Source organism: Anopheles nili, chromosome 2, assembly GCF_943737925.1.
Source record: "Anopheles nili chromosome 2, idAnoNiliSN_F5_01, whole genome shotgun sequence".
Taxonomy (NCBI): Eukaryota; Metazoa; Arthropoda; class Insecta; order Diptera; family Culicidae; genus Anopheles; species Anopheles nili.
Window position 1 is genome coordinate 50,868,241 of NC_071291.1, and position 53,546 is coordinate 50,921,786.

The following is a 53,546-nucleotide window of genomic DNA, read 5'->3' on the forward strand; positions in this document are numbered from 1 at the left end:
GGTTTTTAAGGGCTTTTTTCGTAACTCTAATTTCACCGTCTTCTTCGTCACTGTTTTGAACTTCGTCACTGAATTTCACCGTCTTTCTTCGGAGTCACTGTTTTGAAATCAATTTTAATTTTTGCTGAACATATGTTTTGGAAAAGTAAAAATATGTTTTCGCATCTTATTTTTTATTTCCTAAGATTGACGTTCTCAAACGAAACGCTCAAAATGAAACGCTCTGAATCGACATCCTAAATCGAAAAGTTATTATATGTTAGCTTTACACTAAAATAATTTCACAAAAACGACCCTAACCTCACTATCTCACTACACACCGCGATCATAAAAATGTTTTCATAGATATACGTAAAAGTTAGTCTCAAAGCATGCCAAAAAATATTTGTTCTCACAAAATTTGTGTTTCAATGTTTTGGACTTCCAGATGGCGCCAATGTGCGCGTTGTTTTAGCCTTTTTTCTACAAACAGAGGGTAAATCATATATGAAATCATGTTAAGAATAATAGACTTAGAGTAAAATACCATAACCATAAAAAACAGTAATTTTGTTTAGAAAATTCCTGCGATTTGTCTTTTGCACCCCCACTGTTGTCTGGCTATCGTGACTTTCATTTGGTGGCTGATTGTTTTTATTCTGTCGTTTTTTATCATGTCTGATTTAAACGCAACGCCATCTACCGTTGGGTACTGTGGATCCAGCATAGAAACATCGACTGTGGCAATAGTGTTTTTTCACAATAGCACAACAGCATATTTACAATAGCACTTCAAGAGGTGCACTGGAATGGAGCAATTAAGCAATTGCATGTACTTCGACAGGTGATGGTGATAGACACGGGCTCGGTACGCCGTTTCTGGTGATAGGTGGGATGTGCAAGAGAGTAATCGAACGGCTGCCGAACACCGACAAAATGTGCAGGAAGAAAATACGTAGGCAGGTCTTCCACCTATACATCATCATCATACACTGTTACTCATACCTTGGGTCATCGGTGCTGACGATGAAGACAATTTCTACAGATAACTAGAGTGAGAAAATGATCGGTTCCCTAAACATGATTTGCAGATCGTAATCGCGAACTTTAAGGCTCTGGTCGAATAAAGCTGACGAACAATAACAGCCAGCGCCGTGGAAACCGCGTTTCCTCTAATCCCTGGGACATACCCAATACATACATACCAACACAAATTTCGCTTTAGGTACTTCACCACATTTCAACCGTGAATTGATCGACGGACGACACTTCTCGGCTACGGTAAGCTAATTTTGGTCAAGGGAGTTCGTGATAGCATTTTAGGTGGTGCTTACTGACTACAAAGCAGTCACCACCTCTTCCTCGTCAATGTCCCTCGTATACTTCTGGCTTATGGTAAAACGTGCTAAATGTAGCATAGCAACATCATGATGTTCCACGATGCGGAGGGAAGCCTTCTGATGGTCCATCGAAAGGTGATCTATGTGATGTAGCGCTTCTTTTACAATCTAGAAAGAAAAAATACGCATACGGCTGAAGATGTTTAGTGTTCTCAAGTATTTGAGACGCAACAAATCAGCTGCCATGACATATCTGCAAGCTGTGTTCATGTGCAGCACCAACAAAAACATCAAATACCCACACACCACCTAATCATCGACATCAAGGCGGCTTATGTATTGCATGGAGCTATGGACAACATGCAGCAGTCCACGCAGCATGGAGCTATGGACAACACGTAGCATTGATTTTATAGTCCGCTATGGACGGATGTAGTGAAGGCATTCTCTTGCCTGTCGTATCATGTGTAGCACGAGCTGTTTCATGTTGGGGCACCATATTCACTCTATTCCATCACGCATGATATCGAGCATCAAACGGATATCGTTGGTGGTGTGCGAGTATATTCGATTGAAACGCGAAGCATCAAGGATCGATCTGGGAAGCAGCGTATCCGATCTATGGCGATCAATATCGATCTCTAGGTGGTAGCAGAGCTCTGCTCAGTACGAACGTAACTTTAGACAACAACATAAATCGTTACATGGAAAGGAACAATACAGGAGAATCGTGTCTATCATGGGCTCCCCTAACTTCTCCGTTCAAGAAGATTTCTCTACCGTAGGAAATGCACAATGCTCTTTATGTGCTATGGGCATGGTGCCATAATCTAGGTTAAGGAGAATGGCAACTAAACGTTTGCAAACGACTTGTGGTAAAGGCAAACTTTGGAGGTATTTTCGATACGAGTATAGGAAGAACCACGATTTAATATCCTGTTTGTGGTGAAAGCCGAATCGGATCGGCACGAGGATCGCAGCGAGCTCCATGACTGGGTCAGGTGGAGTAGAGCCTGTCGAAAATGCAGCAAATGAATAAGAGCGGCAATTATGGATAGAGTTTTGGTGTCTGGACCATGTAAGATCGACGAGTTCAAAAATGAGAGTGGTCCACTCTCCCAACTAACCCCACTCCACATACTTTTACCTATATAATGTGTTTCATATGATACAAACCATAATTTGAGAACGGCGGCTAAATTTTTTTTCTCGTAAATTTGATAGTTCATATGAAACTTTGGTGATTCTATTTAACTCGTTTATTTACAATTGTTGTTTGTGATTTCTTTGTAGCTTCAATGATATTTCCAGAAGATATACAGCTAGCTGATATATGACTTAAGGCTTAATTAAAAGTGGTTCATGCTTCCCGACGGATACGAACAAAAATATATTTCTTGTAAATGAGAATGGTATTAAAAGATTTAAATCTCAGAGAAATCATTATAAATAAACCCTGGCTGTCTAACACCTTTTCATCTACCTACGAAAATCTATTTATATAGCCTTTGAGACTAACAAGAAATACTCATCTTCTAAACTATTAAAAGTGCTTGACGAAATGATGTTCTCTGTCAAGCTTTAAGATTCAATTTTGATCGCATATGTCGCGACATCACTGTACTACTTCGAAATATAAGAAAATTGTTAGTTTATTGGGAAATGGCAAAAATATATTTCAACTTAAAAACCATTGTTCATGATTCAACTGCTGTGTACGAAGCCAAAAAAAATCTTTAATATGCATGGCATCTTCAGCTTTGCTAGTGGTCTTTTTGCATACAAGGCGAGAAATACATGCAATATTTGAGAAGTAAATGAGATTTACTTCACACCGAGCACCTTATTAACGGCAGTGACAACATCAGGTACTTGGGGAAGGGCGGCAGCTTCGAGCGTTTTCGCATACGGCATAGGAACATCGACACCTGTTCCAAATGAAAAAAGGTAAAAGATGCATTCGAAAAAATAAAAATATACACAAATTAGAACATTATAACAATACACACCAGTGACACGCCATATTGGTGCGTCCAGATGGAAGAATGTTTCGTGCTCCATAATACGCGCACAAATTTCTGAACCAATTCCTGGAATGAAACAAAAAAGTACCATCACGTGCACAAAATTAGCTTACTTTGATGAAATGTTTTCACATTGCTATCAAAAAGGTTTCTTACCACTCTGTGGCCATCCCTGTTCTACTGTCACAAGATGGTGTGTCTTTTGCACGGACTTGAAAATAGTATCCGAGTCCAGTGGACGTAGTGATCGTAGATTGATAACTTCTGCTTCGATGCCCTTACCCGCCAATTCTGTAGCAGCCAGCAACGCAGTTTCAACGGACTTCGAATGTGCAACAATCGTAATGTGTTTTCCCGGTCGCATAATCTTTGCTTTTCCAATTGGCAGCACAAAATTCTTGTCTAAAACCTGATCGGAAACTGGATAACCGACTCCATACAACATCTCGTTTTCCAGCACCACTACCGGATCTGGATCTCGAATTGCTGCTTTGAGCAAACCTACCAAACAATATAACAATAATAATGATCAAAATGCTTCAAATAAAAAAACTCAATCCCACAGGGAATCAAGTCTTGAATATTCTCACCTTTCGCATCTTCGCTATCATATGGTGAGACAACTTTAAGCCCAGGGCAGTGCGAATACCATGCACCGAAACATTGTGAATGTTGAGCTGCGACTCCTGCTGCAGCTCCATTAGGACCTCGAAAAACAATCGGAACGTTGACAGTTCCAGCAGACATATAAAACGTTTTAGCAGCCGAATTAATGACCTACGAAAGAATTATAAATATCATCAGCAAAAATCTTTCGCGGGTAAAATGAACAGTTACCTGATCAATGGCTTGCATCGAAAAATTGAAAGTCATAAACTCGCAAACAGGACGCAATCCAGCCATTGCTGCGCCAACAGCAATACCGGCAAAACCCATTTCCGTAATAGGAGTATCGATTACTCGCTTATCTCCGTACTTCTTCCATAGACCTCGGGAAACCTGTCCGAACGTAAACAAACTTCCATTAGAACTAGTGACGTTTGTTATCAGCCGCACACCCTTCTGGCAGGACGTCTTTGCCGGTAGTAGCTTTCATAGATCGATTAGATAACTTTTACTTAATCATATGTTTTATGTACTCATTTTACACACATATCACTACAACTATGACCCTTCTTTGCCCTCAAACATATTTCCCTCTTTTTTGCTCCGATGCAAAAATAACATCGGTATATGTTTACGTAATCGCATCTTTGTATCTTCCCGTGAGAAGTGAAAAGTAATCAACCACTATATATTCACTATAGATTCAGCTACAATTGCCTACCTTGTATGCACCATCATACTGTGCAACTTCTTCGCCGAGCAGGAAAACTTTCTCATCCCGTTCCATTTCTTCATCAAGCGCTGCATTGAGGGCATCGCGGACAGTCAATTGCTGAGCCGCAGCTACCTTAGAGGTCGAGAACGAACGACGTGATAAATTACGTACAGCGGAAGCAAGCATCATTATTGGTTCGAGTTGCACTTCAAACAACACAGCTTTTTCGCTGCGCTACTTGGTCAGGGAAGGAAATAACACAGAAATACCCAACAGCCAGAATGGGTCGCTCGTTCGTAGTAGTTTTTAATCTGCGAATCGGTTATGATTCCGCGAGTTACAATACTACCACTGAGCACACCGTAGACGTCAACTTTATTACCGACAATTCCTTACACCTACACCAACAGAAAGGATAATGAAACATTCTCCAGTTTGACATTTTACGTTTTGACGTAAAGTTCTGTATTAACAGAAATCTATTATTTTTCAATATTGCATGATGAATCCGAGACAATCGGTTATTGTTCTAAAAGAAAAAAGAATACTTTATATGCTGTCTATATACATGTAGTGAGTTCTGATCTATTGCTGAATTAAAGCTGAGGTTAACACTACGAAATTTTTCAACAACAAAACATGTTCAAAAACTATGCTTGCCTACATTTCAACAAAGCGATATATAAGAAATATACACCCTGTAATATCTTTATTATTATGTCAAAATATTTCATATGATCTAACCTCTTACGTTACGTTTAACAAAACCGCTCGCGTGGTGATTAACTGTGCACGTCCGGAGTTTTCAGCGCAAGTTATAAGTTTAAAACTATAGTATTGTTGTAAGAAATATATTCATTACGTGTTGATGAAAATCCAGTTATTGAAAATTGTACCGAATATTGAACATTGCGCATGTATAACAATTCTAGGATCATGATGAATCCAACTGGTAGTCAGGCAGTAAGCGATGCCGCAGCACCGGTTGAAACTGAAAAACAGCTGAAAAAAGAAGCAGAAAAAGCAGCCAAGTTGGCCAAACTGCAGGAAAAGTTGAATAAAAAGCAACAGCAGGAGCAACAACCGTCTGCGAAACCAAAAACCGAGGTTCGTAATATTATCTAAAAATTGCATCATACATTGCTTTTATATGTGGTGCAGATAGAATGAAACGCTAGTATGTGAATTCGTTTTATATGTTGTATAAAAAAGTGAAAGGTGCATTCGTAAGCATTGGCCTCGTTGCAGCCGTAGCTGCGAAATCAATACTTAAGAATCAATTAACAATCGCTATTTTCTGCAAACTTTTACAGAAAAAAGTCAAAGATGCAAAAGAAACAATTACTTACACTGGTTCATCAAAGGAGGGTGAAAAAAAAGATTTATCTGGGCCTTTCCCGGACGCTTATAGCCCACAGTATGTGGAGGCAGCATGGTATAGCTGGTGGGAGAAGGAAGGATTTTTCAAGCCTGAATATGGGGTATGTATTATAGAGTTTACTTTGTTGTACTACCTAGTCATGACACATATTTTACCCTTTTTTATTATTTTGTAGCGCAAATTGAACAACCCAAATGGTCAATTTGTAATGGTTATACCTCCTCCGAACGTCACTGGTTCGTTGCATCTTGGACACGCTCTGACAAATGCCATCGAAGACGCTATAACACGATGGCATCGTATGAAAGGCCGCACAACACTATGGGTACCAGGTTGTGACCATGCTGGAATTGCAACACAAGTAGTCGTAGAAAAAAAGCTGTGGAGAGAGCATGAACAAACACGACACGATCTGGGCCGTGAGAAATTTATCGAAAAGATTTGGCAATGGCGTAACGAGAAGGGTGATCGGATTTATCATCAACTTAAAAAGCTAGGCTCCTCGTTTGATTGGGATCGAGCCTGCTTTACTATGGATCCTAAATTATGCAAAGCAGTAACGGAAGCTTTCGTTCGAATGCACGAAATGGGAATGATTTATCGTAGCAGCCGTCTGGTAAATTGGTCCTGCACATTACGTTCAGCTATTTCTGACATCGAAGTAGACAAGGTAGAAGTTACAGGACGTACGCAAATGGTTATACCAGGCTACGCCGAGAAAGTAGAGTTTGGGGTACTTGTTTCATTTGCCTACAAAGTAGTGGGCAGCGAAAAGGAAGAAATCGTGGTTGCAACGACACGCGTTGAAACTATGCTCGGAGATTCAGCCGTTGCAGTGCATCCCAATGATGAGCGTTACAAACACTTGCAAGGAAAATACGTTCAACATCCATTCTGCGACCGAAAGCTACCCATCATATGTGACGAGTTTGTTGAAATGACTTTTGGAACGGGTGCAGTAAAAATTACTCCAGCGCATGATCCAAACGATTATGAAGTCGGAAAACGGCATAATCTCCCGTTTATCACAATATTCAGCGATGATGGGATAATTACGGGTAACAATGATGGATTCACTGGTATGAAGCGCTTTGACGCGCGTAAAGCTATTCTGAAGGCACTACAGGAAAAGGGTTTATATCGCGATACAAAAGATAACCCGATGGTAGTGCCAGTGTGCTCAAGATCAAAAGATATTGTAGAACCTTTAATAAAACCGCAATGGTACGTGAAGTGCAATGAAATGGCAGCTAAAGCAACAGAAGCTGTTCGCACTGGCGAACTTGTGATCACCCCTGAGGTGCATTCAAAGACCTGGTATCACTGGATGAACGAAATCCGTGATTGGTGTGTATCACGGCAGCTCTGGTGGGGTCATCGAATTCCGGCTTATCAAGTTGTTTTCAAGGATCCATCAAAAGCGCCAAAGAATTTGAGTGATGAAGACCTTTGGTTTGTTGGTCGAACGGAAGCCGAAGCACTGAAGAAGGCAGTTTCTTCATTGAAAGTAGATAAATCGCTTATCACGCTCAAACAAGACGATGATGTGCTTGACACATGGTTCAGCTCGGGCCTATTCCCGTTTTCCGTGTTTGGTTGGCCGGACAATACGGATGATTTAAAATTATTCTATCCTACAACGTTGTTAGAAACAGGACATGACATTTTATTTTTCTGGGTAGCCCGGATGGTGTTCTTCGGACAGACACTCCTTGGTAAACTTCCCTTTAAGGAGGTATTTCTCCATCCAATGGTGCGTGATGCTCATGGCCGCAAAATGTCTAAATCATTGGGTAACGTAATTGATCCGATGGACGTTATAACAGGAATTTCACTTGAAGGATTACACATGCAGTTGCTTGATTCTAACCTTGATCCGAGAGAAATAGAGAAAGCCAAATCTGGCCAGAAACAAGACTACCCCAGTGGCATTCCCGAATGTGGTACAGATGCGCTGCGTTTTGCACTATGCGCGTATATGACACAGGCACGAGATATCAATTTAGATATTCAACGTGTTCAAGGATATCGATTCTTCTGCAATAAGCTATGGAATGCTACAAAATTTGCTCTAATGTATTTCCCGGGTTCCGAAAAGTACGATATCATAACAAACATGGTAAGCTTATATAATTATAAAAATGTATGACTGTGTCACTAATTTTTTATTTCTTCATTTAGGATGACACTGGCAGCGAAATTAATCGGTGGATACTTTCACGGCTTGCCGGTTGTATTGAGATCTCAAATCGCGCCTTCGAAAAGTATGAATTTGCTCAGGCAACCAATTCTTGCTACAACTTCTGGCTTTATGATCTATGTGACATTTATCTGGAATGTTTAAAAGCCGTTTTTCAAACGGATAATGAACATGCGAAGTCTACAGCACGTCGAACACTTTATACCTGTCTGAATTTGGGATTGAAACTCTTATCGCCTTTCATGCCATTCATAAGCGAAGAGCTGTATCAGAGATTGCCTAGGGGAGACTATGCAACCGTGGCTAGTATTTGCGTTGCACCCTTTCCAGAGCCGAAGATGTGCTGTTGGAAAAATGAAGCAATTGAAAAAGGATTTGAATTTGTTCAAAAAACGGCTCGCGACATACGTTCTGCACGAAGCGATTACAATATTCCTAATAAGACTAAAACAGATGCATATTTTATCTGCAGTGACGAGGGTGTTCGTAGCATCTTGGAAAGGTTCCAGCTAGAACTGCAAACGATGGCATTCTCTCAGGTTCATTTCGGCACGGTACCTCCATCAGGTTGCGCAATTTTAACTATCTCTGGGCAATGTGTAGTGCATCTCATGTTAAAGGGCTTAATTGAAGTTGATAAAGAAATCGAGAAAATGACGAAAAAGCAAGAAATTCTTCTACAATCAGTAGCCAAGCTACAGCATGCAATGATTGTACCGAATTACTCAAGTAAGGTACCAGAGGACATTAGAAAAGCAAATCAAGAAAAACTCGACCAATCAAAGGTGGAAATTGAGCGTTTATCCGTTGCAATTGATACACTGAAGATCATGTAAATGATTTGCATTTTGCTATTTCTTTTTTATTGTCTCATATATGGTCTATTTTCTTATATCTATTACATATCCAAATATTATGGGACAACATGTATGTTATTGTTTGAACTCGATTCTAAAATATATACTAAACATAATTTATGATCTGGAACTTTAATTACTTCTTCATATTAAATGATAACCACCGTTATATAAGATTAAGGTTTCGGCTTGTGTTTAAGGGTACAGTAATAGTAAGCGTGGATGGGTTGGATATTTATTGTTGCGCAGGACACGCACACGCGCATGATTTCATTATTAAAGATGGGTCGACAAAGAAAGAAGCGTGCATCGAAACGGAAAAACATGTTTTTCGTAATAGCAAAATTCCAACGAGTAAAGCGTGTCTCAAAGCAAAGCCGCATTCGAATGGTTTTTTATGAGATCTCTAAAAGACGAGCAAGTGCAGCAGGTTACGTAGCGAGAAAAATCTATTTCAAAAGTATTTCTCCTGTTAACACCTTGCGTGCCAAAATGAAGCGTTTTTGCCGTAACCCAAAAATGGATGACATGGCATTCTAGTAAATTTTCCGTCAGTCACTTTTTGACTGACATGGCACGCAAGGTGTTAACGAGAAAAGGCATTGAACGTTTCTTGTGCAAAAACGAGAAAAACTTCATTGAAGAGATTTTTCTTGCGATAATTAGATAGGTATCGAGAAAAGCGGGATTCGCGACGGATAAAACCTCATTAAAAATCTTTTCTCACGAAGTGAGGAACCCCTCACCTGTAGCGGAAATTATTAAAAAAAAGGTTCTAGATGAAGACCACCTGTCAACCGGGAAACCCGAATCTTCGCATTTCATTTATGAAGCCCGCCACCCCCAATGAGGAAGATTAAAAATTTCATTAATCTTTGCTTTGTTTGGTGAAACGCACTAAATTTGAACCAGATTTCTGTCGTCCGAAAGATCGCACTGGAGAGACTCGATATCTGAAGCGCTAGCGTGGTTCACAAATACACGATGGTTAAGGGCTCAAATCTCGGTTGATCCTGCCTTTGTACACTGGACTCAATAGTACTATCCAGGTAAAAGATAATATCAAGTCATAAAAAGCCTTATTTTATCAAGACAAGTCTTGACCGTATACCAGTTGTTGAGCCATTTAGGAAAGATCACACTTTCTCTTCCATATTTATCATTTTTAGTACATTTTCCGCGTCCACAAAAAATGCTGCCATTTGAAAGAGCTTTCGCCCGGAAAGTTCGATTCCGATCCCCTTTCCACCGTTTCTAATTCCTGCAGCCTACTTTTTTTTGTGTATTTTTAAAGAGACTTTGAGCCAGCTTGGCTACATTCGCCTCTACCTGCAGCCTACTGTACCACGAATCCGAGCCATTTGTCCATTTTGTCTATTCTACCACCTTTTGCAGTTTTGTAAGTTCGAATAGTGAGGTAAATTCATCGGTTCATTTTGACGGTTCCCGTTCAAATTTTTCACACCGAAAGTTGTTTTTAGATTTTGCTGGCTGTGGTTATTATACAATTGACATATGTCAGTTATATTTTCATAACTATCTCGAATATGTACGTATGTTCCATGAGTATGTAGTTATTTTGCTGTTCACCTATTTGTTTCTCGGCTTCGACTGAGGTTGTTTGCCTAACAAAGAAAATATCTTTAATCATAATGGAAGAAGACCTTCCCAATTCATTTGATGTAATTGTCATTGGTACTGGTGAGTCGTCGGCTTACAAATATTGGCTAATCAACAAAAGTTCTAAAATAAAATGCCTTGTTTTTATGGTGTAGGATTAACGGAATCCATCGTAGCAGCCGCTGCGAGTCGAATTGGCAAAACAGTTCTGCATCTGGACACCAATGACTACTACGGTGGTTACTGGGCTTCGTTCAACCTTGAATCATTCCGAAAATATATGTTGCTCAAAGAGCACAACAGCGAACGTGAAGATAAAACGGTACTGACAGGGATCAATAATTTTCTTCCCTTGTGCTCACATTCAACAATCGTACGAAATGGAAAAGAAAAATGGTTCAATTTCGACGAAAACGGTGATGTAGATGGATGGAATCAAACACGAATTGAACAGGAGTTTCGTAGGTTCAATATCGATCTCACTCCGAAACTACTCTATGCTCGGGGCTCCATGGTGGAATTGTTGATATCATCCAATATATGTCGCTATACTGAATTTCGTGCACTAGATCGAGTCGCCACAATCTGGGATGGCAGGATCATGACAGTTCCATGCTCCCGTTCAGATGTTTTTATCAGCAAGGATGTAAATGTGATTGAAAAACGGCTTCTAATGAAGTTCCTTCAAAGCTGTACTTCGTACGATGAAACCGTCGATACCACCATCCTACAAGACGATATAGATCGAAAAACATTTTTGGAACACTTGCAAAGTCACAAATTAACGCCGAATCTTATCCATTATGTGCTATACGCTATTGCTATGGGAAATGACCGTACTCCGTGTCGTGAAGGATTAGCAGCAGTGAAGAAATTTTTGATGAGCCTCGGACACTACGGAAACAGTCCATTCCTTTTTCCTGTGTACGGTTGTGGCGAAATACCGCAATGTTTCTGTCGGCTTTGTGCCGTTTTTGGTGGAATTTATTGTCTAAGTAAAGCAGTTAAAGGTATTAATTTTGAAACCACTGAGAACGGGATAAAATACGAATCGGTCAATTGTGAAGAGCAAACTATCAGGTCGAAGTACTTGATAGTAGGACAAGGTTACTTATCACGAGAAATGTTCATAAATAGCACGACTACTGCACGTGAAACGCAAAAAATATGCGGTATGCTTGCTCGTGCAGTGATATTGACCAATGTGCCTTTAGGTGGAACATCTCAGAATACTGGTGGCGGAGGTGTGGCAATATTAAAACTGCCTCCCACGAACAATCATAAAGATGGAGCTACCATACTTCAGATGTCTCACACTAGTGGAACATGTCCAAAAGACATTTGTAAGTTTGTGATTACAATTATTTGTTCAATAACTTATTCGCAGATTGTTTGCTGAGATGTGCTTCTTTTGTTTTACAGATCTGATTCATGTAACGACTATAGCTGTAACAGAAAATCCTGAAGCAGATCTAAGACCATATATTTCACAAATCCTTAGCGATGATTTTCCATCACCGAATGAAGAAAGTGTACAAAAGGAAAATACTACTTCAACCATACTTTATGAAGCTTATTTCAACATTCCCAATTGCGGTTTTTGTACTGAAACTAAGGTTTCGCTTCCATCTGGCATGCATCTATCATGTGGACCCTACCACGAACTTGACTATGACGATAGTATATTACAAGCTAAAAGCATTTTCAATGAATTGTATCCTGAAGAACTCTTCCTTCCGCGGGCTCCAGATCCGGAAGAAATTATTATTGAAGAGGAAGAACCAGCAATAGAGCAATCATATACATTGAAAGACAATACCAGCGACTCCGTCGATAGTACCAATGTTTGTCGTGAAACAGAAATAGACACTGTATTGGCTCAGGAAGCAAAGGAAGATTCAATTGATAAAGCGGAAGAGTGTGTTGAAAAGATAAAATGAAAAAATCCTAAGAATGTAGAAGCAAAACTGCCAGCTATACACAATAGATGAATTTATATGCTTATGGCTTTTGCTGCATCATCGCGAATGCTCAAATAAAGTGTGCGTTTTGGCATTGTGCAATAAAATATTTGATTTAGATTATCAATCCCTATCTTGCTGCACAGTGTGCTTGTGTGATATTTTTCTTAATTTAGTTCTATACTTATACAATGAGCCGAATACAGGTCATGCATGTTAAAAATGGGTAATTTATTGTTGTAACCTATTTTTTATATGTTTATTTATTTTTCCAATGGTTTTCCACCAAGCTATCAATGCTTATAAACGATCTATAGTTTAAAAGAAAATAAACAGTAAAACTCATCAATAAACGCCGTAAAACAGGAATTAATTAATTTAAGACATGCTTTGATTAAACTTTCAATAAATTTTTCCAATTTTTTTCTTTAGAAATATGCCATACCACAGTGAATGGTATAATTAATTATAAAGCTATCAAAAATCCAAACAAGAAACGAATTTGACCAAATATGTTCCACCGTATATTTTAGAGCAGTAAACGTCCAGGTCCTAAATGTCAGGTGACATTGACAAGTGACAGAAAGTAATTATCACAGGTTTGTTTCCATTCACGTTACACCTGTATTGACGGCTTTTGGTGTAAATTATTCTAAACTTATCTACATAAGTGCGGCATTCATTGGATTGTTAGTCAATTTGAAATGATATAGAAATAACATTACAAGGCAAACTTCAATAGCACAAATGCCGTTTCAAAAAAGCGGTTATAATTTCAAGTGTAAATGCATCAATACTAGCGGCTGTCTGCTTTGTTACCATAGCAACGGAGTTTTGAACCTAACAATAAACTAAACAATGTCGATTCACAAATAAAATTGCTTAATGTTTCATCTCTTATTGATTGCTTGTTTGGACACTACATACATTTTATTTCAAGCTTAGTTGCTATCCATAATATTCACAAATTTTGTACCATAAATATTACTGATACACTTAAACTGCACGTACAATGAGTAGTGAAAAGGTAAATATTACATTTTTCTTTTCATTTATTGTGCATAAAGCTGTGGCATTTTTATATTAATGTTGTCTAGGTTCTTTATCGCCATGAAGAACCCCACGGTCAAGGGGATGCATATTTCTTGTGGCAAACTGGCGCTTCAGCACAGCTTTTAGCAAGCACCGGTAGTGATGGCACAGTGGCGATATTCAACCGGCAAGGTCAGCTGCAGGAACGGATCGTTTTGCAAGGGTATGCAGCCTAGGATGGTAGAATCATAATTTTCATCAAAGTTTTAATTTATTTTGCAGACTTTGCGCTGGATTTGCTTGGGATCGAGATGGAGATATATTAGCTATGATTACGGCTAATTCACATCAGCTCATAATATGGGATTCTAATTCCCAGAAAAAGCATACCGTTGATATAGGACTTCGGGACCTGCCAAGCTGTATTATATGGTCTAAAAAAGTCGCTGTATTGGCTGTTGGGACATCGCGTGGTAATCTATCGATATACAATCATATTTCCACTAAGCGCATTCCAATTCTTGGGAAACATACAAAACGTATCACTTGCGGAGCTTGGTCTACCGAAAATATACTAGCTCTTGGCAGTGAGGATAAATATCTCTCATTGAGCAATGAAGAGGGTGACACTCTAAGGTCGATTCAGCTACGTGATACCCCAAGCGATATGTTCTTTGCTGAAATGAAGACCGACGAACGTGTCCCAGGCGAAAATACTATCAGTATGATTTTAGGTAAACGAACACTTTTCCTCTATCATCTTCCCGAACCGGACTCTCCTACTGAACTAGGGTTTCAGCAGCGTTATGGATCCTTACTACAACACAAATGGTTCGCGGATGGCTATATTTTATTGGGATTTAGCCTAGGCCATGTTGTAGCCATTTCAACGCATCCGCGTGAGGTCGGCCAAGAATTATGGCAAGTAAAGAACCACCGCGATTCTTTAAATAGCATTGCGGTTTGCAAAGAACTGGAGTTAATTGCTTCATGTGGCGATAATAAGTAAGAACAAACAAAAAAAATTTATCATTAATCCTTAAATGTATCTGTAGTTTTATAAATGATATTGTTGGCATTCATATGGTTTATTTATTCCAGCATAAAAATACATTCCATGAGCAATCTACAAGAAACAGTTAAAATTCTTAGTTTGCCTGATCAAGCAGCACTGAAACATGTTGAATGGAGTGCAGACGGACAACTGCTTGGAGTAACGACATCCCAGGGTGCAATTTGTGTGTTTGTAACAAAGCTCCATTCGCTTTATGCTGTTTCGCCTCCAAGAATTGCAGTATTATCTAGCTTAGCGGAGATAGCTATCTATCATTACACTCCCAATCGGCAAAAATCACCACCAATACTTGTACCACTCGAAATAGAACCTTCTTTTCTGACAATTGGCCCATATCACATGGCATGTGGTATGAACAATCACGTCTGGTTTTATGATTTGGGTCGTTCTGTTAAGGACAGTCCACTGTTACTCGGGGATCGTGAGTACATGTCGGAGATTAAACAGGTTGCTCTCAGTTCAGAATACTGTGCAGTGCTTTGTGGCGGGCAAATAATGCTTCATTCAGTAAGGATTTGTTTTTAAAAGTAAAATATCAATGTTAACAGTGTTGAAATGTTAATAAGTCTCTTTTTGTCTTCCAAACAACTAGGTTGAATCATCAAACGAAACCACTCAAAGCCGTGAGCCAAAAATTTTTCCTGATGAAATACGAGGAATTGCGCAATCTGTTATAACATGCCTTGGAATGACGAATGATTTTTTAATTTTTGCAACTGATGTAAGACTATTAATTTGAAAACGACAGCTTGCATGGTTGTAAATATCTCTAAATTTTCTCAAAAAATGTGTTCATAATATTGCAGCTCGGAACCGTAATATATTTCTCGCTTGAAAGTTGGTCTACGGTTTTGCAATACCGTCATCAGGCCGGAATACGAGCCATCTATCCTGATGTTGACGGAACTCGATTGGTGTTTATTGATGATCACAGTTTAGGTTTCATGTTTATTGCCGCATCTGAAGAATCATTGCGAATTCCTGATTTTCCAAAACATTGTACGGGTGTTATGTGGGATTTTTCGCAATCCCACGTATTTGTGGCAAATGATCGTACATCTTGTATCACATATGCTTTTGTTCGTATATCAGTTCGGGGTAAAATTGTTGAAAAAGTAGGAACAACATCTTTAATTAGTGAACAGATTCCTCTTATGCTGTTTGATGGAGACTTATGTCTCTACGGGAACGGGGGAAAGCTAACCTCTGTTGTGTTGGACACGCACTCCAATAAACCGGGCCGCGATGTCAAGGAACAACTTCGTACGACAAAGCTTATGCGTAAATATGCTGAAGCTTGGGAACTTTGCAAACTTATTAACGATATTGAGGAATGGAACAACTTAGGAATGACTGCGATTGGCGACCTAAACATTTCTTTTGGTACGTTTGCGATATCGATTTTTTTAATACTTATATTTATGTCATGATTTATCATTTAAGAGCAATATGTATACTTTACTGTAATTATTTCTGAATATTGAATTTTATATGTTACAGCAATTAAAGTATATCGTCAAATTGGAGACGTTGCTATGGTTTGTGCGTTAGAAGAGATAAGCCAAATTGAGGACTTAAATACGCTCGCTGGATTTTGTGCAGTTTTGCGAGATGAAATTGAAGATGCAAAAACCCTGTTTACTAAAAGCGGAAATCCATCAGAAGCGCTTGAGTTGTGTCGCGATCTTCTGCAATGGGATCAAGCAATGGCATTGGCAAATACTCTCGCTCCAGAACAGATACCATTTCTCGCGCGTGAATACGGCGCTCAGTTGGAATTTACGTAAGTATGGTTACTTAATTTAATTTATTCAATTTAAGTCGAAATAATTTTTATTCAAAATTTATTTTTTGTAGCGGAAATAACACAGAAGCATTGATGAATTTTGAACGTGGCCTTAAAATCGCTGAAGCTGGAAACAACGCCGCATCTCAAGAAGAACAATTAAAACTCAAGCAGCGACAACAACTAAACGATCAACATATTAAACTATGCAAAGCCGGAATTGCACGGACAAGCATTAAATGTGGTGATGTACGCCGAGGCCTCCAATTGGCTGTAGAGTTGAACGACAAACAATTGTACAACGAGTGCGGTGAAGCGATGATTGCTACAGGTCATTTATCTGAGGCAGCTACTATGCTTGAGAAAGGAGAAAGTTGGGACAAGGCCGCCGAAATTTTCATTCAGTTGAAGCAATGGAAAAAAATTGATCACATTTTACCCCATGTCGTAAGTCTCAAGCTGCATGCAACTTACGCGAAGGCAAAGGAAGCCGAAGGGCAATTTGCGGATGCCATCACCAGCTACCAAATAGCCGGAGATATGGATGGAGTTGTGAGAATCTATTTACAGCATCTCGATGATCCACATTCTGCATCGGAAATTTTGCTTGAAACGCGTTCCATCGAAGGATCAAAAATGTTGTCGAAATATTTTGAACAGCATGGTGATTACGAATCTGCGATTCAATTTCTCGTACTTTGCGGCTGCATAACAGAAGCATTCGCTATAGCACAGAAACAAAACAAAATTATATACTACGGCGAAGTGTTGGAGCATAGTTCTTCAGCTAAATCGAGTGACTTTCTTCTACTTGCCGAATTTTTTGACAATGAAAAGTATACTTTGTTAGCCGGAAAGTATTATTTTTTGGGCAAAGATTACTCGAGAGCTTTGAAATTGTTACTAAAAGCTGCATCGGTTGGAAATGACGAAAATACATCGCTATCTTTAGCTATAGATTGCGTTGCAACTGCTGGAGACGAGAAATTGTCCAATCAATTAATTGAGTATCTACTTGGAGAGTCGGACGGTGTCCCGAAAGATCCAAAGCTACTGTTTCGTCTCTACATGGCTAAACGTCAATTCAAAGAGGCAGCCAAAGCAGCTATGATTATTGCCAATCAAGAACAGATCGCAGGAAATTATCGTAGTGCGCACGATTTGTTGTTTTCTATGTATCAAGAATTAAAGCACAACCAGCTTACTATTTCGATTGATATGAAAAGTACGCTAGCACTGCTACATCGCTACACGTTAGTCAGAGTTCATGTTAAACGTGGTAATCATCTGTTGGCCGCAAAGCTACTCCTTGAAATAGCGAAACATATATCTCAATTTCCTTCTCGTACGTATACTTACTCGCACTACTCAGTGTAAGAATAGCATAATCATTATTCTATCTGTAATCATTTCAGACGTTGTTCCGATTTTAACTTCCACCGTTATCGAATGTCATAGAACAACTCTTCGAAAATCTGCTTTTGAACACGCGGTCATGTTAATGCGGTCCGAATATCGTAGCCAGATTGATGGTAAATATGCCAAGAAAGTAGAATCCATTGTTCGCAAAGCTCCACGTGGCCAACTGGAGGACGAGAATGAACAAGAATCTGGCCCTTGTCCTGTTTGTGAAACGCTTCTTCCGAACATGCTCATAGTTTGCGGACAGTGCAAAACAACGTTACCGATCTGTATTGCAACGGCAAGTAAACAACTCTATCAAATATGCCTAAGAATAACTTTGAGTATTGATTTTTTTAACTATTTTGTTTCACATGTTTAGGGTCAGCATTTAGTACGTGATGATATAACCGCATGTCCGGAATGTGATTTTCCTGCAATGAAAGAGGAATTTAAAAAGTATTCTTCGTTGTTAGAAATACCACATTTTCCTGTGTATAGCAAACCCGTGTCTAACAATCTGTCTATTAATTAGGGATTTATAAAAAAATGGGTAAACGTTAATTATAACAGCCGCAAATAGTTGATGTACAAATCGACGAACTGATTGACTCGCCAATCAATTTATTTAAGTAAGATTTTTTAAAATATTTTTTAAGAATTCTAGGGAAAAAGCGAAAGTAGCGATAAACAAGAGATGAAGCCTTTTCATTCATTCACCTTTCATTCAGGGAGAGCACAACAAAATATAATGCTTCCTTATCCATTTCATATTATATGGGGAGATAATATAGAAGGATGAAGAAGTTGGTTTGGTAAATATGAAGGCGAAGAAATCAAATTCAACAAAAAATCATAAAGAACAAAATTACTAAAGTTTTTTTCTGAAAATGTTTAGTTGGACGCTTGTGGGTGTGACATTTAACTTAAAATTAAAAAAAAAAAAACAACTTCGATTTTATTTTATTTATGAGCATGAATATCAGTTTTAAACATATGGGATGTAATACACAGGAAAATTGGGCAATCAATATATCTGATAGAAACTAATGTTGATCTTTTTTATAGAGTTTTGGAAACGACCAACAATCATTGTCCAATGTGCAATGAAAAAATTGATCCCGAGCGGCTAGTGGACATCGAAGACATTCAGCCGTACATCAACACTTAAGGTACTGCATTTGGCTTATGCTAGGCTTAGCTATTACTGCAAAGTTTTGTAATTATTAATTGTCATCAATTATTGATAATACGGATACTTTCGTTAGAGAACATAAGTTTTTTTTAATGCATAATTATATATGTAAATAAATATGGTTTAAACAATCAAACAAATGAAATACGCAAAAATAGGTCTATGTGATTCTATTAAAGAATGCATGAAAACAAAAACAGAACAAAATTAAACAGTTTGAGAAAACGTGTATTTGACCTGGCTATCTAACAAAAAGATCGAGAGCTGCCACCGTTCTTGGATTGATTGAAAATTCGGAAAAAATCGAGTGCGTCACCCATTTTTGGGTTACGGCAAAAACGCATCATTTTAAAATGCAATTTTTGAATATTTAGAACAGCTATTATTCTCACTTATCGCATTTGTGACCGAATTAAAATACGAATGAATGCAAAGAAAACCAAAAATTCATCACAAACGTAGAACGTTAAGAATTAGAGCCAGTGCAACCGAGGCTCTGACGTATGAGCAAGAATCGCTTGAATCGTGGCATTTTGTGCACTTTCCTAAAAAAACGCTTGGCACGCAAGGTGTTAAGAATGGCCTGGCCGTATTTAGATTTGGATAATTTTGTATGAGCTGAAAGGCATTTCCTTCCAACAGCCGCAGATAGCCATATCCCGGGCTGACTCGGTTAGTTTTTGTAATGGTTCTGTGACATGTAACACATGCAAGCTTTGGTAGATTTTTGAGACCTTTACGAAGGTAGTCATTTCTGAAAATTCCTTAACTTCTTCGACGGATTCAAACTGCGTAACCTCAAAGTTCATCAGCAAATCATCAAAACGCAGATAAATATCAACCACTCATCCAGGTGTTTGGTTCACTAACGTCGATCCAACGTTGGGAGAACGCTAAACGCAAAACAAAATCGTTCCCGTTGCTGTCAAGAGGTTCCAACAAGTGGTAGCTTTTTCGAAAATCACGCCTTGGGAATGCGGGATATTTTCATCAAACGGTAGATATTCTTCAGTTGTGATATCATGTTGATCTAATCCTTGAAAGGCCGTTGCAGATCCATCAGACTGATGCGTACTTATTCGAGAGACCGATTGAACCGTGGCAATTCTTGTTATATTCAGGGGTAGCTACATTCATTTCCCTCTTATGGTATTTCTTGAGATTCCCAGAAGATCCAAGTTGCACTTGCCGGGCATTATAAATACTATACAATCGCCATTGTGTGTCAAGGGATACTTTCTCAGCCTGTGAACGATTCCCTTATGATCCGAGCTAGAAGTAGATGACGAACTTTTCGACGACCTGTTCACCATTGCGAGTACGGCTTTACGAATACAATTCACCAAGAGCGAATGGTTCGAAAAAATGTTGCGTATTGGAATAACAGCACAGAACGAACGAATTGCACCAATAGGAATACCGGACAGAACTTTATATTGTATAACTGGGGGACTGAACTCAATTTTATAGTTTAATTGAATAGAGCGTGCGGAACTTGAAAATTTTTGCGACTGATACTTATAAAGAATCAAAGTCTATTGACCAGCACTCTTACTTTTTCATAAGGCGTAATGTGTTTGAAACGTTCTCTCTGTCACGAACGTTGCACTGAACAACCGTTAAATTGTGCGTAAAAATAGCGATACAATGTGGGCGACTTAGATCTTATACATCATTTAAAAATGAAAGCATCGATTATTTATATTAAATAGTTTTCATTCGTGTCGATAATTAATATGTATTTTCCCATTCTTAAGGCAGGCTCAACCTCAGACAGATTTCAATCCCACATCATGTTATATTCTTCTGCACTCCTTCCTGCACGAATCATTGGAATCCTTTCATATCCATGCACTCGACTTTCCGATTTTGTTGTTGATAAATTTTTACTATATTTTATTTTAGGTTCTCTTACATTCTCTCGCTCTCTCTTTCTCTCTCTCATTATATCTCTAATTATCTATCGCTTTCACCTAGTAAAGAAACTTTTTTTCTATATCATTGATATTAACCCTATCTACCTGATTTTCGCCACCTATTCTCAAGAGGGTCTTTCAATTGTAATTTCACCGATTTCTCCGCAAAATAACCAGAGCAAAAAAAGGGAATTTTTTACAGAATTGTTACAATTTATTATGTTCGCAAAATTAAATAATATTCTTTTGGAACGTGGTAATGAATCCAGGCAGCGTTCAAGGTGACCGTGAAAGAATCAATCGATCGATTGATCTGTAGATGCCATCATCCCTGATTAGATGTCAGCAGTGATTACAAAGCATATTATGCACGATACTCAATGTACAAAACTGAATCAGTTTATATTTAAAAATATCATAAAGCTTGGATCAACAAGTCAACGCCAACAATATTCCAACCGGTCATAATAGAGCATATTAATTTATTGTTTAATTTTCTAGAATACTTCGCTTATAAGACTTATGCGAAGGCTTATACATGTTTGTATTTTTATATTTTTTAAAAATATCTGCAACATTTTAAACAGTCATTTTGAAAACAAATTTAACCAAACCACAAAAGCATCAAATCTGCAAAGAAAACATATTTGTTTTATGAGCCAATACCTTTTCATCAATCGTATTGACGCAAAAACTATATTTTACGTAAATATGCTTGCTTCCATTTAATTAACTTTTCAGTAGAATTGAAGTGGACATTTCTGCTACCATTTCCAGTACTGGTGATCAAAATTTTTTTGTCTCTTTTGTAAACTACTTTGTTTTATTGCTACTTTCGCGATCGTCTTGATGACTAGTTCGCTTTTTACTTCTTGTACTTTGCACGGCAGACCTCTTCTATTCATTCTATTTTGAACATATATCTGGGTCAACAACGGCTTTAAATTCTTCCTACCACTTGTTTCACTTCAGTATATCTATTATTCTGTCCCGATCTCACTTCCGTTCTTTTTAACTTTCCTGTTCCTTCCACAGTATATTATTTTTTAACGGTCATCATGTGTTTAGTTAGTTGCAATATAATTGGATCTTATCTTGTTCCTTCAGTGTCTAAAGATAAAAACTTAAACAACTGCAGCCAGTTTTAGGTTTTGCAGTATCACATTCCGCATAATTTTGTCGATTTTTTGTTGTTGGTCAAACCTAAAGCATCATGTTCTACGAGTGAATTTACCTCGATTGTTCCATGCAATCACTAAAATAACTTCAAATTTCAATGCGTGTAGACGACGCTTACAACAATGTATTCATTTTACTTTTGACATCCGGGTGAGATTGTCTCGCGTTCGGAAAGAGGGCCCTTGAATGTAGTAACTTTTATAAAAACTTATCACTACATTTTCTAGCGCAGTTCTAGTAAAGCATGTTGTACTTTCATAATTAATATGATATCATATTTGATTAATTTCGTTTTTTTTAAACAGTATAACATTACTTATTAATGAATTTAACAATCGTATATTATTGTTAAATCAATAAATATATGATGGATACGATATTTTGCTGCTTGAATGTAATTGATATCATTTTGCATTGAATGATTGATAAATCATGAAACAGTGAAGTTTATTCGAACATTTAACTAATGACCTTGATCAATCTTCATGCACCCTAAGTGAGAGAATCTCACTTCGTCTGAACGACAAACTTCATAATTCTTGCTAGTAAAACACAAGATGTACATGCTAGCCTGTCGAAGTTCTCCGGGTAAATCGAGATTAAAAACACTTACAAAGTCTAGTGCTCGCAGTGCTACAAAGAAAAACACAACTAATTAGTGGTGCGCTGATAGTCCACTTGTGTTGGAGAAAAATTACGAAAAGCAACAGTGTATATGACGTACGGGAGGATTTTTTTTGTGTGAGGAGTGTTACGTACATGCGTGCTATTCAAATATTTACTTCATTCAACACGCGCCTCATGTAAACCAATGAATTATATGAGTATTACATAGCGCAGATTGTAAATCTGAATAAAACTGAAATGGAATAAGGATTATGTGATGGAAGTGTTATGATTTAAGTGAAAAGTCTAAATGTGGCATAGAAAACTGTGTATAGTGCGTGTAAAAGATAAACCAGGGAAATGTCGTTAATAATAGACTCTTAGTAAACTCACTCGATTTAATTTTCCCATCGATCTTCAGAACTTTCACTTCCGGTGAAATTAAATTCTTTTCCTAGGTAAAAGGCAACTGGGGAGAGCTTCAATGAGCAGAACTGCATGTCCTTTGATTCTCATCAACTCGTGTCTCGGTCAGTCGGAAAATCCTTTTGTACGAATAAGTGATGAATAAGTGTTTTATTTTGTGAATTTTCGCTAATATCTTGTTTTTTTTCTTCTCATGTTTCATGCACTACTAATAGTGTAATGAACAGCATGAAGACCAATTAATTCACCAATCTTCTTAGTTATTATTTATTCATAAATTTTAAATTCTGATTATATCAATATTGGCGACTTAAAATACATTGTTTTTGGCACTATCGCCGCAAAGTCTAAACACCATTCGATTGAAATACATCGATTAAAACAGTAATCTTATTTTGCTGTTGCGATAGGTGTTTTGTGATGCCGTTTTTATTGTCGTCACAGATAAGCAGAGGAAGTTATGTTTTATTTTGCAACATGCCAAATACATGAATCGTTTTTTGCAGCTACAAATTACAACCTAATTTCCAATTTTATATAAATAATTTTAAACGTTTACCTCAGACAATGTACAAACGTAGATGCAGTTATCCTTTTATTTCTATGTTACCATCCAGTGTTAATATACTATATCTTTATAAATATTATTAAACTAATATCGAATGTGTTCAATGTGAACATTCGTAAAGCTTAATAAATAAGTTGCAACAATCGTGTTATCGTGAAACAAATATCGTTTTTGCATACGAGTGTTATGAGTGTTATATATTTTTGCAAAAAATGCATATATTGCAGATTGCAACCACAACTGTAACTAGACCTGCAGTCATGTGTCAGTAAATAATCATATTTGTTTTCATTTTAGAACTTGAGGCATAAGACTTAAGTACACAAAGTGAATGAAATCGTTGTGTTAGCATAATTTTACCGTGCAACCACCTTTAAGACCAAAACTAGTAACATTAGTTTGTTACTAAGATTGTGTTAAAAGAACAAGTACGCCTTAAGCTAACATGGCAACCGCAACAACTTCCAATAGCGACGAATTATCAAACTATGACGATGATGATGAGGTAAGGAATATACATATATATATATATATATATATATATATATATATATATATATATATATATATATATATATATATATATATATATATATATATATATATATATATATATATATATATATATATATATATATATATATATATACATATATATATATATATATATATATATATATATATATATATATATATATATATATATATATATATATATATATATATATATATATATATATATATATATATAATATACATAATCTATATATATATATATATATATATATATATATATATATATATATATATATATATATATATATATATATATATATATACATATATATATACATATATATATATATATATATATATATATATATATATATGTATATATATATATATATATATATATATATATATATATATGTATATATATACATATATATATATATATATATATATATATATATATATATATATATATATATATATATACATATATATATTATTAATTTAGTTGCAATCCAATAGCGTAAAATGTGTTAACAGACAGATTGAATGTAGTTAATTAGATTACCAAACTGCTCGAAACCATAATGCAATTCATGGTAGCCACGTTCAGTTTTAGGGTTTGATGTGTTCAGTTGACATGGATTATATCATAAATCGTATTTTTTTCATAATAGCAACTTTTAGTTACAAAAGGAATTAAATAGAGCATAACTCTGGGAAGCTGTTAGTTCTTCAACATCTTTCGTTTAATCGTTTTTGAAAATCAATTCTTAGATCCTTTTGAGGCAGGTAACAGATTGTTTTGTTATCAGTTTGTCGTTCAGGCCACCAAATCCAACATTAAGTAACACAGCTTTGTAATGCTATCAGTTGCTCTAAATCTTGAGATAACGAACATAATGTTTAGCTTAAGCGTCTGATTTACAAATCTGACATGGCTTCATATTATTGCAATTATTTCAATTTTCATCACTTAAAAATATATACACCTATTAGCCATTTTGCACAGTGAACAGTATTTCTAGGAATATATTTATAATCTGAAAATGATACTTTCTCCGTTTCATTATTTGTTGGCTTACATTTATAGTTTCAAGATCAATAATATCTAAAAAGCTAAATTTAAAGCTAAATATAGCTGGGATAAAGAAAAGAAGCCCCTATAATCATCTTGCAAATGCAAAATTATCCTTCCTTTCAATGTGCAAAATAATTAAGTTGTTATTGATAACAAGTTGAATTTAATTTTGGATAGTCTTTAAAACTCGAGCACGTTACAAAGCTTGTGAAAAATAAGGGGTTGATATAATAAAGCATTTAAGAGTAGTTTCAAGCAGTTTATTTTACCTTGTTCAGAGAATCAAGCAGGAGATCTGAGTATATATATATATTCAATAATATTTTTTATATGACTTCTATTAAAATTCAAACGTTGAGAGATTGAATTTAGCTTCGGTAGCAGCCAACAATGTTTTCATATTTGCATGATAAAAAACATTGGTTAATTGGCTTCGCAAAACTATTATTTTTGACCTTGGTTGGGCGTATAGCTGCTGGGAAGTTGCTGAACTTGAACTTGTTCAGCCGGCCACACAACCAGCTCCACAATTAAGCTATCTTGCACATCGGACGATAATTCAATAGACTGATAGAACCTGGGATGTTGTGAAACAAACAAATCTGAATACATCGATAGCCTCGCACCGGTAGTTACGCTACATCATGTTTTAAACCCGTTATAGTATCGTGAATTGCTTGATCATTGATAAGGCTTTTCATTCGATTGAAGGAAATTTCTAACACCAGATTTATACGCTGCTTGGATTTATTTTTTATTTATATTTTCCTTTAGTATACACTGATAGTATTTCTAACGTTTTTTTGCATTTCAACGAAACGTTTAAATGTAACATTTTTTTGCTTTACTTTTTCAGTTTCAAGACGCTTGTGACAACGAAGGCGCTTCGTAAGTACATCGAATAATAAATATATTTTGTGTAATTTTTGAAAATATTTTAAATTTTTCTTTTAATTTTAAACAACAAAATGTTAATTAAAATTAAATTTGGTGGGAACTAGTTTACTCTTAGTATGCAATTATTACTCGTATGAATCTTTACCAGATTAGAATATACATGATTGACCTTTCTTGATTGATTTACAAAATCATCGAGATTACGAGTTTATATTACTGAAACGAAATAGGCTCTAAGACGTAATGGGAAAACTTTAAAATAGCATATTATGTTTGCATTTATATTTGAAGAGAATATTATTGAAGATTTGTTGTAAAAACATATGTTATCACCGTTTAATTATATTGCAACGTAACAACTCTTCGTAAAATGTAATGCGGTATGCGGGTTTCAAGTTACAAGAAAACATATGATCAATTTTTGTTTTAGTTGAGCGAATTTTTATAGCAATTTAAGTGGGAGTTTAGGGAGAACAAAACTCAAACAATAAATATCAATCTTCTATATCATCTCTCATATTCACATGTTTTCAATCCAAGTTCAGTTACCATTTCTAAAAATTCATATGCCTTAAATGCATGACAAAAGAAGCATTCAGCAATCTGTAATTCAATGCAATGAGCGTTCTTAGTTCTGTTACTAAACCAAGTGATATTGTTATCTACATTTATATGTTTTTTTCGCAGAGCTTCTTGTACGCTGGATTTGGATACAGCATTAGCAGAAGCAAAGATCGCTGTGGATTTGTTTTTCAACAATAAGTTTAATGAAGCGGAAGCTCTAATGAAACCAATGTAAGTGACTAGAAACGTTTTGATTAGTTTTACTAAAACTTACTTACAGTTATTTTTATTGGTTTTATATTATTTCCAACTCTCAATTGACTCTGATTATTTTACCAATATTTTAGGGCTACTTCCAGCATGTACCATTCAGTGGGGCACAGCGTTTTTACATATTTGGAAGCAATGCTTACATTTGAACAACAGCACATAGCAGCTGCATCCGAAGCATTAAAACAGTGTTTGGGCGTTTGTAACCGCTTTCGAAAGAAGAACACTCTTACGGAGACAATAGGTAAGACATTTAAGAAGGTTAATTATGATCAGTACACCGATATGGAAGCCCATGCCGAACTGTGTTCAGCAGAAGCATTGCTGCTGAAAGCAATGTTAACATTTATTGAGGATGAAACATTAACGAGTTTGATAAAGGGTGGAATGAAGATTAGAAATTGTTTTGCTATGTATAAGTGAGTATTGTTTGTTGTCACTGATGTTGAAAAATCCGATAAACAGGATGAGAGATGAAAATCATGTATTTCTCTTCTATGGATTTTATAGAGAATGCAATAACATACTCAATCATCGCCAATGGGAGTCAGAAAGTTCAAAGTTGCATTTTGAAAGCGGTGTTCGAATGGGGCTAGGAACGTTTAATCTTATGATATCGTTGCTTCCAGCCAGAATAATAAAACTTTTGGAGTACATAGGATTCTCGGGAAACAAGGTAATTATGAAGATTTAAATATGTTTATATAATGTTGTTATATTTCGTAACCACACATTGATTTATCATTTGCAACACGTTGCTGCACATTGGTAAATTTAGCAATCCGGTATGCAGGATTTAGTTACTGGATCACAAAGCGAAGGCATACGACAGGTTCTGTGCGTGATGACACTGCTTGGATACAACCTGATCGTTTGTTATGTGTTGAGTCACAAAGAGGGAGATTTACGTTTTTGTGATGAGCTGTTAGTAAAGCAACTGAAACAGTATCCGGATGGTGTGTGGTTCCTGTTCTTCAAGGGTCGTCTGGAATTCATGAAAGGAAATCTTGATGATGCCTTAATGTGGTATAAAAAGTCTTGGAAGTCGCAAAACGTTTGGCCCCAATTTCACCATTTGTGTTTTTGGGAGCTGCTCTGGGTCAACTGGTAAGCTATAATAATGTTTTTGTTAATACGAATAATTTTTATGCTAAAGTTGTATTTAATTACAGCTTACGACTGGATTGGCGGGAGTCATTGCTTTATGCGACATACCTTGTCGAAAACAGTAAATGGTCACGTACGATTTACACATATCAGAAAGCATCGATCATGTGCATGCTAAAAACAGAAGACATGCATTCTAGTGAAGTGCGTACGATTGCTACACTGATGAAGGAAGTTCCAAAATACAAACAACGAATAGCAGGCAAATCTCTACCGATGGAGAAATTTGCCTGCAAAAAAACCGAACGATTCTTTACTCAGCAGTCGTTTTTATATGTGCCAGCTTTAGAACTAATGTATGTTTGGAATTTATTCAAAATATTGGGCAAACACTTTCACTTAGCAGACGGCGTCTACCGAATAGTGGAGGAAAATCTTAATCATTTCAACGAATGCATGAACTCAAAAACTAATCCAACATACGGAGTCTACGCAGCTGATAATAAGGCTTTACTTATGTTACTTAAAGGTGCTTGCCTGCGGCAGATGAATAGCCCTCTACAAGCGACACGGTTCGTATTGTAATTTATAAATTTTATGTTTATTGAAATTAATGGTATGGATGTTGCATTTATATTCTTCTAGGTGCCTTGAGGACGTAATTGCAATGTATAAAGATATTAAAGAGGATCATTACCTGGTGCCGTATGCAATTGTAGAGCTCGCACTTATCTACATTGACCAAGGCAGTAAAGATCAAGCAATTCTAGCGCTTGAAGATGCGAAGTATGAAATTGACAAAAAGTTAAACCGTGAAATTATGAAATTATATTATTCTGTTTTGTTTTTAGGAAGAATTATACCGGTTACTCACTAGAATCACGTCTTCATTTTCGCATACATACGGCACTCATGGAGATTAAAGGTAAAAGCTACGAAAACATTCCAACTGGCGTATAATGAAATATGTATGTCACTATCAAGAATCACGAATATTCGTCAAATAGATGGCAACACAACAACCTTTCTTATTATCACCAAATTTGATCTGATGAGAAATTGAATGCATTTATACGATAAAAAAAGTCGTGGAATTTACAATCAACAAATAATTTAGCATGTCATTCGGAATTATTGCCTAGTCATGAAATTCAAAGAAATTCATTTACTATGCCATTGATTTATTTTTAATTGGAACATGTTTTATTTTTTTTCATATTTCGCTTAAAGCAAATTTATAATAGATGTTGACTCTTGAGCTATGCTCAAGACAATTGCGAAAATTCTTTGGTGCTTGTTATTGGAGTTCCATGATCGGTATAGTACCACCTACATTTGATTTTTTTTCGGTGAGCTGTGGTAAGCTCTAATGTTGTGTAAAAAAAGTTAAGGGAGAAGGTTAAAATAAAAATGCAAATGAAATAAATAAAGAAAAAAATCTTACTCGCAATTTCTATTTTATACCTCTTCTAGTTCAACCAACTATCTGTTGTTTATTACCCTATTTATAGCTTAGTTATTTTTATCACTTCTTATCCTCTCCGAAAATTATATTTTCTTATTACCTTTATGCTTAGAAAAACGATACTAGTCACTTGAAAGGACATGGATGACGATGAAATATTGTTCTTAAGGTTCATCTTTCCCAGTAGGATGCAAAGGGAGGCTTCAACACAATTTTGCCATCAGGAATATCACCCAAAAAATCGAATGGCTCACGGTTTTCCTGATCTTGTTCTTAAATGGCTCAACAACCGGTGTACGGTCAACGCCTGCTTTGCTAAGCTAAACTAAGTCTTTCTATGACTTGAAATTTTCACGTAGCTGAAAGTTTGGTTTATACCGGATGCATATGCTTCTTCTTATTCTTTCCAGTAAGTAATGGGTTTTGCATCTCCTTCAGCAGGTGAAAAATAGAGGGCTCCTCACGGATAATCGAATATGTTGCTAGCTACTCCTCCCCTTCGCTCACCCCGTGAGCCTTCTAATCACTTTTCATCGACGACATAGAAGGTATATGTCGTTGCCGGAATGATATCACAAATAATGTAGTAGTGGAGAGAAAGTTTTAGGAATATGACTATATATGCTTATATAAAATATATGATCCGTATATAAAATATATGATGGAATATAAAAAGTGTCATACACAAACACACGATAGTATCGGGATCAAATCTCGTCTTAGCCCCCCCCCCCCCCCTCGTCCCCGGAAACGGAGGACTGACTAGCCAGCTACGAGTAATTAAAAAAGTCATGAAAGCCTTGGCTAAGCATAGCAAGATGGGCCATGTCATTACGACGTGCTCAATTGTGACCGGGCCAGTAAAGAAGATAAAAAAAGTGTCATAAATTTTTTGATAAGTGTTATAATGTGTAAAGTAGAAGAGATCAAGCTTACTTTGATTTATTAAATTCCTACACTTATCAAAGGGTTCATGAGAGTTTATACAACAGATATGAAAGTTATGGGGAGGATTATATAGAATTCAGTAAAACGTACGACGTAAACGCCATTGAAGATGATAAGAGATGTGAGCGGAGCGGATTTGAAAGGAGGCATAAAAGGGATTAGTTAAGGACAAAAGACCAATGAGAATAGGGAAAGAATCACAATGATAAGAATTGATAGTACACAGGCATAAAACAAGACTGTGTGGCGAATGACGGGCAATAGAGAGATGCGTTTGTGGTTGCTGGAACAAAGTACTTTTTAAGTAGTAGTTTGCAAGTTGGTTTGTAATAAAGTTGAGGAAAAAAATAAGAAGCTTCTCTAGAATAATAAAAAGAATAGGCGAAAGAACGAGGTATATGTTTGAACATACAGGGAAGTTATAGTTTGCTGAATAGAGCAAATAGAATAGAATTGATTGAATATTAAGTGAACCGGACTCCGTTGCCTTTTGCCGTTGCCAACGCACGCGATGACATTCTTGGCCTGATACGGGTCCACCATACAATCCTTTACTACAAACGCCGGATATAATTGTACTACCAAAAGTTGCAGCACTACACCGATCGTGATACGATCTGTAAAGTTTTCTTCGAACGAAATCGAAAAATTTGACAATTTAAGTCTCGTAAATCAATTAAAGTACACAATCTGATAATTTACTTATTTATCAGGCGGTACAACCGCTTAGCGGTCTTGGGCTGCTCCAAAAGAAACCGGAACCGCTCGCGGTCGAGCGCCGTCATCTGCCAATGATTATTCCCGGCCTTTTTGGCGGACACTTCCATGCCATCACTCCATCTTCAGTTCATCAGTTTGGGCCTACCACGCCTCCTCTGTCCATGTGGACATTCCGGTGCCATTCCAATGACGTGACCAGCCCTCCGTAGCCTGGCGAGTCTAATTCGCTGCACGATAGTGAGGCTATCGTACAATGCCGAGTGAAAAAAAAGAACACAGATGTGAAATGAAAACCGCCATGCAAACAACTCGTGATGCGTAGTGTTATTAGTGAAAAAAGGGCTACTCCGGTCTTAAGATACAAGCAAGAGTTAGAGGAGATCATGATATTACGATCATCTTAAACTGAACCTACTATGCATAATGATGGCAGTGCTGTTAATTGTAAAAATTGATTCAGCAATCTATAACCTTCTAAAGACTCAAGCAAAAAAAGTGATAAAAGCAATTCTAGCATAGTGAAAAAAAGGGTAGCGCAGTACAAGAAGTCAACGGAAGTGCTTATGCTACAAAATTAAAATCATTATTTAAAATCATCACCAAATGAATTTGATAGAACTCCATGTTCAAGCTCTTAAATTAACTGTTAACACGCTAAGGAAAAATAAAGACAGAAGTCACTATAAAACATGGATAGAAAAACTAAATAAAAGCAAAACATCATACTACATTATTCTAAAAATCATGGACAATCTTAGAGAATCACACTAAGAATTTAAGCTAAATATAACAAGAGCTATATACGGAGAAGTAAAGACAATAATATTTCAGAAGCAGGCAAACTTTCATTTAAAACTACTGCTACATTAATATACAATATAATCAAATTAAGAAAAACTATCCAAAAATAAAAAATGGCGACTTTTGATATAAAGACAGCATCGTCATCAGTATAAAACATACAATGGAACAGCAGAAAATTTAGACAATTTCATAGACTCAGCCAAATTTTTTCATGAATATAACCCAGGAGTCCAAGAAGATATATTAATAACATTCATCAAGACTAGGGACAAAACATTGAACACCCAATAGAAGACAATTTAAATAATGGTTTCATGTTACCATTTAAAAGCGAAGTAATACGAAGTATAAAAATACCGAACATTAAAGAAGATATTTTAATCCACGCAAGAGAAATCACCCCTGAATTATTTTATCACAACACAGTAATTTCACTAACAGAGAAAAAACTTCAAAAATTTATAAGTTAAATTCAAAAAAGTATGTTAAGAGCACGTATCTGACATCCGAATCAACGGATGCAACCGGTTGATCGGCTCATGTCGACTGAGTGCGTCACATCGGGTTGGCCAATCGGTCGATCGACGTCGCTGAGCAGAGCTCGGCAGTAGTGGTCAAGCGCTCTCTCTCTGCTCGACTTTCGAGAGCACCGGACGTATCCCTTATAGTGTACCGTATAGTGTCCTTGACGGTGTCCCAATTTGTGTAGTCTTATTCGTGTAACCGAAACCACGTGCAACAATAAAGCCAAATCATAAGAATACAACACAGTGATATACCCGAATATGTCAATGAACAATTGATAAACCTTATAACTAAATTTGCAGATATTTTTTGCCTAGACGAACCAGTAACCACAAATAATTTTTACAAACAACGAATTCCAACAAATTAAAAGACAACGTCCCCTCATACATCCCAAACTATAAGCAAATCTATTTCGCAAAGTCAACTTCACAAAAAGCTAAAAGATAATATAATAGAACCATCAGTATCAACATACAATTCGCCAATTTTACTAGTAGCAAATAAAACAGCTATTGAAAATTAGCCTGAAATTGCGGGCCATATGAAACAAATCTTTAAAAATGTCAATATAACAAGGTAGAATGAATAATACTGCACAACTACAAATTAACACTTTGACTGGTTTTTATTGCAACAATATGTGGAATGAAATAAGTTGTTTTCGAAAAAAAAGTACGATTGATACGAAAAAAATGATACGATTACGTTGATGTTGATTTTGGATTCGAAGATCAAAAAATAATCTGATAGCCTTATAATAGGTTTTTGTGTTCTTCATAAGGCCCACAAACAATTTCTCTCGGGCCAGATGAAACCAGCTAGCGGGCCAGATTTGGCCCGCGGGCCGGACTTTGACGACCCCTGAGCTAAAAGATAAACTATTATCTCCAACTGTATTGAAATATCCAGACTTTGGGAAGCTATTCATAATCACAACTAATGCATCAGACAGTGCTTGTGGTGGAGTACTATCACAACTTACCGATTTAAACGACTTTCCAATCGCATTCGCGAGTAAAAGTTTCACACCGGGAAAGAAATATAAGCCATTGATTGAAAAAAATGAATTGCTGTTCACTGGGCAGTAAACTATTTCAAACCTTATGTATAACCTTATGTAGTCGAAAATTAAAAATCCTCACGGACCACAGATCACTAGTATTTGAATGAAAAACCTTACATATAAGTTAATTAGAATAAGATTAGATCTAGAAGAATTCGACTTTGAAATCGAATACTTAGCAGGAAAAGCAAACGTAGCAGCAGATGCATTGTCTAGAGTGATGATAAACTGATGACGAATTAAAAGCAATAATACCAACGGAAAAAGAAAACACTAAAACAGTGTTTAGAGTAAACACAAGAGCAATGACAAAAAAGAGAATTAATTCAAACGTAGTCTCAACTTAGCCAGCAGAAAAGGAGAGGAATGATCAACCCTACATCTGGTAGGAAAATAACACATTTGAAGTTAAAAAATTACTAAAACTACAAACTAAGGAATCTATAAAATTTTTAAACCTCTCAGTGTACAATCACACGTAACATATAGGCCAGTACAGATTATTATTGAAGATAAAAGAGAAATAATTATGGAGGAATATGAAAAACGATATCAAAAAGTACGTACAAAACTGTAAAGCATGCAAGACTAACAAGTCCCTTAGACATACCCGACAAGAAGCTGTTGTGACGACAACATCTTCTAAACCTTTTGACGTAATAGGAAGCGACACAATAGGATCAATGACGAAAACTAACAGTAATAACAGATACGCTATAATAATTCAATGTGAACTAACAAATCATATTGTAATTATATTATATTATATTATATTATATTATATTATATTATATTATATTATATTATATTATATTATATTATAAAACCAATTCCTAACAAAGAAGCAAACTCAATGGCTGAAGTACTAGCAGAACAATTTATATTAACGTATGGAAGTTTTATGGGAATGAAATCGGCTTAGAATACAACAATGAAATATTAAAACTGATATCAGAAATTTTCAAAATCAAATAATCCTGCGTACATATACTGAAGAACACCACAACGATTGGGCCGAATGTACTAAATTCTACTCATTTGTTTACAATACTACATCACACTCAGATACTAAATTTACACCATATGAGCTAGTATTTGGAAGAAAAAGTAATTTACCACAGGACACAACCAAAAGCAAAATAGAACCAGTTTATGACATAAATGAATACTACAATGAAATCAAGTATAAACTACAAATGTCAAATGCAATATCAAAGGAAAATCTAACTAAACGAAAACAAAAAAAAAACAATAAATTACTGCCAATAGATCGGCAAACCCAAAACAATATAAAAATTAATATGACTGTGTATATGTAATATAATGATAAAATATATGGCTATGTATATATAAAAATTAATGACTATGTTTATATAATGTATATAAAACAAATGAAAACAAGAAGAAACTAGATCGAGTATATATTGGACCATTTACGGTTATAAAAGATCAAGAGTTATAATGCATCTTTCGAAATGACACAGCAAACAAAATTTCAATAGTACACAAGAACAGGCTTATTAAATGTACATCAGAATAACTACAATATTAAATAATTGTCGTTACATTACTCTCTTAACGAGGGGAGGTGTATCATGTCGGCTACTCTTGTCATTCACATTGATCGTTTTTTTTCAATAACAGTCTGTTTATAAATCCTATCAATTTCCCTCTTACTTCGGCTGTTCGATGCCTTGTTCTTTTTCACCTAGCCAACCATAATATATACTTCAAATTCCATAACAATCGTTATTCTTTCCTTTCGCACTTCGTTACCATATGTAAAAGGAACGCTTCATTCCATACCGAGAAGTAATGCATATCGGTTCGCAAAAAATAAATTCAAAACATATAACGTTTGCTAAAGCTAATGTTGGAACGCCTTGGAAAATGATTGAAGCTCCAGCCTTCCGTCAAGACATTTTCTTAAAGAAAATTTTATTGTTGTTCGTGTTCGCTTAAAGTTCGGCATCAATGCGTTACAAGCATGCTAGTTTTAATAAAGTTGTAGAGAACAAAACAATATATAACAGTTTTGTGACATCAAGAACATTCCCTACGCTCGAGAACCGTGCGGCAAAATGAAATAAAACGTGAAGCAACCGAAAACTGGATTGAGACAGATGGAATTTCCAATACAAATGTAAATCGTGAGCAAATTGGTTGCGTGGCGAGAATCTATGAGCTCCAATTTCTCACTTGCTCCAAGCGAAACAGAGCGTGAGCTGTGAGACATTGTGATACCGTCCTGAAAGACGATAACATGAGCAGAAAGGAGGGCGCGATGGGTCATGGGCTTGAACTAGTGAGTGTGTGTATGTGTGTATTGATGCAAAGTCATGGTAAGTCCTGTGAAGTGAAAAGCTATTGGTGGTGAAAATGTTCTGTACGCGAGTCATCCGTGATGTGGGAAGTGATTTCTAGTTGATTTTACGTTCCTAAAACTAATTTTTGCGTTCCGTTACTCATATTCATGTAATGATAAGTGAATTCTGTCACGTTATGTGGATAGTTGCGTACTAAAGACGTGGTATAACTCGTCGAAATATTTGCAATACTAAATCTACATAGTCCCACCCGCCAGCAAAGAAATTTAGCTAGTGTATGATGTTTCTTAGTTGAAATAGGCTACAACGCAACAAGAATTAATACGAACTAGTTTAAAATCGTGACGGGATATATGGAGCAGTAATAAAATGTAACAACGGCAGTGTAAAATCTTATTCAAGAAGCTACACATCTGCATTCGATTTTGCTGCAAGAATCAAGCAGAGTTCGAGTTCGACCATTGATGCAGAGATTGCTTCGCATCCAAACAATGCAACGAAGCGGTTTAATAATGTTGTTAATTAATGCAAATTTGTAAGTATAAACCAGCGTTCGATACTAATAAAGGTATACAGTAAATATTGGCAAATAACCATATCTTTGCCGCGAACGCGCTCCGGGTATCCGGAAATGTTTGACACTTAGCGAAAAATCGATAATTTTTTCAATCATCCCGTCATCGGCACAGCAATGTCAAGAAAGTTTTCCACGAAGGAGAATGGGTGGCACGGGATGCATCAGTTGTAGAAGGGATACGATAGTGAGAACAAGCACATGTGTGCGTGAAGTGAAGATGTGAAAAATTATAGCAATCGACCGGTTGCGTTTTATTTGCGGGTAGTGAGTTCGTTGGGGAATATTTTATAGCACTAGCTACGCATTGTACGCACACAAACAGCACCAGCTATTTTTGCGTTGAAAAGAAAAAAAATGTTCTTCTCTGTGTGCGTGACCTATGTAAACTGATTGTCCCTGCTAATGAGCCAACGGTAAACAAAATGCACGTGGACTCTACTTGTTTTGGTTTACTTGGTGGTGTGATTTAATAAAATAAAGATTAGTTAGTTAGTTATGTATTTGACGACGATTTGGCCGTATTTAGATTTGTATAATTATTTGTGAGCTGAAAGGCATTCCTTCCAACAGCCGCTGAGAGCCTTGTCACGGTCTGACTCGGTTAATAAAGTAAAGAAGATTATTAAACTTAATTGAGCAAAAATACATGGTCCGGTGATTTACAAAATTTTATATTGAAAATAATATTTTTACTGCGGATAAATAGATATGTTGTTTGTGGAGTTTGGAAAACTTACAGAAAAGTTTTTTTTTCACAATTGCTCACTGTAGCAATTCTTATGGCACTTATTATCACTTATTATGGGTGTTATTGGCATCATTGCTTACATAATCTTAATATTTTAATCATATTTATTCAATAATTGGAACTAATTATAACAGCGAACATTCGTTAGTAGAATTTATGTTTTTTTCCTTTTTCTTTTCTTTCAAAGATTACTACAAGAGTGAGAAAATCTGTTGCAAAAAGCTGAAAAAAAGACGTCTGACATCATTACAAAAGTGATAATTTTCGTTTTTGCTGTGGTTGCAAAGTGCTTCTAATATTCAATTCATTATTCCATCGCTAATCGAAACGAATCACTTGGCAAAGCTAGAGAATCAACAGAACTATATGTAACAAATACATATTTCACAGCTATGGGCAAGGAATTGTTGAACAGCAGCAACTTCTGCCAGCAACTCGGTGCAACGTTGGTGCGGAACTTTAAACTGAAAATCCGAGATTCGCGCAAAACGATAGCAGAAGTCTTTCTACCACTCTACACGTTGGGCACACTAATAGTGTTGAAAATACTTATACCAAACCCAAACTTCCCTGCCATCACTGAGCCACGTGGTGCTGCGACACTTTTTGAACATTTTCAGCACCATAAAGTTCATACCATCGCCGTATTGCCGCAACCAAACTCTTCCACGACAATACCGTTTCTCAGCGAAGTAAACGAGCTATGGATGTCCAATCGACGCCATCAGCCGGGAATACATCCCATCAAGTGGATTGTTTATGACACGCCGGAGGAATTACTAGCGGCCTACTGGCGCGATCCGAGCAAGATGCCGTTGGCGCTAATTTTCCACTCGGACGATCCACTGTTTGGACCGTTACGTTATGAGATTCGCACCAACCCGTCGTTTTTTGTGACGCCGTCCACGACAGAGCTGTACTCATCGCTGGTAACTTGCAGACAATCTGATAGCTACTGGTCAGCAGTAATACCGATTGAAACTGGAGACTCCTGTCCTGTGAATCAATACTACTATTCAGGGTTTGTCGCTCTACAGACGCTCCTCGACTACACTAAAATCCGGATCGTGACACAGAACGAAGAACTACAGATACCTCACATTACGCTTGAGATGTTTCCCAAGGAAGCGTATACTGGCAACTGGATGGTTGCATTTAGATTGGTTATTCCGATCTATATGGTGATGGCACTGTCACAATTCATTACATATCTGCTCATACTGATTGTTGGAGAGAAAGAAAATCACATCAAAGAAGGGTTGAAGATAATGGGTCTAAGAGATTCCGTCTTTTGGTACGTAGTGCCATACCATAATCAGCTCTACAATGATTCATATGCAACCATGATCTCTTCGTTTCAGGTGTGGTTGGTTTGTCATCTATGCCATATTCGTAACGTTCCTCAGCTTTGTGTCAGTTATCCTCGTATTTTCGCTGGGTGTTTTTCAACATACAAACTACCTGCCGGTGTTCATACTTATCCTGTTGTACAGTTTTTCAGTAATTTTGATTGGTTTTATGATTACGCCGTTTTTCGATAACTCACGGGTAAGTTCAACTTTCGTTTGAAAGAACAAATGCTCTAAGACTCTATTTTGTGTTTGTATGTTTTTTTTTCTAGACTGCTGGAATACTTGGCAACTTTGCGGTAAACATTATGTCGTTGTTGTACTTTTTGCAAGTATTTATTGACGATAAACACACCTCAGCTGCGCTATGGACAGTGTCACTTATTTCTCCGACTGGTTTCGCGTTAGCGATGGACAAAATTCTAGTATTGGATATTTCCGGACAAGGCGTAACCCTTAACAACCTGTGGACAGGACCAGGTATTCCAATCGGTGGCTCCATTTTAATGCTCGTGGTTGACATCTTACTATATGGAGCGTTGGCATTCTACTTCGATTGTGTAATTCCATCCGATCATGGCACAAAGCAGAAACCATGCTTTTGCCTAAACCGAAATTATTGGTGTAAGAAAAAAGTGCCAAAAGTACCCTTGCTGAACGGCGAATCTGCTAACTCTTTCAACAATCCTATGGAAGACCAGGCATGCGACGTCGAACCAGTGTCGAGAGAAATGCGCGGCAAAGAAGCGATCCGTATAGTGGATTTGTACAAGACATTTCATTCATGTCGAAAGCCGGCTGTAAATGCCGTGAACGGAATTAATCTTACCATTTACGAAGGGCAAATAACGGCCATTTTGGGCCATAATGGAGCGGGAAAGAGTACGCTGTTCAACATACTAACGGGACTGACATCACCTACTTCAGGTACAATTTACATCTTCGGATATGATGTGCGAGATCCGAACGACATGACCATGATCCGCCGTATGACGGGTGTTTGTCCACAGCACGATATCCTTTTCGAAACACTTACTCCAAAAGAGCATTTGTATTTTTTCGCGGCCGTTCGTGGCATTCAGCCAGCACTAGTTGATAGTGAAGTGAAAAAAACATTACGAGACATCGATTTGTTCGATACGGCGGAAACAAGGGTGAAGCACCTTAGCGGAGGCCAAAAAAGGAAACTTTCAGTGGGGATCGCCATCATCGGTGATCCCAAAATAATCATTCTAGACGAACCGACAGCTGGTGTAGATCCATACTCACGTCGTCATATGTGGTCTATTCTGCAAAATCGCAAGCACGGAAAAGTTATCCTTCTCACGACGCATTTTATGGACGAGGCTGACATCCTGGCGGAACGGAAAGCGGTCGTATCGCGGGGAAGGCTGCGTTGTTGTGGATCTTCTCTATTCTTGAAGAACAAATTCGGCATAGGATACCATTTAACGCTGGTACTTGATACAAACTCATGCGAAATGTCCATTACTAAATTAGTGAACGAACATGTGCCGCAAGCGGAAAAAGCGCGAAGGCACGGTCGAGAGTTGAGCTATATTTTGCCACACGATGCAGTAAATTCCTTTGTATCTTTGTTCGATGATATTGAGGACGAAATCAAAACCAAAAGAAAAATGTTGGGAATTTGTTCATACGGGGTGTCAATGACAACGCTTGAAGAAGTGTTTTTGCATCTTGAAACGCAGCGAGAAGGCGAACAAAAGGTGGACGGTACCGCTGACGGTGACGATGACGATGGCCATGGAGAGGATGATGAGGAAGACGGTCAAGCTGCAGGTTATCCTGTGTCAGAAAATTTGAGTAGAAAGGTGATGAAAAATCGAGGCCTTCCTCGAAGTTTATCGTTGCAGGAGCGCAGCAATAGCTATCAGTCGTTGAAGAACGATACCAAAAATCTGCTTGATGAGCAAAACACCGATAATAAATCGTCGCTACAGGATAATCGTATTCAGTTCGATACAATCATTCCTATCAATGGTCTTGCAACGGATGGCATTAGTCAAGGAACGGCTGGTTCGGGTGTTCATCCGGTTTCGGTTGGAGTTGGGACGGGGTACGATGGTGATTGTCCCAATTCGGTAGTCGCCTCGCCTCAGTCTCAAAAATTACACCGCAAAAAACACCACCGAACGTCGCGTAACGGTGTGAGCAAAAGCAGCAAAAGTATCTACGAGGAACAGACGCATACATCATCATCGGCGGTCAAATTAAACAGTCAAAATAGAACCAATTGGATGGACCTGCATGACATTCCGCTGTATCCATCCCGATGGAGTACAATCGTAGCTCTTCTAAAGCTTCGTTTGACGATACTATTTAGAGACATCCAACGGTTGTATCTGTTGATCATACTACCGTTGGCATTTACTGCGCTCGGTCTCTATCTTAACTCGATACAGGTGCTATCGCCGATAATGCGCTCGATACTACTTGACAACACTACCTATGGAAGTAACATCACCAAAATTGCCGTACACGACAATACTTATCCCACAACATGGTCGCATGCCGCTTACCTATATCACCATTACCACCAATCAAAGCAAGAAAAACGCGAGTCGCAGAAGCATTACGATCCAGCTCCTCAATTCTTGCATCAAAAGCATCATCAGCAGCAACAACAGTCTAAAGAAGCGGCCCATCTATACCATCGCTTTCTGACGGAGCTGAATCGATCAGCCAACGTAACCGAAGAGTACAACGGTAACTTTTCACTTTTACTGGATGTTGCTCCGCATATGGCTGCTTTCAATGTTAACGTCATTTCCTGGTCTAATGTATCGATTACAACTCTGTACAATGACACGACACAACACAGTTTACCTATTATTTTGAATGTGATAAGTAACACGTTGTTGAGGGTGTATGCTGAATTGTCACCAGCGTCGATAAATTCCCAAAACCTTCTTTACCATCGTACCACAAGTAGTCGTAAAGGCCCGGCACCAACACCCGCTGTACAGTCCGCGTTCGACTATCAGGCCGATACGGTGGAGACAGAGGACGTCGAAGACTTGTCTATCCAACCGTTACCTTCAAGCACTGCTAGTGCAACTTCATCTTCGTCATCGCAGGCCAGCGCAAGCTCTACGAATGATCGAATAGCCAGTGATTCCATACTGCGAATCGAGTTATGGTCCCATCCTTTCCAACAAACGGCTCAACCGCAGGAATTCAATATTGGCACATTTTCGTCAGCACTCTTTGTAGGAATGATATTTGTACTCATACCCGTATCGCTGGCTGTCGACATGGTATACGATCGTGAAATGAAAGCTAAAAACCAACTGCGAGTTAATGGACTCTCTTCGTCATTATACCTCTCCGCTTATTTTATTGTACTATCTGGACTGATGATAGTCATTTGTGCTGCATTGCTTGGGCTGGTATTTTTATTCGATATACCATCATTCCGGCAGGTGAGTGTTATTTTTATCTGCTGTAGAAAGTATGACGTTTATAGATAACATCATTCTGATTTATTGCAGCCTCCGGCACTCATCACTTTGGGAATGCTCGTATTCCTTTACTCACCCGCTGGTATACTTTGTTCTACATGTTTTTCCTATTTCTTCGATCGAACCGATTCTGCGCAATCGATATTACCAAATATTCTTACATTCGTAGGATTGATTCCGTTCATATTAGTTGTCTTTTTGGACATGCTTGGAATCGGTAAGTCTGGCACAATACGCCTCCAAATATTTGTATCGACAATTTTTTTTACATATTTTTTTGCTAATTTTAGAGGTAAAAGCAGCAATCGCTCTGCACTATGTGTTTTCCTTAATAAACCCGATGTATATCCCGTATGCGACGGTGTATTTTGTGGATCGAGTGTACATTGCGTGTAGACTAAGTTCGGCTTGTGCAGAACTATCCATGGCGCACTATATGACCGAAGAAGTAATTGTGATGGCATGTGGGTGCCTGTTGCACATTCCCATTTGGGCGTTTTGTTTACGGGTTTCCGATGTTATGAAAAGCGGCGGTCGAATGCGCGATCTTTTCCATAGATCTGCGGTAAGCATATTTCCATTTTTGTACTTGCAATGATTTACTCACAGATGTCTATTATTGCAGAGTGAAGAGGACGTAATGACCGAGGAGCAATGTACCGGTGAATATGAGGATGAGGATGTTCGCAACGAAAGAAACCGCGTTTTTAGGCTTACAATGAACTCACACCAATCGCCACAGGATGATGGACCACAGCTACAACCAGTAGTTTTGGTCAAGGTCAGTGATTATTGCGTAGCATTGCATTGCTATACAAGAGGCCATATCATTTAGTTACGATCCATCCAGTATCTATTTACGATGCTGATTGCTTCGCCATGCGGTATCCATGGTTCAGATTCAAATGGATCTTTTAGTGGGAAGATAATACCTATTTCTAGATGTTAAAGATTTGAGATATTTGAGATGTTTGGGACAAGATTATTTTTTAAGGGGCAAATTGCTTGAAGGTGCATAAAATGCAGTATTAAGTATCTAAGAATTTTCTTCTCAAACGCACCTAAGAGAGTCTCGGCAGTGGTTTGTATTGTAGTGGTTAGAAAAAAGGTTGTATCCCACCGAGACGCACTTGTGTACTGGAAATATAAATGTCTTTTGACTAGGCTTTTGTTCAGCGAAAAATTTCAGCAAAATATTAAAGTTATTTCTTGAGTTTGATATCCTTGTACACCAATGATTTATCCACGTAAAATGGCTCAGCTAAGGGCTTGTTATTTGGATAAAAAATTACAAAGACCAACAACATATCTTTTTCTTCTTCTTTCTTTACTGGCCCGCTCACAATTGAGCACGTCGTAATGACATGACCTACCTTGCTATGCTTGGCCAAGGCTTTCATGACTTGTAATTACTCGTAGCTGGATAGTCAGTCCTGCGTACGGGGCACTATGGGCCGGACCCAAAAAAGGAAAATTATAAATAGTTCAAAAACCGTTTTAAAATTATTATTTGTTTTTTAAAAGTTACATTTAAAGCGACTTTATTGATCTTTTCTTTAATTTTGGTATTTTTGTATTAATCAAAATAACATTCTTAAAAAAAAACTAAAAAATAGAAAAAGGAATTGCTTCTCAAATATTTCAAATCCCAAATTTTTCATCTAAACTGTTTCATGATCTCTATACGCAGTTTCATTAACAATCAATTTAATATCTATGATAATATATTGGTACACTTCAAAGAAAAAATGCTATCAATTCATCCAAAAACAACGTAACAGATATTCAAATTTCATTAATTCAAATTATAAAAGCCAACAATATCAACATTGTTATAAAAATATTTATTTCCCTTACAATTCATTGCCTTTAAACGTGTAGAAATAAAAACAAATTAGTCGAAATCACCATTTTCATCTCAATATATGGAATATCTCCATAATATGGAAAATAGAATCTAATTTCAATTTTTCGTCAGAATTGCAAAACCTGTTTTTATTTGTGCCTAGGCACACATTGTCTAATAAGTATTTGCTTAAGGTTCCGGATACAAACAAAATTGCATGCGTCATAATTTAACTCATAACAAATTTGTGTTTATTATAGGAACACTAGAACGCAAAGCACACTAAAAAGTGCTAACCAAATTGAATTTCCTATTTTAATTTTCGTGAATGGCCAGTACTTAAACAAATTAGTGGTGCGTTTTTTTGTGATCTAAAGAGTCGCAAAGTTTACCTTTCCCATTAAAGGTGAAAAATGTTGCTCCTTTTGATACATAACAATAAGAAATTTAACATACCGCGTATTTTCAAAGATTTGTTTAAATAGGATAACATAATTTGTATTTATTAATATCTCATGTGAGCCACCAACTAGTCGCCTCTACCCCACATCTAGTTACGAAAAAAAGCTTGTGGTAAGCGTGGCTGGGTCTGGCTGGATGGGAAACCTTAAAAAATGATTAGTTTAATACCTAAGAATGAACATATATTTTATCTGGAAATGCGACTTTTTAAGCATTTTTTAAATTTATTATCAAAGTTGAAAAAGCTCATTTTTTTCTTTTTTTCGGACATACTTTGATAAAAATCTCATATTAAGATTGATCAAAAACATATTTTGACTCAATCATACAAAAAATACATAAAATCCTTTAAAATGATACATGTAACATATTTGTATGACAAAAAATAATGATGTTCTCGGTATCGAAAAATATACCATCAGAACGTCGTTTTTGAAGCATTTTGAACAACTTTTTTGACTTTGGAGCTTTAGATCTCAGCAACTAGATTTTTTGCAAATTAACATTTTCGAAATTCTCTACATGATCCTGTTTTCTGGCGAATGGGTTTTAAATTGCAGCAATCGGAGATGGTCGTTTTTTTGCCTTTTTTACCATACCCGCCGCAACGTGGCGGGGGCGGGCACAGACGAGATTCGATCCCGATACTATAACCATGTCGATACTAACAACATATATTTGAAACAATTTACTTTTGTTTTTTTAGAGCCTACGCAAGGAATTTTCGCAAGAATCACTATGTGGTAATTCCTGTTGCTGTGCGGATGATGAGCCTCCGCGGAAAAAGGTGTCCGTGCGGAGTCTTTCAATTGCAGTGGACGCCGGAGAGGTGTTAGGATTACTTGGACACAACGGAGCTGGCAAAACAACCACCATGAAAATCATGACGGGCGAGACGGCTCCAACACGTGGCACGGTTCGGGTTGCTGGTCATAGTATAACTATCAATCAAGACGACGCTTTCAAAACGTTAGGATACTGTCCGCAACATGATGCTCTGTGGAAGAACGTAACGGTGCGAGAACACATGGAGTTATACGCTCGTATTCGCGGTGTACGAGGGAAAGACCTCAATCGTTTAATATCGACGTATCTCACGGGGTTACACATAAACGAGCATGCCAATAAGCAAACCCAGCATTGCTCGGGCGGTACAAGGCGCAAGCTAAGCTACGCTATGGCCATGGTAGGAGCTCCAAAGGTGGTCTTGCTGGATGAACCATCTACTGGTATGGATCCGAAATCAAAACGTTTCCTATGGGACACCATTCTGGCAAGTTTTCATGGTAAACGATGCGCCATGCTAACAACGCATTCGATGGAGGAAGCCGATGCTCTTTGCTCTCGTGTAGGAATCATGGTGAAGGGAGAGCTAAGGTAAGTACTTCAGCTCCGAAAATAAATTAAATACGATTTTCACGATGCGCCCCTCTATTTATACATTAGATGCCTTGGCTCGACACAGCACCTCAAGAATCTATATGGGGCCGGTTACACACTTGAAATAAAACTGAAACACATAGAAAATGTTTACAGTGAGACTCCAATCGAAAGCCAACCTAGCAGCAGCCAAGAACACTTGCAGCTCGATCAGTGTACGGATCATATTACACCAGTCATTAGCAACTGCATTGACAATCGTTCGATGGCGTTGCGCAATTTCGTTACTGATTTATTTCCCAGTGCTACTTTGGAAGAGAGCTTTGCTGATCGGCTGGTATATTCTGTGCCACAACAAGCCGTTAGTTCCTTAGCTGAGTGTTTCTCGCGGCTAGAGAAAGGTAGGATAGTGTGGAAGTCGCTCGAAATGTAATACCATCAATCGCTGCATACTAATTTGCTTATTTTGTTTTCCAGCTAAAACCGAACTAGACATTGAGGAATACTCATTTAGCCAAACGACATTGGAGCAAGTGTTCCTAAAATTTGCCCACTATGACGAAGAAACCTCTAGTGTGCAGTAACTTAAAAAAAGCCCAGATCAAGGATCATCAATAGAAATTCCGTTTTTAGTCCGATAGTCACTTACATATAGGCAGCAAAACGATCGATCTAAATTGATAGGTTATGATAATATTTACGGAAATCGACATTAAAAATTTCTTACCACCGGTGTGCTTGACTTGGTATGCTAGCATGTGTGCTTGTATAGTGTGCATGTCGTGTGAATGTTGAAAGTTATCCTCAATTTTCAAACCATTGCTTTACTAATTCTGAAGATAAAAATATTTGCATTTCGTGCAAATCGGGGGTCGGCAAGCAAGACAGCAAGATCAAGGTGAAATTCTGTGTAATATAGAGCTGAAAATAGTTATGCATTTAATTTCTTGGAAGAGGATCGCAATAGAGCTAGATCGTTTTAAATGTAAGAAACGTAATGGACATAGAGTATGATTCTTTATGTCGATAAATTGATGCACGAGTGACGAACAACCGTTCGTGGCAAGTGGAAAAATATGCAAATTTCACTGCTTCAATGGAAGCACAACAAAAAAGAAGAAGGTTAGTAAATTATTATTATTTTGAGTTAAAAATGATAATTGTACAACATATGCCTGAAAAATACGTTATTTGCAAAAAGACGCGTCTTTTGTGTGTCATTTGTTTTACCGACAAATAATTTATATGAGATTAAAAGTTACAAAAATAGTAAATAACTCAAACGACAACTAAGCAAAGATAAATACATGAATACAGAGAGCAAGTGAAATAAACAATAAGAAAATTAAACAGCTACTAAACATATGTGAAGATTGGAGGCAGTGTGTCCACGAAGCATGGATATAATCAGAAATGTGTGATGTCAAATTTCAGCAGAGCATAAACAAATGTTGGGAACGAAGCGCCGGGTTGAAATTATTTTCAACCTATGTTAAGTCGTGCTGTTTCATATGCTCTGTAAAATAAACGAATATTCTCTAACGTCAAGGCATTATACAAAAAGGGGTGAATAAACTATCAAGATAAACTCAAGAATAGCTCGTTGCAAAAAAAAACAGAGAAATATTTCAAGGAAATTTCTTTTGAAATCTGTGATTGAAATAAGTATTGAGGATAAAACGGCTAAATTTCAGAAAAATAAAAAAAGAAAAGGCAAAAGATAAAAATGAACGGTTTGCTAGTCTATCTATCAATGAATATTGTAGAAACGTTGTCTGAAGAACGTTGGCTGTAAATAGAAACAAAAATTCACAGCAAAAACCTCGTACATCAATGAAATAATGTATGAAAAATACACCTATACTTCGCTTTACGGCTTCAATACGTTCCGGAAAATGTTTATTCCGGTCCCGTGTAATAGTCCAGTGTAATAAGCCAAGTAAGGCCAAACCGCCAAAGGGGCCGTATAACGGATTGAAACAGGCTGTAAATGGAAGTGTAGGCATTGACTGGAAAGATTGTTACAGCAAATGATCATATTTCGACATAAGGTATATGTTCTTGGCACAGAGGCGAAATGAATCGTTCGTACTAGAATCGGAATAAAGGTAAATTAACTTAAGACATTTTGGAGTTGCCTGAAAACGTCGTCGCACGAAGACAAAAGCCGAGTGGAATGTGCAAATCAATACAGAAATAAATATGAATAAAGCTATGACAGCTTTTGATAGAATGTAATGAGCCCGGAAGTAGAAAGACAGTTGTGAATAAAACTTCATCATTGAAGTATTGAATTTAAACATTTATTTTTACTTAAAGTTAACACTTTTATTTTAAAGTCCATCATATAGACGTGATTCTCAGACAGCTTCAACAAGACACAACATAAGCGGTTTGGTTAAAGCTATTCACACATGTTTCTATGCACTTTTCGTTAATTACACACTTAATCATATCACCCATAAAATCCTCCTTTAGATTCATAATACAAATAATGATTACTTTGGATGAAATGGACGTAATAGTGTGTCTCGTCACCGTGTAACTTACTACTTTAAGTTAGAGCAAGGCCGTTGCATCAATGCTGTTGATCAATGTAGTGTACGAATACAAGGAATCCCAATACTCCTCGCCATTATGGGTCGCTCTTTTTATAAGGCTCTACTGAACAATGTTTATGACAAAACTACCCAACGATGGCTAACTATTTGGGAAGTCGGAAACTAGCCTCTTTCTCATTGGAAACTGATCATGCTCATCGATCTCATTCTATCAACCCTTCAACCCGTCGACGAATGTCTCTTTCCACCTTGTTGGAAGACGCTGCGGCTTAGAACTTTCTCTTATCATCGATGACTTCCAGAACGATTCGGTATTTAGGAGCAGAGCGATTTGTATCTAGGAGGCCTTTATTCGAAAGTTTCATCAAAAAAGTATTAGATGCATGCTTGGCAGGTAACCAATGGATGTGTGGCAAAGTCGATAACGTGCTCTGCTACACGAACATTACACACTGTGGCCACCAATCGGAGTTACTAGTACATTCGATACGGAGTGGTATTTAATTGCAACACTTCTGGCTATACTTGTTTCACTATGTCTTTTGCTGGAGGTCGTCTTGTACCAAGCCGTCAAAATGATAAGAGGGACTTACTGTAAGCCAAGTTTTTGAACCCGTGTGTTCTTATTGATTATTCATGAGAACTCGGTGCTGATGTATGAAGTTTCGCCTCCGTACACGCGTTAATAAAGAGCACCTATACAGATCTGGGGACTAAAGCGGCTAATATATCACGGGCAACAATAGCCTTAATGCTAATGTGATGCAAGAGCTTGGAATATTAGCAAACACTACGTTATACACTACACATTGTACACTGTACGGCCTCTACACCCTTAAGTGGTTCCATTTTGAGCGCTACCATACTGTGGGTTCCATATTGTGATAGTTTTATCACAATTGTTATAGTTTTAGTAAATCATTCCTGGTTGCATCAATATTCAATGAGGTAGTGGGAAGTGTTTAATTCGTATAGCCAGACATCTCTAAAGTCACCTGGGAGTCTATAGATATAGCCACTTCCACCCATATCGACCACGTTTCAAAAATGTCGGTAATAATGTCACCATTTCGGTTTGTCTCGCGATTTGCGCCGTTTCGTATCTTACTGCTGCTCAAGATAACCGCACACGAGTATCCTGCAGCTGCTTAAGATACCGCAAACTTAATGTAAAATGTAATTTTGGCTATGCTATTTTATGCCGTTTGTAATGTTCATGAAGCGGTGGAAAGGAGTTCAATAGTCCAAAGCGTTAGCATGCGACACAAACGATGGTCGCGGTGGTCCAAATCACGACTAAAGCTCCCCTGGACAACTGATCATCCAAATGGATGAAACATTTCATATCAGGGAAAATCTTAACATAGTAGACCATGATCTTGACCGTACAACGGCGGTTGTTACGCCATTTGAGAAGAATTAGCATAAGATGAACCAGAAGCTATGGAAGAGATGCAGCCGTTGCTCTGCCATCTTCTTACATCGTGTTTTTTCTTAGAGAATTATTTCCAATGGGCCATAGATTTGTTTTCCTACGAATGATTCAAGCATTCAATTGGAGAATTAGAAAGAAAGTGCCCGTTAAATGCTACACTGTTGCTTGCACCCCTTCTGGAACGATTGATGTGGAGCGATTGATGCAAAGATCCCAATAGTAACTAGTGAGCCCATTGCACTAGTGAGCCCATCGTAAGAAGGCATCTCATTGGCAATTAATCAGACTACCATCTTTATTCTTGCTGTTACGAACGATCGTAGAATAGAGAGTAAACGCAAAGTAGAGGATCCTGCTAAAACGCGTATGTGGCAAGTGACAGTCATACGAATGTGCAAACAAAAGTAGAATCAGCGAGCGTGGTTCTGGTGAAGTAGTAGTTTGAAACATCATATTTCGAACTCCGACAGCATGCCACTTTAGATTTGTAGTTATTTCGGAGACATGCTTATTGTTCCGAGCTAATTAAAGGTGGTACAATAAACACTGCTCATGAAACATGACTCCTGCTTTGGGCTCTTTCGTTTAACTTTAGTACGGTGAATCTGTCACATGTGAGTGCTTTTTTGTCTCTTCACGAGAGGATATTAGACAGGCTCAATAAGTTTCAGTGATACATCGAGTCATAAGTCGTTTTAACAAAATGAATATCCAACTTAATGTCCTGAAAATAATAATGAAGTGATAAATCTAAGGAAACGCCAATTGCTTATGGTAAATGTGTTATTTGCACAGTGCTTGCATACAAATAAAGCAATTTATCAATTAAAGAGAAAAATTTATTACATGATGAGCGTTGGGTCTACTGATGCTCAATTGTTTCTCAGATACATAGCTATATGATGTGAAATAGATATGTCTTTCAGTGACGTCGTTCGCCCTAAATTCTTCTTTGGATTCGGATCTTTAGACCTCCCTTTGTACGCATTACCAAATCACCATACAGTATCAAATCCTCCCGGCGATTAATTGCTTCTATGCGATAGTTTCTGACCACGGCCGAAATCACTGCTTTCTCTTCGAGTGCTCCAAATTTCTGACCAATACAGTTTCGCGGACCGGCGCTAAATGGAATGTAGGAGTAAGGATGCCGACCGGAGGTATTTTCCGGTAGAAATCGATCTGGATTAAATTTCTCCGGGTTGGGGAAATACTGTGGGTCCCTGTGCAACTGATAGAGCATTATCACTGCGTTTGTGCCAGCTGGAATATGATATCCTTCAATATTCACACTAGTAGCGAGCGTGCGTGATAACATAGGAATGCTCGGGAACAGTCGCAGGCTTTCCTTTATGCAACATTCTAGATACTTCATTTCTCCAAGCTCGACCAACGAGGGATGACGCTCTTTGTTTCCACCCATGATAGAGCTTATTTCGTGGTGTACTCGCTCCTGCACGTCTGGCTCAGTTCCCAATAGGTATAGTATCCAAGCAAGCGCTGTGGCGGTTGTGTCATGCCCTCCTAGTATGAATGTATCCACCTCTTCACGAATGTCTTCATCGGACAACAATCGGCCATCTTCTGATAGTTCGAGCAAAAGGTCCAAAAAAGCGAGTTGCTGTCGCTGGGCTGATGGCTCCTGCTCCTGACCCGTCGAGGACGAACTATCTTCCTTTGGGATTTGTTTCCGCAAGCGATACATTTCTCGTCTTTTGTTGATCATGCTAAATGAAAAGTTGTGCAGTATCTTCAAGCATCGTTCGTGTTCAGCGTAGCCCTTGGTGAATCGGAAAATGAGATCCGATCTCAGCCAAAATTTTTGCAAACGTTCTAAAATGATTTCCGAAATCCTGTAAATAATCGAAATGAGATAGGTATTGCTTTACTGTGCATCATGAGAGTTCGTGGGCCATATCCAGACCATACGAGGAACTTGATTTTAGATATAAAAACATTACTTTTCATGCGCTTTCACGTATTCGGAGTCGGATTTTTCCAATGCGTAGATGGGGTAGCCCATGGCCGTTTCTACAAATGAAAAACAATAAAATATATGTAAATCGCGGTACAAACACGCCTTAATATCGGGTTCGAATCTCGACTGAGCCTCCCCCATGCACAGGATTGACTATCCAGCTACGTAAAAATGTCAAGTCATAGAGAGTCTTAGCTTAGCTTAGCAAGACAGGCCTTGGCCGTACACCGGTTGTTGAGCCATTTAAGAAGTAGAAGAAGAAGAAGAAGAAAAAAATATAAGTGTAATCTGAAATCAACAAAAATAAACAAACAAAAGTATAAAACATTGAAAACGTATGTTAAATTTATGATGTATTATTTTTAAAATTGATGATACTTGAATGAACAAAAAAGAAATTTTACTTTACGGAATTAATTAGCGGTGCCTGACAGCCGAAGCGTTAGCGTGCGGCACAAACACACGATAGTATCGGTATCGAATCTCCTCTGAGCCTCCCCCATACGCAGGACTGACTATCCAGCTACGAGTAATTAAAAAAAAGTCATGAAAGCCTTGGCTCTAAGCACATAGCAAGGTAGGCCATGTCGTTACGACGTGCTCAATTGAGACCGGGCCAGTAAAGAAGAAGAAGACTATACGAAACATGAAATAGTAATACGGAATTATACAAAATATGGAATAGAAAGAGTTGGTGGAACTAATTGACCTGACCGGTAGTGGTTTTTTGTAACAGGAATTATATATGTATGCATCTCCGGCCATTCTCAAGCGCATTTTGTAGAAGAATGAACTATAACGGTATTGTACAAGAATGCGTTGCATTGTGAGCAAACCGCTCCTTGCATTTTTTCACCAATTCTACCATGTTAAACCTCAGGGATTCAACTATGCGATAATGGATAACATTCACTACAAATGTATTTACTTCGAGGCATTTTGGCTTAAAATTTTCCCAAAAGGTAATATCTTCATGAAAATTATAAAGCTATCGTCAATTGTTCAAATACAATTACAATTCATACCGCAAATGATGTCTAACGAGGTCAGTGTAGCATAAGTAGTACAATCGAATCCTTCGATATTGTTAAGCTGTTTTTCCAGTTGCCTAACCAGCACAAAGCTTTGTTTATTGAATGCCTCGACAAATTTTGCTAGTATCTTGAAGTGGAACGTAGGGGTCAACAGTTTACGGCGCTGGTGCCACTTGGCCGCATGACTCGTCAAAAGGCCGGTTCCGATCCATGGTTTCAGCAAATCATAGTCGCGGCCTTTTTCGATGTTTTTCGAGCTGAAGAGAATTTTCTGACAAAAAATTATACACAAAGATGCATTTTACAGACACCAGAGCAAATATGTGAAAGTAAAAATCAATAAAACAAGAGCTTTAGACGTACCTCTACAGCAGTCGCTTTAGATATCAGAATGTACGGCTTCATTCCGGCCCAGACACGATTGATTCCTTGTCGCCGTCCATATAACAGGCGTGCTCCATTGATCATGCTAAACATTTCTTTGCAAATGAAATGATGTGAACAATAATTGAAAAATAAATATGCAAGAAATATTTTTAT

General features: G+C 37.4%; 7 protein-coding genes across 8 annotated transcripts in view; 5 read left to right on the plus strand and 2 right to left on the minus strand.

Moving 5' to 3' along the window:
* Window positions 1-2,571: 2,571 nt before the first annotated feature.
* Window positions 2,572-4,971, minus strand: LOC128722174 (pyruvate dehydrogenase E1 component subunit beta, mitochondrial). Its single transcript, XM_053816014.1, has 6 exons — window positions 4,671-4,971; window positions 4,181-4,342; window positions 3,934-4,120; window positions 3,500-3,844; window positions 3,329-3,409; window positions 2,572-3,247 (listed from the first exon to the last, which is right to left on the minus strand). The coding sequence occupies exons 1-6, from the start codon at window positions 4,851-4,853 to the stop codon at window positions 3,144-3,146; spliced, it is 1,062 nt and encodes a 353-aa protein (XP_053671989.1). The 5' UTR covers window positions 4,854-4,971; the 3' UTR covers window positions 2,572-3,143.
* A 493-nt stretch (window positions 4,972-5,464) lies between these two features.
* LOC128731390 (valine--tRNA ligase) lies at window positions 5,465-9,208 on the plus strand. 2 transcript variants are annotated; one of them, XM_053824506.1, is made up of 5 exons: window positions 5,465-5,506; window positions 5,597-5,771; window positions 5,978-6,145; window positions 6,221-8,164; window positions 8,227-9,208. In XM_053824506.1, exons 2-5 carry the CDS (start codon window positions 5,601-5,603, stop codon window positions 9,079-9,081), a joined length of 3,138 nt encoding a protein of 1,045 aa, XP_053680481.1. In that variant the 5' UTR covers window positions 5,465-5,506; window positions 5,597-5,600; the 3' UTR covers window positions 9,082-9,208. The 2 variants fall into 2 exon arrangements, with proteins under 2 accessions (XP_053680481.1, XP_053680480.1); XM_053824505.1 differs by lacking the exon at window positions 5,465-5,506 and having other exon boundaries at window positions 5,536-5,771.
* A 1,492-nt stretch (window positions 9,209-10,700) lies between these two features.
* Window positions 10,701-12,789, plus strand: LOC128732098 (rab proteins geranylgeranyltransferase component A). Its single transcript, XM_053825260.1, has 3 exons — window positions 10,701-10,803; window positions 10,878-12,065; window positions 12,145-12,789. The coding sequence occupies exons 1-3, from the start codon at window positions 10,755-10,757 to the stop codon at window positions 12,660-12,662; spliced, it is 1,755 nt and encodes a 584-aa protein (XP_053681235.1). The 5' UTR covers window positions 10,701-10,754; the 3' UTR covers window positions 12,663-12,789.
* Window positions 12,790-13,695: 906 nt separating this feature from the next.
* LOC128732277 (WD repeat-containing protein 19) lies at window positions 13,696-19,291 on the plus strand. The gene is made up of 11 exons (XM_053825459.1): window positions 13,696-13,710; window positions 13,781-13,938; window positions 13,998-14,720; window positions 14,817-15,297; window positions 15,383-15,511; window positions 15,597-16,173; window positions 16,291-16,573; window positions 16,648-17,921; window positions 17,992-18,278; window positions 18,360-18,436; window positions 19,046-19,291. The coding sequence occupies exons 1-11, from the start codon at window positions 13,696-13,698 to the stop codon at window positions 19,146-19,148; spliced, it is 4,107 nt and encodes a 1,368-aa protein (XP_053681434.1). The 3' UTR covers window positions 19,149-19,291.
* A 4,998-nt stretch (window positions 19,292-24,289) lies between these two features.
* LOC128731910 (tetratricopeptide repeat protein 39B-like) lies at window positions 24,290-29,721 on the plus strand. The gene is made up of 9 exons (XM_053825067.1): window positions 24,290-24,372; window positions 26,318-26,349; window positions 27,046-27,153; window positions 27,270-27,611; window positions 27,703-27,868; window positions 27,971-28,299; window positions 28,365-28,871; window positions 28,945-29,085; window positions 29,151-29,721. Exons 1-9 carry the CDS (start codon window positions 24,313-24,315, stop codon window positions 29,257-29,259), a joined length of 1,794 nt encoding a protein of 597 aa, XP_053681042.1. The 5' UTR covers window positions 24,290-24,312; the 3' UTR covers window positions 29,260-29,721.
* An 8,150-nt stretch (window positions 29,722-37,871) lies between these two features.
* Window positions 37,872-46,598, plus strand: LOC128732194 (cholesterol transporter ABCA5-like). Its single transcript, XM_053825363.1, has 9 exons — window positions 37,872-38,773; window positions 38,841-39,027; window positions 39,101-42,271; window positions 42,341-42,527; window positions 42,601-42,875; window positions 42,936-43,091; window positions 45,325-45,995; window positions 46,065-46,399; window positions 46,476-46,598. Exons 1-9 carry the CDS (start codon window positions 37,872-37,874, stop codon window positions 46,580-46,582), a joined length of 5,991 nt encoding a protein of 1,996 aa, XP_053681338.1. The 3' UTR covers window positions 46,583-46,598.
* A 4,336-nt stretch (window positions 46,599-50,934) lies between these two features.
* Window positions 50,935-53,546, minus strand: part of LOC128720887 (cytochrome P450 4c3-like) — a 4,766-nt gene continuing 2,154 nt past the window's right edge. Inside the window, exons 2-5 of the mRNA XM_053814586.1 lie at window positions 53,370-53,485; window positions 52,998-53,277; window positions 51,956-52,025; window positions 50,935-51,847 (exon numbers count right to left, since the gene is read on the minus strand). Of these exons, the coding sequence (XP_053670561.1) occupies window positions 50,935-51,847; window positions 51,956-52,025; window positions 52,998-53,277; window positions 53,370-53,485 (1,379 nt within the window). The remainder of the gene's footprint in view (window positions 51,848-51,955; window positions 52,026-52,997; window positions 53,278-53,369; window positions 53,486-53,546) is intronic.

Coding starts and splice junctions, on each gene's coding strand:
- LOC128722174 (XM_053816014.1), bottom strand. CDS start 4,853: ATGATGCTTGCTTCCGCTGTACGTAATTTATCACGTCGTTCGTTCTCG. Junction 4,121..4,180: donor CGATGCAAGCCATTGATCAG/GTAACTGTTCAT, acceptor ATTCTTTCGTAG/GTCATTAATTCGGCTGCTAA. Junction 3,410..3,499: donor ACAGGGATGGCCACAGAGTG/GTAAGAAACCTT, acceptor GTTTCATTCCAG/GAATTGGTTCAGAAATTTGT.
- LOC128731390 (XM_053824505.1), top strand. CDS start 5,580: ATGTATAACAATTCTAGGATCATGATGAATCCAACTGGTAGTCAGGCA. Junction 6,146..6,220: donor TTTTCAAGCCTGAATATGGG/GTATGTATTATA, acceptor ATTATTTTGTAG/CGCAAATTGAACAACCCAAA. Junction 8,165..8,226: donor ACGATATCATAACAAACATG/GTAAGCTTATAT, acceptor TTCTTCATTTAG/GATGACACTGGCAGCGAAAT.
- LOC128732098 (XM_053825260.1), top strand. CDS start 10,755: ATGGAAGAAGACCTTCCCAATTCATTTGATGTAATTGTCATTGGTACT. Junction 10,804..10,877: donor TGTAATTGTCATTGGTACTG/GTGAGTCGTCGG, acceptor TTTATGGTGTAG/GATTAACGGAATCCATCGTA. Junction 12,066..12,144: donor AACATGTCCAAAAGACATTT/GTAAGTTTGTGA, acceptor TTTGTTTTACAG/ATCTGATTCATGTAACGACT.
- LOC128732277 (XM_053825459.1), top strand. Junction 13,939..13,997: donor GAACGGATCGTTTTGCAAGG/GTATGCAGCCTA, acceptor TTTATTTTGCAG/ACTTTGCGCTGGATTTGCTT. Junction 15,298..15,382: donor GGCAAATAATGCTTCATTCA/GTAAGGATTTGT, acceptor CCAAACAACTAG/GTTGAATCATCAAACGAAAC.
- LOC128731910 (XM_053825067.1), top strand. CDS start 24,313: ATGGCAACCGCAACAACTTCCAATAGCGACGAATTATCAAACTATGAC. Junction 24,373..26,317: donor ACTATGACGATGATGATGAG/GTAAGGAATATA, acceptor TTACTTTTTCAG/TTTCAAGACGCTTGTGACAA. Junction 28,300..28,364: donor GAGCTGCTCTGGGTCAACTG/GTAAGCTATAAT, acceptor ATTTAATTACAG/CTTACGACTGGATTGGCGGG.
- LOC128732194 (XM_053825363.1), top strand. CDS start 37,872: ATGGGCAAGGAATTGTTGAACAGCAGCAACTTCTGCCAGCAACTCGGT. Junction 42,528..42,600: donor TTTGGACATGCTTGGAATCG/GTAAGTCTGGCA, acceptor TGCTAATTTTAG/AGGTAAAAGCAGCAATCGCT. Junction 46,400..46,475: donor TTTCTCGCGGCTAGAGAAAG/GTAGGATAGTGT, acceptor TTTGTTTTCCAG/CTAAAACCGAACTAGACATT.